General features: G+C 37.9%; 3 protein-coding genes and 2 pseudogenes across 5 annotated transcripts; 3 read left to right on the top strand and 2 right to left on the bottom strand.

Moving 5' to 3' along the window:
• Positions 1 to 4,584: 4,584 nt before the first annotated feature.
• On the top strand, positions 4,585 to 7,039 carry LOC125194199 (metal transporter Nramp3-like). Its single transcript, XM_048092282.2, has 4 exons — positions 4,585 to 5,200; positions 5,651 to 5,787; positions 5,858 to 6,510; positions 6,584 to 7,039. Exons 1-4 carry the CDS (start codon positions 4,701 to 4,703, stop codon positions 6,791 to 6,793), a joined length of 1,500 nt encoding a protein of 499 aa, XP_047948239.1. The 5' UTR covers positions 4,585 to 4,700; the 3' UTR covers positions 6,794 to 7,039.
• Positions 7,040 to 7,082: 43 nt separating this feature from the next.
• LOC125194200 (protein DWD HYPERSENSITIVE TO UV-B 1-like) lies at positions 7,083 to 9,910 on the bottom strand. 3 transcript variants are annotated; one of them, XM_048092283.2, is made up of 7 exons: positions 9,689 to 9,910; positions 8,499 to 9,113; positions 7,972 to 8,400; positions 7,702 to 7,896; positions 7,570 to 7,626; positions 7,389 to 7,448; positions 7,083 to 7,300 (listed from the first exon to the last, which is right to left on the bottom strand). In XM_048092283.2, exons 2-7 carry the CDS (start codon positions 9,012 to 9,014, stop codon positions 7,223 to 7,225), a joined length of 1,335 nt encoding a protein of 444 aa, XP_047948240.2. In that variant the 5' UTR covers positions 9,015 to 9,113; positions 9,689 to 9,910; the 3' UTR covers positions 7,083 to 7,222. The 3 variants fall into 3 exon arrangements, with proteins under 3 accessions (XP_047948240.2, XP_047948241.2, XP_088912415.1); XM_048092284.2 differs by lacking the exon at positions 9,689 to 9,910 and adding an exon at positions 9,554 to 9,681; XM_089056289.1 differs by lacking the exon at positions 9,689 to 9,910 and having other exon boundaries at positions 8,499 to 9,124.
• Positions 9,911 to 11,570: 1,660 nt separating this feature from the next.
• LOC125192574 (suppressor of RPS4-RLD 1-like) lies at positions 11,571 to 29,843 on the bottom strand. The gene is made up of 24 exons (XM_048090188.2): positions 29,574 to 29,843; positions 29,341 to 29,450; positions 27,199 to 27,833; positions 26,881 to 26,925; positions 26,656 to 26,757; positions 26,495 to 26,575; positions 25,905 to 25,971; positions 25,314 to 25,414; positions 25,113 to 25,220; positions 24,066 to 24,136; positions 21,466 to 21,522; positions 20,172 to 20,280; positions 19,978 to 20,058; positions 17,847 to 17,933; positions 16,950 to 17,156; positions 14,966 to 15,300; positions 14,132 to 14,218; positions 13,923 to 14,022; positions 13,237 to 13,328; positions 13,092 to 13,130; positions 12,916 to 13,006; positions 12,321 to 12,418; positions 11,922 to 12,231; positions 11,571 to 11,823 (listed from the first exon to the last, which is right to left on the bottom strand). The coding sequence occupies exons 1-23, from the start codon at positions 29,693 to 29,695 to the stop codon at positions 11,943 to 11,945; spliced, it is 3,114 nt and encodes a 1,037-aa protein (XP_047946145.2). The 5' UTR covers positions 29,696 to 29,843; the 3' UTR covers positions 11,571 to 11,823; positions 11,922 to 11,942.
• Positions 29,844 to 32,044: 2,201 nt separating this feature from the next.
• LOC148927498 (zinc finger BED domain-containing protein RICESLEEPER 2-like) lies at positions 32,045 to 33,415 on the top strand (annotated as a pseudogene).
• A 4,087-nt stretch (positions 33,416 to 37,502) lies between these two features.
• On the top strand, positions 37,503 to 38,566 carry LOC148927497 (uncharacterized; annotated as a pseudogene).
• The last annotated feature ends 22,150 nt before the right edge of the window (positions 38,567 to 60,716 follow it).

Genomic DNA, 60,716 nt, shown 5'->3' with positions numbered 1-60,716 from the left:
TAGACCAAATTTTGTTTCCTTGTAGAAAAAGAATGGCATGGAGCATCAGGAGAATGCACGCCCCAGCTTTTACTTTTTGCTCTTAACTTTGACATTTTATTGGCCATCATTCATTAAGTTAATTATTGATATTTGACATATACCAAATTTAAGCTGCATTTTATTATATGCACTAAAATTTAAGCTGCATTTTATTTAGATCATGTTGATTATAGGATTAATATCGTATTTCTTTAAATTATGAAGTTTGATCATATTCTAATCTGTTCTATGAAGTTTAAAATTGAATATTAAATCATGAAATTTTAATTTTTCTTGATTATTCTATCTGTGAACTTAATGTCGTCTCTAAAGGATAGTGTGTTTTATGAAAATAAGTACTAGAATTATTATTTTTTTCTTTTCTTTTCTTATTTCGAAGAAAATTTTTAATATCATGAAAAGATGACATTTTATATATAAACGGGACAATTGAAAAAAATTGAAATTTTGTGATTTAATATTTCAATTTTAAACTTCGTGAGACAAACTAAAATTTAACCAAACTTCATGATTTAAATTGCTATTAACTCTACTAAAAATATTTCTTCCAAAGTTAGCACTTAATCACAAATTAAATAAGTACTGGATTTTCGTACAATTTTCTTTTGAATATTTTTTTGGTAGTCATAACTAAAGAACCAAACAACGAACCAGTCTCTATAAAAGTTAGTGGGCATACAGTCGTCCTTTCCATTTTTATGTTCATTTCTCCTACAACGTTTTTCGGAGATAAGAGTCATAATTTAACTTGAAAAGATAGATGAAAACTTACTCCGTAATAAGTTGTAGTATAAAGAAAATGAATGATAATGTAGAATATTTTTATTACTACATTTGATGAAAAATCAAATTTATACGGTGAAGTAATTTGTTTGTGTGAGGTACTCCTACTAGATTTCACCCCAGCTCAGCTCCACCATTGCTTGTAATTAAATAAGTAATGCAGTATGAGTTTAGAAATTCACGAATAACAAGAGGCTACTTAGGGTTAATTAGGTTATTATTAGAGTTTAAAATTAGATAGGGGTCAGGCCATCCGCAACGCTGTCTCTTATCCGTCTCTTAACCGCTTCATCTATTCACTATTCATGGGCCCCACTGTACTTTTCAGCTCATCTCTTAACTAAGAGACAACACCTGCAAGTCTGCAACCCTCCATCTCTTAACCATCTCTTAACTATTCATTCAATTTCATTTTTTATTTTTAATTCCAAAAAATTCAATTAATAAAAACACACTTCATTAAAATAAAATAAATATTACAACTTAAAGGCCTAAAAATAGAAAAAAAATACATAATTTAAAATCCTAAAAAATAAAAAAATTACATAATTAAAATACTCTAAATGAAACTATAAAAACTACTCCGCCGGCGAATCATCATTCCCCGAAGTCGGCGGTGCAACTATACCAAGTTGAGCTCTCATATACTCAATTCCGGCCATATGGGCTGCAACTTGGCCAGGATTCATTTTTGAGAGGTTCGCCATCGTGGCGACTAGGTACATGGACATTAGGGTGTGCGAGCCCGTGCCCGTGCCGGAGCCCGAGCCCTCGCCTGCCTGGCTTGGTCCGCCGCGGCCCATCCCTCTCGCTCTCGCTCTCCCCCTGGCTCTAGCCGTCTTCGCCGCCTTGGTCCCTTGCGGCCGACGTCGTGCACCGGAAGAAGACCCCCCTGCATCATCGGTTGGCGTGACCTCACGTGAGGTGTTTCCTTCGCCGCCATCACTAGACGAGTAGTGGCCACGCGCCGTGCGCTTCGTGCGTTTCGATCCCGACTCGACACCGCTAGCCCACCTTTCAAGGTGGTGGACTTGCGACCAAACATCGACAAGCTTGAAATCTTTGCCGACGTCGTCTTTGAAGACCCGCAACGCCGCTATCAGAATGTCGGCTCCACTGGATCCGCTCTAATAATTCGCCTCTTCTCCCCTGTATATTGCGCAAAAATTTTTGACATCTCTGTCGGTTCGGTCCCAATGACTGCGGAGCATCTTCACGTTGCGGGGAACGGTATTCGTCGGCCTTCGTGCGTTGTAAACTTCGGTGACTTTTAGCCAAAAACACTTGTGGGTTTGTTGATTCCCGACGACAGGATCGTACGAGACGCTGATCCAAGCGTCGTACAGAGCCAACGTCTCGGCTTGGCTGTATGGATGACGGCTGCCGTCTCCCACAGCCTCTGCATCCGCTGCCTCCTCTTCCTCCTCTTCCTCCTCGGCATTGACGCCGAGGCTGAGGCTGATCCTGCCGGAGCCGGAGCCGGAGCTGGAGCCTCCACCAATTGGCCAGTCGGGCAAAATGCGTTCAGGCGCCAAAAAATTATCCGGAATTTGGGATAATCCCGGCGATTGCCCGTACCTCTTGGGGGGGGAGGGACGATAGTTGCATCCACATCAAAATGTGGTGTTTGGTACGCCGGCGGGGTGGTCGAGCCTTGGGTGCCCAACGACGAACCGGGAGTACCCAAACAGTTGTACATGCTCGCCCAATCGTCGAACGAGTTCAAGTCGAACCCGCCGGAGCCGCCGCCGCTGGAGTTTCCATCGCCGGACATTTTTTCAACAATTTGAGAGTAGTGTTTGTGTGTAAAATGGAAGAGGAATGGGGAATGAGAGTAGTGTTTGTGTGTAAAATGGTGAATGGAGTATATTTATAGAAGAATAAAAAAAAAAATTGAAAATTCGACCGTTTTGTTCCCAACGGTCATTTGCCCGTTTGAATTTTTATTTATTTATTAAATTCGAATTTTTTGAATTTATAAAAAATAAAATAAAATTATTACGTCATAATTACGACGTCCACTCGCGGGCCAGCGAGTGGGCGTCACGCAATGCTCCAGCGCGCGCCACATGGGCGCGCGCGTCGTCTCGCCAGCTCGAAGCCGGCCTCGCCGGGTCGCGTCGCGCGATGAGATGTCTCGTCTCGTCGAGACGAGACGAGCCTCGCAATGCTGTCTCGATGCTGGCTCGTCTCGTCGAGACGAGACCGAGCCCGCATCGAGCCCGCGTTACGGATGCTCTTAAAACTTAGGACAACCGGAGGGCCACAGTTATTAATTTGCTACTCCATTAGCTAGGTGTTAATTAGTAGTTATTTATATGGTCAGCTCTATGTTATCTACTGTATTTAATACTATTATATTTATTTTTTCTGAAATAAAGTTTAATTAAATACCTATTTGGAATGGTTGATTGAATATAACTCAACTAATTATAATTAGATAATAGTCATTAGATATTCAAATTAAGGGCCTAGATCGTCAATTCCAAAATATTAATATGATCAACAAAATCATCAACAGGGTATTAAGGTCAATTTATAACAAATTAGTTGTAACTCACTTTTGAAAAATATTCCATAACTTTAAAATGCATATAATTTTCCCGATTTAAATTATTTTTTCGCACAATATATATCAAATTAAAGATAATTTCATAAGGATTCTAACGAGATCTCACTCGCATATGTTCCGATGTCAAAATTTGAAAAAAAATTCGAAAATTTTTAATTTTCTTGTACAACACAAATGTCAACATAGTATATAAAATATGTTAATATAATACATGTAGAATGTCAATATAAACAATGTGTTAACATTCTCAAAGCATTGTGTTGATATTTTCGAATACTATATTGACATTTTTATCTAAAACCCTAATTTGGTAGTTTTTTTTATCTTTTTCAATTTAATTAATAAAAACGAAAATTATACGTGACAAATTGTAGACAACACGTTTTCTAAAATCCTATGGTCTTAAATTAGTTATAGTTAGCAATTAAATAATGAGTTAGCAATTGATCACTCCCCAAAAAATATACTCCCTCACTTCTATAGTAATAAAGTCATTTTGTCATTTCGGTACGTTCCATAGTAATAGAGTTATTTCTCTTTTTAGTAAAAGTCAACACAATTTTCCACACCTACTTTACTCTCTCTTACTTTATTCTCTTTTCATCTCTATACCTTTTTTTATTTTCCACTTTACTCTTCATTTACTTAACTCACCTAACACAATTTTTTTTAATCTTCATGCTCGAAAAGATATGCCTCCGTTACTATGGAACTGAGGGAGTATTAGTTATAAATAGAATATAATCAAGATGGACGTATTATATTACATGCTTATACACAAACGTGTTTCTCTTTAAGTTTAATGACACCACTACAATTTAGTTAGAAGAGTTTATTCACTGTAAAGCTATTATGAAAATAAGAAAAAAGTAAAGATTTGATCCTTACACATGATTATACGCATAGTTATGTAGGAACGTTTACTCATTTATAGTTAAACGTGACGGCTACTACTATCATCAAACTATTTCGAGCACAAGAATATGAATAAAATATTAATTTCAACATTCTACAATTGCAGTAGATTAAGCATAATACATTTAATTTACAATTACAAAGTAGATTGAGCATAATAGTAGATGAATTAATGTATTTTATTTTTATAGTACGAAAATGTAAATATAGTAAATTAATAGGGAGAAGGTGTAAATAAAAAGAATCCCATGCTATTTCCCTCCTTTCCCTTTATCCTCCCATTTTCAGTTTCTCAACTCATCACCTCACTGCACTACTCCTTCCTCCGATTCCAATTCCAATTCCAATTCCAATTCCAATTCCAATTCAATCCGATCAAAAAGTAAAAATGTCTTCACACCAGCAGCAGCAGCCGCTTCTGGAAGAAGAGGAGCGAGCCTACGAAGCCGACAACATAGTCCACATTCACGACGATGACGACGGCGGCCATGAATACTCGCCATTCTCCTGGAGAAAGCTGTGGCTCTTCACGGGGCCTGGCTTCCTCATGAGCATCGCCTTCCTTGATCCCGGCAACCTCGAGGGCGATCTCCAATCCGGCGCCATCGCCGGCTACTCCCTCCTCTGGCTCCTCCTCTGGGCCACCGCCATGGGCCTACTGGTCCAGCTCCTCGCCGCGCGCCTCGGCGTCGTCACCGGAAGGCACCTGGCCGAGCTCTGCCGCCAGGAGTATCCTGATTGGGCCAGGCTGCTGCTGTGGATCATGGCTGAGCTCGCACTCATCGGCGCCGATATTCAGGAGGTTATTGGCAGCGCGATTGCGATTAACATTCTCAGCCGCGGCCTTCTTCCTCTTTGGGCCGGTGTCATTATCACCGCCCTCGATTGGTAATTACCATTTTTTTCTTAATTTTAGGTTTCAATGAATTTAACTTTACCTTTCCCCTAATTTTTAGGTTTTCAGTTTTTTGTTTTTTTTCTGATTAGGAAATTGAGTGTTGCAGGGAGGAGTTTAACTGTCACTGATTATAATTCTTCAACGTATAATTAGACTTGCTATTTTAGAATTGAGTTTTTTAATATGTTACCCAATTTTGTTTAATTTGTGTATATTTTATATTATCTCTTTCACGGAGTTTATCTGTCACTGTTTATAAAACTTGTGATGTGATGAATTGAGTTTAATATGTACTAATTCAAAGTTGATGTATGTAATATATAGATGTGTGTGTTTGCGAATAATATTTCCTCTATTTCGCTTTCATTTTGACTTGTAATGCTTTATTGATGATCAAGTTGAGTTTTGTGATTCAATGTTTGATTGCTTTCTTGATGCAGTTTCGTCTTCTTGTTTCTGGAGAATTATGGTGTGAGGAAACTGGAAGCGCTTTTTGCAGTGCTTATAGCAACCATGGCGATTTCCTTTGCTTGGATGTTTGGCGAAACAAAACCTGATGGTCGCGAGCTTTTGATCGGTGAGATTACCAAATGGGAGATCAATGTGCTTCTTGCTAATGAGTAATGAGTGTGAAAATGTGGTTGTAGGTATCTTGGTTCCGAAGCTGAATTCGAGTACCATAAAGCAGGCCGTGGGAGTGGTGGGCTGTGTCATCATGCCTCACAACGTTTTCTTGCACTCAGCCCTCGTGCAGTCGAGAGAAGTAGACAATCGCAAGATAGGCAGAGTGCGCGAAGCTCTCAAGTACTACTCCATTGAATCCAGCATTGCTCTGGCCATCTCATTCATGATCAATTTATTTGTTACAACAGTTTTCGCAAAGGTGTTTTATGGCACGGAAGAAGCGAAGACTATTGGACTCGTGAATGCAGGGCAGTATCTCGAGGAGAGGTATGGTGGAGGGCTGGTCCCCATTTTGTACATATGGGCTATCGGTGTGCTCGCTGCCGGACAGAGCAGCACCATAACCGGCACATATGCCGGCCAGTTCATTATGGGAGGGTTTCTGAATTTGCGAATGAAGAAGTGGATAAGGGCACTAATAACACGAAGCTGCGCCATCATCCCTACTCTGATTGTTGCGCTTATTTTTGACACATCCAATGCCTCGTTGGACATTCTAAATGAATGGCTTAACGTGCTGCAGTCAGTTCAAATCCCGTTTGCTCTAATTCCTCTCCTTTGCCTGGTGTCCAAGGAGGAACTCATGGGCTATTTCAAAATCGGGACTCTTCTTCAGGTATTTTCTTTTTGAGAGTTCATGCTTTTGTGCGAACGAATAGTTGAAAACTTAGTGTGCTTCTGCTATGCAGACTGTATCGTGGATGGTGGCAGCTCTGGTGATCTTGATCAACGGGTATCTTCTGGTGGACTTCTTCTCGTCTGAACTGACCGGGGTGTTGTTCACGAGTATAGTTACTGCTTTCTCAGCTGCATATGTTTCCTTCATAGTGTATCTTGTGATGAGGAGTGCAAGCTTTTCGAGTTTGTGGACAAGAGCCAAGACGACTTGGGGCTCGTAATCATTCTTCTCTCAACCATTCACAAGCTATGCTATAGCAGATTGACCGGGCAGCGCCAGAACAATAACATCCATGATGCCGGAGCATAAGCCTTCCGATCGTAACCCTTGTGAAAAGGAAGCAACTTATAAAGAGAGGAATCGATGCCCAAAGCAGCCTTGTGTTGTATCTATTGCTAGGTTAATGTTAATTACCCAAATGCTTTTGGCATAATCTTACAAAGTGTTGTTAGTCTACTGTTATTAATCATATATTGGTAGGTGTTTAAAGTTATACTTTGAAAAGAAGGTGAAATCAAGCATGCCCCCATATTTTTCTATGTTCCAAGAATATAATTACATAAACCCAAAAACTAGCTTCACATTATCTTCTTATATACACTTGTGAATAATCACAGAAACTGAAATAGATTGAAACAGGAAGAGAACCTTAGCCACCCTTGCCAAAAGAGATCTGCAAGCCTCCTTGGCTCTCTTCGATACTGGAGCTCGACGAGAGCAAGTTTATCTGCATCAACAAAATCAGTCACTTGCAACGAAATCTTTCAGTTTCTTATTTTAATATGTTCAACTCTATGCGTTCAAACCTTATGTACCTTGATAATTTCATACTTCGATGGTCGAGCATACGCTGCCAAGATTGCCATGTGGAAATGCTGATTCAGTAAAAATTTGGTCCATGTTAAATTATCTAAGTTTTATTTTCACAAACCAGTTCAAATTGTAGCCTAAACATAGCAAAATCAAGTGCTATTACTAGTATAAGAGAAAACTTACTCTAAAAGGATCACTTCTCAATGATTGCACATAGATGGAGTTTGATCTCCCTGTATCCTATATCAAGTGCCATTTTCAATTAAGCATATAATTGAATCTGAAACCAAATTATTTCTTTGTGTGTATTTTTACCTCCAAAGATATATCTCGTAGCCGCCTTCCTGTATGCGCGCAGCAGATGCGGACCGTTGGTTCCTCTGAACTCCCACTAATGATGTAGTCTCTTCCGCTCATGTAGTACGACCGCGTGTAGTTATGACAACTTCCTGTCGAAACTATCCCAAAATCCGTGTGAAGACGCCCGTCCACAGACAAAAGTTGCTTGACCTAGAAAGGGATTGATTTGGTATGCAACATTTTTAAAAAAACGAACATTAATGCCATAAGAATGAGAAGTGGTACCTCATTATCGACAGCTGAAACGAGTAGATAAAGATCGTCTGGAGAGAACACGACCATTACGTTCCCTCTTGAGCTTCTAACCGAGTAGCAAGGTCTTAGAGGCGTCTGTCTTGAATCCCACATCTTCACATCACGGTCAAATGATGAAGTCACAAAGAGGTGAGGAGAGTGGTTCGAAAACTTGGCAACATTTATGGGCTCACGGTGCATATCTGTGAACAGCTGCAACCGTTGGCCACTGCAGATATCGTATATGGCAACTTTCTTCGAGTAACCACTTGTTAGACACCGGTCATCGGTTGAGTTCACGTGAACGGAGGTCAATAGCTCAAAGTCATCAAAGACAACGCCCGAGCTATCTCCTGCCTTTCTACCAACCTCATTGACGTCATACAATCTCAGGCAACCGTTATCGGAACCCACAAGGAGCTAGATAGGCATATTGGAGAACATACATATATACATATCTTTTTAGCCATCATTACCATAAAAGGCCTAATTCTACTAAATGTTAGCATTAGACATACCTTAGAGGGTTGTTGTTTAAGCCAACAAAGGCCAAGAATACTATTCATACTCCGCGAAGGAAAGATGCATGAGACAACATTTCCCGTCTCGTGGTTGAGAACCACCACTTCTCCGTCAAGGGTCCCAACAGCCATCAGGCTGGAGTCAGTCGGGTGGTACTCAAACTGCCTTGGCCGGAGAATCTGCTCTTCCCCTTCCTTCGTATTCTTGCTCACGTTAGTGATGGGATATGACAAGGGCTGCATAGACGCTCCAAACTTTGCAGCACAGAGTGACCTCATATAGAAGCACTGGTTCTTGCGAGTAGACAAGGCACACTTCCGCCTCGATGGTCTGCAGCAGTGTGCACTGCTCGTTCCAGTTTCACGAGAATACAGGACGTTGAGAACACTCTCCCTATGCTGCCGCTTATATGGTAAGTACTCGTAATATTTTGAGAAGATGGTTTTCGCCCTTTCAAGATCGTCATTCTTGATTTCCATATGAGCCAGAGATGTGATCACGCTATCGGCCATTCCCTTAAGCAGACGCGCTGTGGGACCTTTCAAGTCCCGGTGAAGTATACTTGTAGCTGACACCTCTCTCGCTTCGACATCCTCATTTTCTAAGCAAACCTAGCAGAAAACTACATGTCAATAAGTTTCCCAAACTTAGCCAACACATAACCTTACCCCAAAATTAAGAAAAGTAGCTGTTTTAGTATAAGACTTTTAGTTTCCTTATCAATACATAGCTAAAAAGCAAGACTTCAAAATAGAAAGATTAAACCAATCACCAAGAGATAGCCACTAGGAAGGTAATTAACTTTGCCTAAGAAATTGGACAAAGTTGTTTATATACTAAACAAAATCTTTCCCCATCTATTAGAATACAATACTTCTATAATGTCCATTCTTCTTAATTTCTTCATTCAAACACACATCCTCTTTCCTTCTTTATCACAATCAATATGACCAAATTTGAAGTTTCCTAAACACCTGTGAGCTGACACTAAATGATCCAAGTTCATGAAATCTGCATTATTTTCATTGATTTAAAATAAAATTTGACTTACTGAGCTGAAAGTTTGTTGCTAGAAACAAATTCTGACAGGCAGAGCCATTTCAAGAAAAATTCACTTAAAGAAGAGAAACAGACAAGACAAATGCTAGGCAAAAGTGAAGTTAAAGTTAAAAGAAGAATAAAAAACCTGAATTATTTGCCATCAATTTCAAGAGGAGGAGAGAATGAATGCCGTTTGAAATTAGTGGATCTCTGACAGGAGAAAGCGAAAGGAAATGGAGAGAATTTAAAGAGATGAAGGTTGGAGAGAAGGGGTGATAAGTTATTACAGTAATTGACACTTCATCTGCTCTTATCTACTCCACAGCATAGGAGAGCTTCCAACCCCACGCTATTCATATCTTCTGCATTCATATCACTACTATTCTCTATTTTATGGAGTATATTATATATTTATATAAATTTCTTGGTAATTTTAAATACAAATACTGAAACAATGCATGTGAACCTCATTCATGAGGTTTAATTACAAAAGCTCGATTGCAATTTAGATATTTATCAGTCAGTACTCCACTCGTAAATTTGTTAGTTAGTTAGTTAGTTTGATACGAACTATTGATTAATTTCGATAAGTTTCCATAAATCTAATTTATGTTTTAAATACATACACTTTAATTTAGCATGCCTCTCAATTGCAGCGTCAGTCCTTGATTAATTACTGTACATTATATGATCATTGCAGAATTTTGCAAAAGAAATATGCAACTGAATATATGGATAAAGAAATTTATTTTTAATACTGTAGGTTGACTAAAATATGTATAAGCTGAAGCTCAGATTAAAGAGAAAAAAAAAAAAAAAAAAAAACAGTTGTGAACTTGTGATGATAAGGACGGTATATGTTATTCGGATAGACATTACAATACCCACTTGATTGGGTTTCTTATTTTCTTTCTAGAAATAAATACAAAACCCAAATGATTTATCAAAATATAAAAATATAATTTTCCTTTCAAAAAGTGGCCCATCATTTCATTTAAAACTTACTCCACTTTTTAATTATGTACTATTATTATACTCCATTCATCTTCAATAGTCAGCTATTTTACCAAATCATACACCCAGATCTATTATTGGGATAGCAATTATAGACTGAGATTCTTTTCATACCAAAGTTATCTACTTTCTCTAAGATTCAATACATTGTTTTCCAGCATTACTTTTTAATATTTGTGTTGAAAACAAATCATAATAATTTTTGTAAAAATACAACATTAATCAAAATTTGAATCAAATTAGGTTTGCGAAGGATGACTATATGTACTACTCGATTGACCACTTGAAACCAACGTTGTTTTATATTGGCATAATAACGTTACACGTAATTATGATTTTTAACATAATTTTTTAATAGTATCACGTGCTTCGTAAAATGTTGCAATTGCATCACTAGTTAGAAACTGAATGAAATTTTGGTTCTATGATGTTACTAATATAATCTTGACTACTACCATCATAGACCATATTTATCATTTTTGAATTACCTTAAAAATAGACTAATTCTATTTAAGAAAACTTTTTCTCTCTAATGAGAAGATTTCTCTCCTAACAATACTAGAACCATTTTTTCTTTCCATCTCTTTCTTACTATATCAATTGTACATTAAAACTCATGCCTTTTCAAATGTCTAATTTTTTTAGGGACAGAGGGAGTATTAAAGATAATTTTCGAAACAAATTCGTCACTGGATAGTGTATACAATGTCGGTATATATATACGAAACACAAAGCCACGTACAACCAAAACTTGACCCAATGTCCCAATCTCAAATCAATGTTGTTAATGGGAAAAAGCCAAAAACTGTAAAATTCATGACACATTGACACATATTTATCAAAAAGGCAGAACTGTGGTAAAATTCATAACATAAATCACAATAATGGAACAAGCCATTTAAGAATATTAGCTAGCACATGTGTATGTATGCAATAACCAAATGAGCTTTATGTTACTTTATATCCAATTTCGACCAGTGTTGGAAATCAAAGGAGTAAATAACTGCAAACAGTAGTACAAAAATATATTGTTTTAAAGAAGATTACAGTGAAACACAAACACTAAAATTAGGCAGTAGCAGTTGAGAGACTTCCCCTAACAAACTCAAGAGGTAAATAACTGGCAAAATAATCATTATACAAGGTTCATTTAGAACAATATTACCTTGCACATGTATACACCTAACAAACACACTTCCTAATGTGACCTTGTTATATCAGTTTCAGATACGAATGCCGCATAAACTGGTACATCACAAATATAACCTGCCACATTTAACTAAAACTTAAAACTAGTCCGTATCCTCTACCTGACAAGTGTATAAAATTAGAGCAGAAACAGCTAGCATCATATTTTTTGTTACCTTATAGAATAGAAGAATTCCTCAGTCAGAGTAGGTGCTCAATGCCGCAACAACTAATCCTGTTGTCTCAAGAGTTGAGGCTACATCAGGGTACCCTTTCCACGACGTGCTCATCTTAAGGGAAGGATACAGCCAGCTTTTCACAGAAGATATAAACGAGTTAGGGTCGCGTTCCAGAACTGCATCCCAGTCCACCTGGACGCCCTCTGGAATGGTACCAGTGAATTCCATGTTGGCGGCCAAAAGCAGCCCGAGTAACACAACCAATCCAATTACAGCAGTGCCTCTTGATAATGCCATAAAATGATACCTGATAATAGCAGTTGAGCTCGAATCATACAAATGAAACATCAAAAAAGTGCCATGCACTTATATTATGCACTCCAAAATAATTCTCACCAGTAATATGTCATTCTTAAAATTGCTTCCCTCACATTCTCGAGCACATCAAAATCAGTTGACCCATAATTTTCACCACAATAAGCATCACAGAGTGCCTGCAAATCAGAACAAGAATTTTCAGCCCATGCCAGTCTAATCCAAGAGAAAAGATGATGTATCTATCTGATTCTTTCTAATCAGTTACACTTCCAAATATAACTGGAACAGGACGTAACCCCTTTGGAACAAGCTGTATACGTCAAAATGACTGTATCGTATAAGCTCAATAGAGCCAGACCCAGGAGCCAATTAAAAGAGCAGAAGAATTAGAGGGTTGGTATAAATACGATGGTTAAGAAGATAAAGGGATCCACAAGAAAGAATAAGACTTTATTCGAAGAATCCCGAAAGAGTTAAATTTGATTATATGCCTAGGAATCAAATATCAACCGTTACTGAAAAACCAAAGAAATGGCATATCCAATCCTTTTCCGTCCACAATCCATAATTCTAAAGCTCATGAAATGTTCACAAGAAATCATCACCGGTGGCATAACAGCAAGTCCTGGAGTCTAAATACTTATCAGGATATAAATTAGGGTGCAGGAGATACCTCCCATGCCGAAGTCATTTCCATTTCAAAGTCATCCCACCTTGAAGGTGTACAAGGAGTTTTGACAGCAAAATCATACCCAGTTGGATCCCTGACAGGAGTAAATAAACAAGATTCATAAGGTACAAATTGATAAGTTATCAATCTGAAGTGGACCAGAAGGACATGAAGTATACGTTTTTTCTAAAGATATCCTAGTTCCTTCAAGCTGCTTCCTGAAACAAGAAACATCAATAAAGGAGTTATGCTATAAAAGTTCAACAACTATAACCAAAGGGGAAAAATAAGTGTTCACAACAAGTAATATCCAACAAAAAGTACCCCTCAACTGCCATACTATGGCACCAAGTAGTTAACCAGAAATCCTGCCCCACAGCTTTGTAAAGGTCCGAGCATGATTCTGCATTCAATATCTATAACGCAAATAAACAACAAAAATTCAGAACATAATACATAATAAACCAACAAAGCAAAAATAAAAGAAATACCCATTAGCTCGAAAAAAGATCAAACTGAGCACTGATTACGAGCCAACATTAGTTAGCTCAAAATTTGTTATTCAGTTATCCTGTACCATTGGCACAGTTCTTATCTTTAAGGTTACTCCAGTGGAGAACCTGAGAAACCAAGGTGAGTCGCAATATGCAAGATCGTTGAGTTAAAGATAGGTAATGGAATCCCTACAGGGGATGCCTACAGCATGGTTAACTCATCAGCTTCACTCCGGTGAAGTTTCTTTAGAATTAAAAAAAAAAAAACCAAACACCACTCTAAAGAAAGAGGTTTGCCATTTCCACCTAAGAAGAAACAGGACTGGTAACATCATTAAGAAAATGCATAGCAATTCTAAAATGAGCAACATATTGTATTATAATGTTTCTACTGATGGAAAGTCTACAAAGTCAAACTCTAGAAACTAATCTTGCAAAATAACAGCAGAGTCCGGGAATGGAAAAAAAAGTGATGACATGAAAGATTTAACGTTTGACTTGTCCAACAGTACTTACTTCTTGCAGTTTCCCATCTTCATTAAGATAGATGAGGTTTTCCTTCTTGTCACGGGCATACTTATTCTCCATCATTAATGCTTTGGCAACACTGAATGCTCTGCAGATCAACAAGCAAATGAATGATTTACTCAATTGAATCTAAGTGGAAAGACAATTCTTTGTCATGATATCAAAAACTTCACACTGGTATTTGCCGTTTAAATTACCTGTCAAATTTTGGGAAATAGCGTACCACCTTTGCTTGCCCAAGAACAAGAGGAGTTTGGGACCCAAATCCAGAATTAAATTCCTCACTAGATAAACCAAAAACAAGCTAAGCCACGTAAGAACTGGAGCTTAAATGCACATGAAAAATATATATACATATATATAGGGTAGGGTTAAATGAATCCTAATTTTATACTATCAAAACTAAGGCCAAATTTAAGCGGGACTAGTTTTCGTGGACGGAGAGAGTATAAATTTTAAGTTTTAGGATTTTTTGAGAGTTTTAAAGATTCTCATTGATTCATTAATTTACCCTTAGTCCTTACTACATAAAATATATCGTACTCCCTCCACCAGACATTTATAGTCCTATTTTGACTCGGCACGGGTTTTAAAAAATTGTTTGATTTTGTGAAGAAAAATGGGGAAAGCAGTAAGTGGAATGTGGACTCCACTTCTATAGTTTTATAACATAATATGAGTGTAATGCTTTAATTGACTGTGGGGTCCGAATGTAGACTCCACTTTTCTATATTGTACTACTATTAGTTTTATAATAGAATGTGAGTGTAATGATTTAACTGAATGTAGGGTCCACTTACCTAAAGTGGAAAAAATAAATGGGAATTTAAATCCCGGACGCCCCAAATTAGCAAATTGAGACATTTTTTCACGGATGGAGGGAGTATAAATCTGCCACATGGCACAATCTAGGCGGTTGGTCATCCTAGTCTATTCAAATTACATTAATCCATTCTGTAAGTTGCATATGACCGTAAAGACAACACTTTGCTCTAATGTAAATCTGAAGTAGATGAACATAGGTGGTTTACCTCAATTTGTTAATCCAAACAACTGGATCACATGGTTCAGATATTTGTCTCCATTTGACAGCCATTGAATAAAGACCATGCCATGGCAATGAAGGACGTCCGAATTGTCTCTCTTCTGCTGCATTATTGATAGTCAATGATTCAAAGAAACTGCTAGTGCTGCAACCAGCACCACCTCTGTTCTGACTAGCATGAATATGTTTTTCTTTTCTCCTGACTTTCTTTCCATGTTTAAGAGACCCCTTATTTGAATTCTTCCATTCAGTTTGTAGAGAACGCCAAACTCTGACAACCTTCTGTGCTATCTCTAAAGCAGCAAGCCCCGCCATTCGGTACTGATTCATGTTCAGATAAAGACTATCAATTGGTGCAGAACCCAGTAGTAGAGCAGCAGACAGTAAGGGGACAAGAGAAGCAGAGAACCAAGTAGGTTTTCAACTAATAAGGCGTGCTAGTTAACACAACCCACAATAGCCAATGCTAACTCACTTTTTTGTGATTGTTGGATATATCAGCATGAGAAATGACATTTACTACTCAAGATAGCAATAGACAAACTGAATTTGTTCAGATCTCTTACTAAAATATTTAATGTTTTGGCCTCAAACTGTTCTTCAAACTAACTACTTAACTATGCTTCAAATTTGAAAGTCAAAGTCCTATGCTTCAATTAATCTATCTGTCACAGGTTCAAAAATCAACTAACTAATGGGCTACAAGTACAAGATGATAGTGTCTTGAATTTAAATAAAATATTAAGTCCCGAAAATAAAATTAAAGCTGGAGATACTATTAGCTAGGGATAAGTATTCAGTTTTCCGTTCGTTTTTTTGCCCAAACCGAACCAAACGGAAGAATCAAAATTTTCAGAAAAATAAAACCAAACCAAACTGAATTGTGCGAAAAACCAATCTATGAAAACTGATCCGATCGACAAAACTGAAATTTAAAACAAATATCCAGAAAATAAATCACCCCTATTTTCTAACATATAACTCAAAATCGTCAGCAGACAGAAGCGTTGTGACAAGAGAGCCACAACCCACAAGACATGGAGCTCTAGATAATTATTGAAATAATAATTTCTCCACTAATATAAAACTAATTTTCCTCGACCTAATTTAATTATAACATTTTAAACCAATGTCAAGAAAATTTAGCTGCTGGGTTTTTGAAATTAAATTTGCTTTCGTTTTTTTTTTGGTTATTTAAATACACGAACCGAAACTCTGAAAATTACCAAAAATTTAAACCACACTGAATTCAAATCCAAAAAAAAAAAAAACCAAATTTTAAATATCGTCAGATCAGATATTTAGTTTTCGGGTATTTTTCCCACCCCTGTTAGCATGTTAATACTACGTTTTTCATGACACGTTAGCGCCATGTAGCGCTATTACCATAGCTGAATATAGGTTCGCTTCCAGAAGACAACCAAAAAATGCAATGTCAAATTAATCTGAATGAAAGATCTACTTTCAAAGAATACCATTTCTTAAAAAATCCAATGAAACTAACTACTGGGTACCAGATCCCAGTCATATAAGTTCTTCACCAGTTAAAAAATTCAAACTAAACTTCAACCTCTGGGATCTCATGGAGTAGAGAAAGCATTCTGTGTAAAGCTGAACACTTAGAGCAGAAATTTCAACAAATGAAAATGTTAAATTCCTATATAATTTTTTTTTTCTTTCTTCTAAACATCTACTTGTTTTTTGTGATTATTTAGTTTGGAAAGAACCTCAACTATAATAAAATATTAAAAATACTTAGGAGTCTAGAATAAAATTTGCAGAATAGCACACTTGGCCATAACACGCATTCAAGAATAGTGACTTGTCACATCAAAATAAAAAATCATGCGTGGGAAATGGGAGCAGAAGTATAATTCATGTTGTAGTTCAGCTCAAAACATGTAAGTAGAACTAATATGCTTCAGGAATGGTAGCTACTTCATGCCTACTGATCTTAATAAACAAATCACCTGGCGTTTGTTGGGCAGGAATCCTGGGCAATTGTATTGAATCTTTTTACCAATAGAATCTGCAGCCTGTAAAAGGGCTGCCTTCTGTTTAGTGAGTGTAAATTCTTGCTTTTTCAGCTTTCCCTTTCTCGTAGAATCTCGCAGAGGAGGTTGCCTATAGACCTTTTCACATACATTCTTTGGATGCAGTTTTTTACACCAATATTCCTACAAAAAATATGTTGCAAAAGAGTATTAATAAATAAGCTAGAATTGACTCAATTTTTGTTAAACAATCAGCTGAAATTTGTTTCAAATACAATATCTATTGCGTGCAAAACTAGATTAAAAAATTAGCAACAAGGCATTTCAGCAATAGTTATTCGCCTAGAAAATCAATGTCTTGCAGCTATATAATATTTTAAAAGTTCAATTCTCAGCAATGAAGAAATCTATCAACTAAGTATCAGTATCGACCGTGCACACAACTTACATACACTAATTATATGCTCCAAAATAAATTGGCAGCAAATCTTACAAACAGCAAATAGCAATGACCTGCCTTCCAATAGTGATTATACATCCAGGTGCATGTCCATACAATTTATATATACATTATATGAATTCATTGTATCCGTAAATCTTCTGAAGTCTGCACAATTTTCTAAATATTTTGAGGCCTCGTGAAAAAAATTTTAATTTTTTCAAGGGTAAGAAAGTCTTTATCAATAACTTGTAAAACTTCTCTTGTAATACAGCTTGATTGCATAACGTGTTCAAATAAAAGAGTGATGTGAACTAGATCCTACAATTTTCTAACCTATGCCTGTATAATACGGAAACAGAAGTTACAGAACAATTAGTTGATTGACACAACAGCCACAGTCTAGGTAAGACGAATTTAGAATTGAATATTACCTTAAAGAGGGGATCTATGTCACCATCAAGATCAAACCATGAGAACTCAGTGTTAAACTTTGAAGCCGTGTACAGTGCAATTTCTTTCTGCAACGAAAGATAACAGATGCAACATAAAAAAATAATGAAAAGTCACTCCTCACATAAAGCATGGTTCTGGCCCTGGGATAACCTTACAACATATTAACAGTAAATATGGATAAAATCATGTGTCTATACGGAGAACGAAGAATATAGAGGCGAATGATATGACACAGAAATCTGGCTTACTCATATCCAAATTGTTTGTATTTAAAGTCAATCGTGTGTTACTAACATTTAGATTCAAGTATTCATTATTCCACCATGCACATTTCTCCGTAAAGTTTTCCAATGGCTCAGATGATACAGCACTCTTATACGCTAAATGTATATTTGAAATTTCTAAATCACCCTGGAACTACTAATTTCTGAAAATCCGCTTTGCTGAATGTTGTAGAATAAGTATGCCACATTAGTTAGGCTTAGTCTCTTATAATATACAGAAGGTTTGCAAACTGATAATAATGACCTATTACTTTTCTCTAATATGTGTATATACTTTTAAAGATGTGCGGCACGTGCCTATATTTTATTGTTCTATATGGTATCATAATGGATTCACATGTTCTAATTTAGTCCGTAAAAAAAAAATTAAGGTTTCTGTTTTTGCTGTCCACTGCTCTATTCTGCTTCTCTACTTTGTCCATTCTACGAATCCTGACTGATCTGCTGAGGACTTCTCAATAGCCTGGAACCACCTCTGCTTTGCCCTATTATGTTCTGCGACCGCTCTGCCCTATTCTGTTCAGCTGCTGTTGCACTATTCATAGCACTGCACTGTTCATAGTAGACTCTGCATGGTTTCTGACACTACTCTGAATTTGTGCTCTAATATCGAATAGAGATTCAAAATCCACTTTTGGGACTTTGCCCGAATTGCCATGCCAACTTTGTTCGGTTCTGCCTGCCTAGGCCGCCAGTCTTGTTCTGTTACAGCCACTACCAACTACTCTACTGATTTTGCTTGTTTTCTAGTTCAACTACAACTTCTGATTAGGCTTTTGGTTTCTTCAAATCGTCTACACTGCCGTATTTTGATTCCAAACCTAATTCAGAGACCACTATCATATTGAATGTTTCCAAGTAGTACTACTACTGTGTCCGATATCTTCACTTTTACTGTTGGGTGAAAACATATCTCAGAACTTTGTATAAAGCTGGACATGATCGATGTATATGCTCCAGCTTGAGATGGAGTGTTGTAAAATAACTAAATACGTATGCCACATCGATTATGTATCCTAGTCAGACTTAGTTTCTTGTAATTTTTATAGGAGTTTTGTAAAGTGATAATAATGACCTACTACATTTCTCTAATATGTTTATATAGTATATACTTTTCCACATGTGTCTATATTTTATTGTTCTACACTGAAGATCAAATGAAATGACCACACACATGCGGCATGCATAGTTATGTTCTTGGTATCAACTTGTGAAAAAGAAAAATATTAAGACCTCATCTTAGTCCCATACACTTCTCTGTGATCAAGAACACTCGTGATCAGTCATACAGATATATCTGGCTAACACAATGCCGATATCTGAAATCTTCTTCAGGTGGCAACACAGCTAGAGTTAGTCAGAAGTCACCCAAAAAGAGAAACAAACCAGAATCAACTAATTTTCAGGAATTTCTAATTCTCTAACACTTATCACGTTCGTCACAGTTGTAGCCTAATTCTTTGGTCTAATCTCATGGTACGTAAAATATACTCCAGTCCATGAACAGCAGGTTCTAGGAGTCCCTACGGAAGAGACTGTCATAACTCGGTACTAAAGTAGTGATTGAAATCTGTATAATGTACAATAGTAGGTCAAATAAAACCATGGATCACATGATATTTAAGGCTCCATTCTTTTCAGATGCACAACACAAGCAGGCTTGCTGGATAAAGCCAAACAGATAGCACATAGATGATAAAATCTGCAATTACTTCGAACTTGTTTGTAACATGGATACAATATATATTCAATAGAAATGCTGCAATAGACCGGTGAAATTCATCAGACAATCACAGGAAATAAGTCTTACTGAAAAATAAATAACCTGATAGAAGGCTAAGCACTGGAGAACAAACTTTTCCATTGAATCTAATTCAAGATCTAAGGCTGCGTCATAATCTTTAACCTGTATCATAAATCCACTCCATGAATGATGCTATGATAGAGGGAAGACGAATGACGCTACAGTAGAGGAAGAATAGAAAGATATGGAGGAAGAATAGACGGAAAAAGTCATACCGCTTCTTTAAATTCTCCAATAGCATGATAGCAAGAAGCTCTTAGATACAAACATTCAATATTTGAGCTATCAATACTCAATCCCGTTGATAATTCCTTGATGGCATTCCTGCAATCATTCAAGTAATCTAATTTACTCTATTACAAAAACATATTAAACCCATTGCCAAGTATATCAAACAGAGCATGCTAGTAGGAAATACACACTACAATTTTCGGAAAAAATATCCAAATTACTACACAAAGATAAAAAGTCAAAATAAGTAATATCTAGGCCTAAAGCGCTAAAATCATCAACTTTGGATGATTTTTTGTATCTCCCACGAACTTAAATAGTTAACCGAAAAGTCATGAACTTTGAGATTGTAGTCAATTTCCCACAAAATCGGTATTCTCTCAAATCAAATTTCACGCGGCATGTCCAAATATCTATGTGAATCAAAACGACATTGTTTTGGAAAGTCGGAATGTCTACATGACCCAAAACGTCATTTATTGTCCTATAGCAAAATAAGAATCTAGTCCAATCCAATAGCATATCTTTCTCTCTATATTTGATTTCCAATAGGTCCTTCTCACTCTTCCCTCTCTCAAGATATAATTTAGATAGAGGGGTGAGACAACATCTTCGGCCTGTTGATCAGAGAATCCGAGGGAAAATGTGAAGACGGCGAGGCAATTTAGATATCTTTTTTTCATGCTGAGGGCTGAGGGTGAATTGGATATTTTTCTCTCTTTTGTAAAGTTTTATCTATGGAAACGATATCTGAAATTCTAAAGCATAGAAAATTGCCTCAGTATAAAAGTTCATCACTTTTCCATCCACATTGTTAGTTTGTAGGAGATGCCAGAATTCAGCCAAAATTGATGATTTCAGCGGCTAATATATATTACACAGTACACACACACACATAGGAAGAGTAACACAACAATTTTCAATGTATAAAGTACAAAGAACATAAGGAGAGAGACTTACAGCTCACGAGAAACACAGATAATATAAAGCAGTTTCGGTGCTAAAAGATAAATTTTGGAAGAATGATAATGTATCCAGTAATTCATAAATTTAAGTCAAAAGAAGAAGCTTCCTGGAAGGAAGAAATCTCTGAGCAATATGCTGACAAAACTGGGATGTAGCTCCGAGCTTAAACATTTAACTATATCATACAATAGAACCACAACAAGCAATAATATCTAATTTATCTTATACTCCAAAATTTACTTTGTAATATATAATAATAGCCGTTATATTCTGCTATGTATCGGGTGCAATAATATTAATTTAAAAATTTACCTGTGCTGTCCCATTCCATGGAGAAGAACCCCGTGCAGGTGGTATGCTTTGGCAAAGCTGAAGCAGTAGTTCAAATCAATAAATTTAAATATAACCTTCAGTATGATATGCAAGCATATAGAGCACACAAACACCTAAAGTCCTTCACACCCCGATGTAAACCATTTTTTTACGCATGTAAATAAAGTCTGGACCAAATATTTAAGGCTATATTGTAGACAAAATTAGAAATTATTCAATTTTCCTACAACTAAATACCTTGTAACCAGGTTCATAGTCATGGAAAGAGATAATTACTAACAAACTTTTTTGCACGTGTAGTAACCAAACTGAATCGTCATTAGACAATCAATGTGACTTCTGGTTGATGTGAGTACTTAGCATGACAAAAATCAAAATCAGGAGTTCATGTGCGGATAAGAAACTTGAAGGGGATGTTATACACAAACAACTTTTATTAGTAGTTATTATTATTTGTTTACTTGTTAGTATCATAAGAAGTTTTGTTATAAGTTAAGTTTGAGAAAAGTTTATCTCTCAGAGTTTGATTTGGTTTAAGAGTCTTGTTTGAATAGGAATGTAATAGATATCTTTAGAGTTTTTTTAAAGGTGGAGTATTGTGAATAAGGCTTTGATTCTTACTTTGAAGGGTCCACAAATCAAGTTTAGTTCAGCTTGTTGTGCAGCCTTTTCGGAGGATGGACTCTAAGTTTTAGGTATGTTTATCTTTTATTTATTTTATCTTGTTCCTATAATTTTCCTTCTATCTTTCTCTTCTGTATATTATGTTCAATATTCCGCTAAGCAGCAGCCCAGGTTATTGTTCCTCTTCCAGCAGCTTCTTTGTTGTTTATCATGCCAATGGTGTTTTATGCTTCATATGCCGAGATATAGGCGAATGCTTGCCGTTCTTCATCATATCACTCCGTATCAGAAAAAAAGAAACTTGAGGTACTTAGAGCATCTCCAACCATTACACTATACTCAAACCCATTTTAATGTAAATGTCCCACTAAATATTGATTTTACTCCAACCATTTACACTAACTCAAACCCAAAAGAATATTCTCCACCCACTTACTTTTTATACTTTTCAATCATACCTATATATTTTATCTAAATTACACACTAACCCCATAACACTTTGTCAATAATTTAAATTAAATTAAATAATATAATAAAATTTATTAATTAATACTCCCTCCGTCCACAAAAAATAGAGCACATTTACCATTTTTGGACGTCCACAAAAAATAGAGCACATTCATTTATGGAAAGTTTTCAACAAATAATAATTCTACACATCATTCCACTAACACTACTTCTCATTTACTTTTTCTCCTTCTCTCTTACTTTTTTCCCTTCTCTCTTACTTTACCAATTTTACATTAAAACCCGTGCCATTCACCAATTTACCAATTCTATATATAAAATCTATTATCATCAAATAAAAAATTACACGATTTAGAAATTTTAAATATAATAAAAATAATAGAGATAGGTATAGTATTAATTTAACTAATCAATATGTGTAGTATTATTATAACTAATTAAATAATTACCGTCCACAAATTTATATTAATCATCAAAGCAAAACTAGATTCTTATTAGGAAACAAAACGTCAATTTGTTTAATTGAATAATAGATTAAATTTTTCCAATTATGTTGAATAATATTAAATTATACTAATATGGGCTACCCCACTAATTAATAACTAACCAAATATTAATAGAATTAAATTGGGTTATTATTTCACATCTTCCATGCCGATGCCTTCTTCATGTAAGTGTTTAGTATTTTAATTTCTCTTCCTTCCCTTCTTCTATTTTGATAAATATAAATTGATTTGGACTTAAATGCAATAAATCAAAATCAGAATAAGTGTTTTTGGTATAGTTTTAGTGCAAACCTAAAGATAGGTTGGTTTACGCTACTGTTGGAGGTATTATTCAGCTGCATTTTAAAAGTTTTGCAGTGTTGGAGATGGTCTTAGATCGCCAAAACTTGGGTTTTCATCTTAGGAAAGGTTGCATGAAGAAACAAAAGAGAGCATAATAAAGTGACAATTTGTTTTCAACGAGAAATTCATTGGCAGACATGACTACAATACATGCATATAAAAGAGATGAAAATTATAGTCCAAACTAAATCTGTGCAAAATATTGATTTAAAGATTGTGCCCCAAGACAGTCAGCATGACAAGACAATATAGACTCATGTAGACCAAAAGGCTCCTAAATAAGTTACTCCCTCCGTCCCGCTTTAGCAGTCCCATTGACTTTTCTGCCCTCTTTTTGTAGAAATGGTAAAAAATAGTTAAAGTGGAGAAATGGTAAAGTAAGAGAGACAATAATGTAGATAAGACTCTTCTCTATATTATTCTCTCTCTTAATTTACCATTTCTCCTCTTTAATTATTTTTTATCATTTTTACAAAAAGATGACAGAAAAGTCAATGGGACTGCTAAAGCGGGACGGAGGGAGTAATATATTTCCAAGCTGGTTTCAATGATTAACTTTTTTGCACAAAAAAGGGCTATATGCTCCTAGGCAAACAAAAATTGGAAACAAAGTAAATCCAATCAATAGCTTACACGAACCTTTCATCAATTTTCAGAATCTCATGAATGCATCGTAGAGCCTTTTCTGAATTTGCCATGTCTTGATAGAACTGCCAAATGACCAAACATTATCCATAATTCTTGTTGATTAACAATGACGGACATGTGAATAATCCAGACGGAATCAGATATTCTCAACACCAAACCAATCAAAATAAAATAGGTAGTGACAGGTCTATCTGTGCTCCAAGTACATAGCAGGTTGATATTCAAACCACATCAATGCATGCATTATAAGCCAGGTTAAAAAGCTTTGGTACTGCACCTTGACTTTTACTAATATAGTACTACAACATCAAAACACAAGTTAATGGTATAACCATATAAGCCACACCTCCTAGTTCCCAATGAAAAGTTACTAAACATTTGAAACTGATTGTGCATGGTGAATTTCCAGCCCTTAATAAAATTGTTTTAAAAATCAAGTAACTGGTGAATAAAGTATAATAGATTGCGAGACAACAAGATAGAATTACCAACGAAACCTGCTGCGAGACAGTCTTGGAATAAATGCAAATTTCTAAAAACTTAAAATTGCAAATACTTTTCACTAAGAATGTCCTTCTCTCCGGGGATATCATCTTTTATTTTCAAGATAAAGCTTGAGCGGGAAAGGCGAGCAGTAGAAAAGAATCCGTTCACCAGTATGCAAGACCTTTGATTCAAGTGGGCTTTTCAAGCAATAAACAAGTTGAACATTATGTTTGAACAAATATTTTCTTTTCAAAAGCCTTTCCTTTCAAATTGTTGTCTTGCCTAAAATTTTGAGATTTTTGTATGATGTCTATCTGCATTGGTTGTGCCGATTAGACATAATCAAGTTCAGATCTAGAGTGGGTAGCTATCCAGCTATCAAAATGGTAGTCTACTAGCTTGGTCACAACTTGAAAACAAGAAACCTTGACAAATTTTCATCTTTTTAGCATTCTTCCAGATGGACATATTACACACACTGACACACACACATACGGGCGAGCAAAGAAAATTAAAAAGGGATGTCTATCAAACTATATTCTAAAGGATTACCTGAGTTAGATGAGTCCAAGCCTCAAGAAAATTTTGATCTATTTTGATTGCTTTAGTATGTGCCTCTTCGGCCCTTTTATATTCACCAAGTGAAGATAGAGCCAAACCCTATCACACCAATAATTAAAAACTACATAACCGTTTGGATAAAAGTTATTAAGCTTCATTACCCAAAGCCATAGTTAAATCTTGAGTGCTCACCAAATATGTCAAAGCAGATTTGTTCTGATCATCAACTTCTATGCATGCTGATAAGTCTTCAACAGCAGCTTTGTAATCCTTAAATTTAAAATTTACAATGCCTGCATAAATTATACTAAAATGACCATATCTACAAAGAGAGCACTCCTTGACAAATCAAAAGGTTAGTGTTTAACAAGATGATATCTGAAAATTCATTTCTAAATTATTCTTGAGAGCTTGCATAAGTTCTCTTATTCATATGCAGATGTCTTTTGCAATGACTTTTGTAGCTTTTACCAGGTCGTAAAATTGATACTATTAGATATATACTGTCATTATATTAGATAGAGTAACCATGGAAATGGTAAGTAAGCGAACGTGCAAAGAGTCAAAGACTCCTTAGGAAATAGAGGTATGTTGGGCTGTTAGCTAATGATAGTTTCACCTGGCAAGCATTTGTGCCATACGCCTAAATTTTGCAAATTAATATAGCTGTTACATGCTGGAAAGAGCCAGTAGCATATGATTGGCAACCCTAAGGACATCCTCACAAGCATCAAGCTGAAACTAATAAAAACAAATATTTAACATATATGATAATGCAATTACCCCTTTCATGCAATATGTCTGGAGAATTGGGTTCAAAATCCAGCGCTTTTGTCAAGTCTGCAATTGCCTGGAAAATATAAGAAAATCAAACAAGTAGTACACAGCATCTAACGACATAGACACACAACAGTATAATGCACAATAGAAAGTAAATACCATCTCAAAGAATAAGGAGATCACATTGGACCTTCAGTAAAGAAAAGAGTTGCTATTGAATTGTGTAAGATTAGCTCTTACATTAAAGGACTGTTAAAACTGTACATGGAATGTTCATCTAGGGATCACATTTGAAAAGACACATAAGAAAGCAGCTTGTTTTAGTGGGGGAAAACTGGTAGTACTAAATTTCCCAGTATTTGTCATATATTCCCATTAATCTGGAGTCATGGTATTCGTTTATAGGTTTATCAATTAGAAATCCAGACACTAAGTTTACGAAGAGCTGTTTTGAAGGTAATACTGGGATCTGAGCTTACTCATTCATGCCTTTGCTTAAGGATTTACAGCTATAAGAATACAAAACCAGCTAGCATAAACTCAAAATAAACAAAAAACTTAAGCAAAGCATAACCAAGATGTGACATGAGCACCTTAGCAGATTCTCCCAGGGCTGCTCTAGCTTGTCCCCTACGTTTCCAGGCCTCACCGGCTAAGGGATTTGATTCTATCGCCTACCATAAATATCCGTGTCAGATTTCCATCATCCACAACTCCACCTCACATAAAGGACTCAACCTCATTCATGTATTACCTTTGTAAAATCAGCAATAGCAGCATGCAGTTCTCGTTGAAATGCATATGCTGTCCCTCTTCCAATTAAGGCCTCAGGGTAATCAGGTTCTTCTTGTAGTATCTGATACAGACAAAAGACATTATAAGTGTACAAATGAAAATTTTCTCTTCCCTCCAACCAAATGGTGCGAATGAAACTAAGTTTATGATATAGATGACAGGTTAAAGACGAGCAGATATCAACCTTGTCAAAGATGGATATAGCATGAGCATACTTTCCTTCATTAACCTGCAAAAGAAGAGAGTATCATCTTCACTAACTAATAAACTTTCCTTCATAAATGTGTGTGGATATATACATGCATTTATGCTATGAGAGAGTAATAAATGAGCCAAAATCAAGATATAGAATGGCACACTATAAACCAGGACTACGATGATGAAGCAGTTCAAAGTATTAAAAGCCAAACTTAAATTCGAGGAACCAACAGATGAATAAGGTTTTGGAGCAGTGCATTTTATGTTATCATTATCACTGGAAAGAAGAGGAAACTAAATTTACCTGTGCAATTCCCCTTGATAATCTGAAATCCACATTAATTGACTTGTTCTTTGATATCCTGGCCACGCAAAACTTTTTGCTCCTATTGGCCTCATCCATTAACTCATTGTGTATTTCAGATAAGCTTAATGGCTCAGATAAGCTTAATGGCTCACTGCATATATCAGAAAAATCAATCATTTCACTGCTGGATTCCTCCACATTGTTCAGTGCAGACTTCCCCACTGACTTCTTTTTTTTGTGTATCCCATTAGTTTCTAATGGACGATTTTCAAGTTTAGTGTTTGATAGACTGCCAAAAGAACTCTCTACTTTGACATTAAGACTTGATCCATTTTTTTGAGACTCCACTTGTTGAGTTGCGCAGCTAGGTGCCATAATTCTTCCATTGGATTTCCCATGGTTTTTAGATGCATCTCTTGATTCTGTGGAAACAACAGATTCCGATGCAGGAAAAGACAACCCTTCATCACTGTTCTGACAAGACACGGAATCATTTTGCTTAGCAATTCTCATGAGCTCTTCCAGCTCTATAAGTTGTTTTAAATCAGCAGACTGACAAACAGCACGCTCGTATCCCTGTTCCCAAACCAAAAAAGCTTCCTCTTTCCTTCCCAGAGAAGAAAAGGCATGACCTAAGATAAAAATAAATCAGACTAATTTCTGAAGAGTTAAAATCAAATAGAACTTAAATATCATTTGGGAATAATATAAGGTAACCAATTAAGAGAGTTTCGAACTGATGCTTCAAGAAGTATTCACAAAACCACAACCAATGATTGAAAGCACGTGCAAAAACTCGTATATGTGTCCATTCCTCAGCTTCACAGCAAGAATTCTACTTCGCAATGGATACAAAATATATGTGATAATAGGATTCCTGTGAAAGGTGAGCAATAAAAAAGTCCTACAAGCGTATAACTCCATACCCTTCATACATTGAGAAGCTCTATGAAATGAACATATTATTCATGGCAGAACGCTGGTGCATTTTTTGTAAAAGAATTGAATAAAGAAAAAGAAACACCGAATTGTCCAGTTCTTATAGAAACTACTAGCAAGAAAGTACATGTTCAATTCAAAAATTACAAGATCAAGTGAACTTGATATCTTAATAGTAACACTTGCAGACATTATTGCCGCATCAAACCACACTGACTGTAACTTTTATATCTAGCAAGCATGGATATTTTAAACTGCATCTCAAGACAGTAACGGCATGTAAGAACTATATTTTATAAGCAAATCTGTGAGTAAAGGAGCAAGTTATGAACAAAAGTATTAACTGAGAAAAAAGACACATGCATGATACAAATTTATCAACAGAGGTAAGAAGGGAACTTAGTCTTGCAGTTTTGGCTCATTTGGATGACCCTATGTCTCTCTTCCTAGTCACGTTCTCCTAACTATTTCAAATATTCCTAGACTGGATTATATAGTGCTCTCAATTACTGCCAACCCACCATTAAATTTATCTATGCAGAAACTTAGATTGTGTGCTGAATGAATAAGATAGAACTACAGAGGTTGGTAATACATTAACAACATCTTCCAGGCCATAAAGCTAAAGATACAAGATCAATTTGGAAGCTGAATTCCAGACTCCACAGAGTTCATTTTATTTCTGATCAACATCTGGTGATCAACTTCAAAATAAACTTTTCATCCTTCCATCACATTCTTGTAAGTTATATTAAAATTTAAAAATTGAGGCAGTACCCAAAAAAACAAAAAACTACATCACCTAGAGTAGCTCATGCTAAAGATAATATACAAGGAAAGAGTAAAACCTTGCTTAAAGAATGCCGAAGATTCATATTGTAAAAAGGGACAAGAGTCAAGATAACCATTTAGCAAATCATCATTTTCCATCTCGGCCATATAAGTACACTAGTAAGGCAAAACAGTGAGTATATTGGTGACAAGGACTCTCACAAATTCCCCAGAACAATTCATTTTTACTGAAATAGCAGCAACATTTTCCTGATATGGCAGTTGACTACATTTTTCAAATTTTATAATTTGAAGAATAGTTGACTTCATATTTTTCACAATCTCCAGCAGATATACAACATTATACATTCCCAATTTGATTGTGATTTGTGACACACAGTCTTCAATCAAGTAAACAGGAACAACAACCTTTGAGAATATACGCTTGTAGAAGGTTAGGATCGAGCTGCAACGCCCTATCGCAATCCTTGACGACGTGCTTGTGCAGCTCCAATTGGCTATAGCAGAAAGCTCGATTGCTGAACATTCACGACACGCACACAAATAGCAAAAAGTAAAAGATCGGAAAAGCTAGCAATCAACTCGATACGTCGAGACAATACAAATCGAACACTGGAGAAGTTAAGGAGAATCCAAATTACCAGAGATCCTGAATGGCACAGGACTGTGCGAGGAGTGAATCGAGAATCCGGATAGCCTTTGACCAATCCTTGGAGCTGCAGAGCTTGGCGAGCTCAATCCTCTCCGCCAGCGCCGGGGCCATTGGAGGAGAAATCACCGGAGAAAATGGATCGACGGCGGTTGTGCGTGAGGTGGTTTGCTTGCGTTTTGGGCGACGAGAGTGAGCGTAGAAAGGAGAAAATAGGAGAGAGCGAGAGAGGGAGGAGTCGCATCACAAAATCGGGGAGTGCGAAACGGGGGACATTTTTGTAATTACGGGAATTGGTGATGAACAAGGTCCATTACACGTTTATCTACGCGTCGCCACGCAACTAGGGCTGGGTAAAAATACCGAAATACCGAAATACCGCCCTTATCGTACCGAAAAAATACCGAAAATACCGAATTTTCGGTATACCGCAATTTTCGGTAAGGTATGATACCTTATCGATTTATTTCGGTATGGTAACGGTATGAATTTTCATATACCGGGGTATACCGGGGTATACCGAAAATATGGTATATACCGTTATTTTAGGTATATACCGTAATTTTAGGTATATATCGAAAATATGGTATATACCGATATAAATATATATGCTTAAATTATATCAAGTAAATTCATACCAAAGAAATCAAATCTTTACATGTAGAAATCAAATCTTTTCAAACAAATACAATATATGATTTTAGTTAAATAAGTACCTAGTATATATTATAATTCACAATTCTACATATCTTTTACATGTAGAAATCAAATCTTTTCAAACAAATATATGACTTTAGTTAAATAAGTACTACGTATATATTATAATTGACAACCATTAAACCCTAATCTACCATCTTCCTCCTGCAATCTCATATTCTGATATACATTCACGCTGCAAGAGAGTCTTACTCCTTTCATTCTTCGGAGTTTGGATCTTACATCATGGATCCATCTTCACAACTCGCTATCATCGACCCTTCCCGCTCTTGTCAGTCAAGGTATCGTATCTTTTCTGTTAAAGATTGTAGTTTATTTATTTAAATTTTTGTGTATTATCATTATGCATAAACTGCCCATAACTGAGACTAATTTCTCTTCGTAGATATTAAGCAGTTGCCTAATCTGCATTCTCAATACATGGATTACATGAATATGAATCATAGCTGCGAATAAACGAGAAATATAAATTGTACTCAAAATTTAATTAATAGTTGGTGCTGCAATAGAAACATGGAGTATTTATTTTACTTTTTTCTTATTCCAACTTTTAGTGGTGACAGATTATACGTTTCTTACTTCTATTTAATTATTTCTATGAATACAAAAATCTCGTTATTATCCTATACAAGTATATCATTATCATTTTTTACTCCTCTGCTAATACCAAGAATAGAATAAATAGTAGAAAAAATTTTATTTATGAATGATACATGTATTTCCATGTGTCAAAATTTGCATCAGTAGGTCATATTGTTCTTATTTTCTCATCATTTAATGTAGGTAATTATTTCTCATAGTTCAGTTTAGTTACCGATCATAGCTTAATTAAAACTTTATTGTTTGTTGTTATTTTTTCAGGAAGGAATCTGAACCACCAAAGACACCCGATAATTCAACAAATGATGATGGTACAAGTCGAAAGCGAGCACTAGAAGATTCGGTAGAAAAACCTCCTCTGCCTTCTAAAAGAAAAAGCGGAAGCCCATATTGGGATCACTGTGTAAAAGCAACAAGGAAATTGAGTAATGGCACGACACAACAAATAGGAATATGCAACTATTGCAAAACCGAAATACCAGCTGTTAGTGGGAGTACTAGTGGATTGAAAAATCATTTAGTGAAGAGGTGTAAGAAGTGTCCGTTATATGATGGCTCTTGTGAGAAAGGTCAAACCATGTTGACGAATGAGACTATGGGGCAACGAAGTCAAATAGTTGCTCACACTTTTAATCAGAAAAAGTGTGAACTGAAGCTCACTGAATATGTTATTATAGATGAAGTATCCTTTCGAGCTGTTGAAGGGAAGGGATTTGTTGCTCTGCTGCATGAAGCACAACCGAGATTTCGAATTCCTGATCGAAAGAAAGTTGCAGGTATGATTTATACTTTATTTTTAGAGGAGAAGAAGAAGATTCAAAATGTGCTTAATGGATTAAGGGTGAGCATTACCACTGATACTTGGACTTCGATTCAAAACATAAATTATATGGTCATTACAGCCCACTTTTTAGATAGTGATTGGAAGTTGCACAAGAGAATAATTAACTTTTCAAAAATCACAAGTCATGTAGGGGAAGAAATTGGCAAGATGATTGAGGTTTGTTTGAGGGAATGGGGGATAGAAAAAGTATTTTCGATTGTAGTTGATAATGCATCTTCCAATGACAGTGCGATTGATTACTTGAAAAGAAGAATGAGAATTGAAAAAACATTGATGTTTGATGGGAAATATTTGCACTTGAGATGTGCTTGTCATATACTGAACTTAATTGTTAAGGATGGCTTGAAAGAGCTCAATTATTCAATTAAGTCTATTAGGAATGCAGTTGTGTTTCTTCATTCTTCTCCTTCTAGGTTGAACAAATTTAGGGAGTTTGCGATATTAGCCAAGTTTTCTAGTGTGTCAACGGTACCCATGGATGTGAAAACTAGGTGGAATTCAACCTATAAAATGCTTGACGTTGCATTGAAGTATAGAAGGGTATTTGAAAGGATGGCCGAGGAATGGGTTCCATTTATGAAATACTTTCGCGACAAAGATGAAAAGGGTAAAGAAAGGATGGGGCCTCCAAATGCAGAGGATTGGGAGAATGCAAAAGCATTTGTACACTTCCTCAAAAATTTCTATGTTGCTACTTTAGAGTTAAGTGCATCAAAAACTCCGACATCTCATTTGATTTCACTTTCAATGTTTGCTATACAAATTGAGATCGAGAAAAAGTGTCATGATGATTCGGATCTTACTCTTTCAAAGGTTGCAAAAGCAATGAAGGTCAAATTTGACAAATATTGGGGGGATTGGAATAAAATGAATCCGTTGATTTTTATTGCCAATGTCCTAGATCCGAGGAACAAGCTTAAAACGCTAAAAGTTAGCGTTAAGAAATTAAGAGTTAAGAGCAGAGTGGATGAACAAGAGCTTCAAGAGTTATGTGACCGATTCAAAAATGATTTGATAACTTTGTGGGTAGAGTATAAAGGGGTGAATGATACGTTGTCCACCCAGAGGCCGCTCCTTGAACATGCAGACGATAATGACACCATTGACCAATGTGGTTTGCATCTTTTTGATGATATTTATAGTGGAGTGCAAGAAGAAGTTTCTCAAGATCAGCTTAAACAAATATCCAACGAAGTAGATAAGTACCTAGCCGATGAGATGGAGCAGCGGTCTAATCTTTCTTTTAATCTTTTGGATTGGTGGAAAGTAAATGGAACTAAGTATCCAATCCTTTCACTCATCGCAAAGGATATCTTTGCAATTCCAAGCTCAACGGTTGCTAGTGAATCTGCTTTTAGCTTGGGTAAAAGGGTTGTGGATCCTTTTAGAACTAGTTTGAGTCCAAAAATGGTGGAGGCATTGGTGTGTACCAATGATTGGCTCAAGGCAGATGATTTCAGCTTATATAAGGATCCAACCGACGATGATCTTGATTTGTATCGAGAAATTGAAGATATTGAAAAGAGTAAGTGTTTTTTTAATATACCTTATTAATTTTTCTTTTCTTACATATATATTATATATATAAAAACGCATTGATGGTTTTTGTAGATGCAAACTTGAGCCAAGAAGATGAACAGTTGCTGGGGGATCCACTTTTATCTGCTAATTGATCCAACACACAATAATATACCATGAACGGAGGTCAGAATTTAATCTTTACTAAATACGTATATATGTTAAAGCTCTTTAACTTTTCATTCTTAAATTGGATCTATGTAATTTTATTGGCTATAGTTAAAAATTGTGAATCATGATTTTAATGTTCATTTTTAAAAAGAGTTATGTGTTTATGTGGTTTGTTTGTTATTTACGCATCTAAGTCTATTTAGATTGTGGCAAGTAGTATATATTTCATATGGTTTATTGAGTTAATAATTTAGTTTACTGAAAATTGTTTAAACTTTACAAATGCAGGTTTATGATGAGAAATTGAAGGACAATAGAGACTGCAAGAAATGAAGATGATATTAAGATACTACTACTTTATGTTTTGATATGATATTGAACGTTGTGTGATTTGAAGTTTAATTGTTGCAGTTTTTTTAACATTATTTGAATATGTTTGAGTTTTATTAAATTGGATGTTTTCTAAGTATTTTGAAATATTATTTTCATTGTTTTTGTATTTAGAATTATTTGCAAAATACTGAGATTTTGGTATGTCATATCGTAGTTCAATATAACGTAAAACTCTGGTATACCGCAAAAGTAAGGTATACCGAACTTCGGTACGGTATACCGAAAATGAGGTACGGTATCGGTATTGAAATTCATCATACCGAAAATAAGGTATACCGAAGTTCGGTATGCCGAAAATTTTGGTAAGGTAAAGGTATGACTTTTTCGCATACCGTGTTTACGGTAAGGTATACGGTATGGTGGTTTCGGTAAGGTATACCTTACCTACCCACCCCTACACGCAACAAATACACCGCGTATGACTCTGATAATTAACTTTTCTATTCTTATAGCAATATTTATTTTCTATGAAAATTAATAACGTTATTTTTATAGCTACTAATAAACTGAATAAGATATGCGTTCTTCCTAATTGGGTGAGTATGATTTAATGATGCATCTCCTCTCGGTTGTTCTTGGTGCATGTGAACGGGTTCCGGGCTTCCGGCGGGATTGTTTCAATCGTTGACGGTCTCCGACTCTCCGGCTATAAAATTCCCTATTATCATCCCTTTTCATGCAAGCTGCATACTACTTTTTTAAGACTATTTCCATCGGTAATATTTGAAACAAGGTCACACGTAAAAAAGGCAATATAGCAAAATTAAAAATAATTCTAAAATCAATTACTCCAACCCCCTCATTGTTTAGTGTTACCCTGTTGATCCATAGAAAAAGTGGTGGTCAAGTCCACATGTCTTACTTTTATTGGTTGAACATTAAAATGTTTTATTAATTTTAATCATTAATTTGTTTTATTCAATGATTATTATTCTTTCAAAAATATTATATGAATTATTCTTCCAAAAAAATCATGTGAACCACTCTTCCAAAAAATGACGTGAACTACTTCATTTTTTATTTATGTTTAATTTATTCATTTTTTATTATTTACTACTATATTGTGCTTCATTTTTCTATATATATTCCACTAAACATGTAGAACTCATCACAAGCAAACCAACTTTATCAAACAAAATTTCCTTTCATTATTGTTTTGATAAATTTGGTTTTATGGACCCAAATCATCCAAAATTATCAGCCTTGTTTTCCAACCTATCAAAATTGTCAACAATCATCAGAATATCCAAGTTCACAAAATTTTCCAAATTTTGCACCACCTTATCAGAACCCCCCCCCCCCCCCCCTTTTTAAATCCAGAGGATTCACCAAACTTTGAATTATTTCCAAATCTAAGCCAAATTCCTACATCTACTGAAATTCCCACATCAGAAAATATCACCCGCAACTTGTTTGGAGATGCCTAACAAGCGAACAAAAAGAAAAGGAGCTCAAAAAATGTAAGTTGGGTTGTGAAAGAAGATTTAACACTTATGCCTGCTTGGATTTATGCAAGCGCAGATAGTGTGCATGGTAAAAATTAGAAGGGATAAGCACCATGGTTACGTGTGCAAAATTTGTATCACGTAAGTCAAGCAGAAAATCTAGATGAAATTAACAAAAGAAACGTGGAGTCTATGAAGTGTCGATGGAAACAACTTAAAGAAAATGTAAACAACTGGGTGCTTGCTTGCAGAGAAGCAAACGCGCGAAGGAGGAGTGGAATTAGCGACCTTGAGAATGAAGCTTGTAGCCTCTACCAAGCAGTAGGAGGCAACAAATTTCATGATTTGATAGTGTTTAATGAAGTTATGAGCAAACATCCAAAGTGGAGTATTCATGATACAACACAGGTATTTCTTGACAATGAAAATGTTGCTTATGAATAGGATGGTAGCAACTCAAAGAGGACAAAGACTTCTTAATCTATGAGTATACTATCCCTTCATCCGGAAACTTCTACATCTTGACATTCAACTAGTTCTCGGGCTATAGGCCACAAGGCAAAAAGAAAAAGAAAAAGTAAGGTAACATAATCTAATTCTACTAATGCTCAAGTTGCTACAGAACTTCATGTACTGATGCTAGCTAAAGATAATGAGAACGAACTAGTGAAGACTCGACTGCAGATAGAGCGTGAACAGCTGGAAAAGCCATATATGAAGATGTACCAAAAAATGTTGATTAAGTTGTTGGACAAAGAGCACTTGTCCCCAAAAGATCAAGAGATGAAACACCGACTAATGGAGATTGTGTTTGGAAAATGCATGATTTTAGTTTGATATGAATTTGGTGTGACAATAAGTTATGTAATACTCCCTCCGTCCGCCATTAGGAGTCTCATTTCTTGGCGGCACGGGTTTTAAGAAATGTTAAGAAAAGTGGGTGAAAAAAAGTTAGTGGAAAAGGGGTCCCACTTGTATATATTAGTTTAAAATAAAATGTGAGTGGAAGGGGTTAGTGGAAGGTGAAACCCTATTACCATTTATGGTAAAAGTGATCCGGGACTCCTATTCACGGACGGACTAAAATGGAAAAACGGGACTCCTATTCGCGGACGAAGGGAGTATTAGTTTGGTGTGACATTAGCTTAAGTAATATTAGTTTGGTGTGCTTTTAATTATGTATTGTTAGTTTTGTGTGATCTTAATTTGCTTATGTTGGTGTAATCTTTAGTTGTACTTTATGTAATATAAATTTTGTGTAATAGTAAGTTGGTGTGATATAAATTGATGTCACATGCATTTTCCTGCAAAAGTAATTTAGATGTCACAAACATCAGTTCTTTATCACATGTATTTGCATATATAAATTTGGTCACATGCATTTTTCTGCAAAAGCAATTGAGATGTCACAAACATTATTTCTTTGTCACATGCATTTGTAGATATGATTTCCGTGACACATGCATTTTCCAGCAAAAGTAATTGAGCTGTCACAAGTATCATTTCTCTATCACATGCATTTGCATATGTGAGTTTTGGTATCACATGCACTTTCTTGCAAAAGTAATTGAGATGTCACAAAAATCAGTTCTTTATCACATGGAGTATTTGTAGATATAAATTTGGTTACATGCATTTTTCTGCAAAAGTAATTGAAATGCCACAAGCATCAGTTCTTTATTGCATGCATTTGCAAATATGAGTTTGGTGCTACATGCATTATCTTACAAAAGTTTTTAAAATGTCACATGCATCAATGTAAGTGTCTATCACATGTTTTAGTGAAAATATGATTTCCGTATCGCATTGATATGTCACATGCTTTACTGCAAGTGTGTCTCACATGTCTTGGTTTAGTGTCACTGGCAAATATATTTAGTTTATGAATAGCTTGTGGAAATTTTTGGAAGATAACAGCAACTATACATTCCACCTCCAAAACAATGTCCTCCGATGAAAACTCATCACTTTCATCGGATTCAATTTCTGATGATTAAAATACCATAGTACTCAATCAGTGGGAGGAACGAGTTTCTTAACAAAATCATCAAATCTATACAATTGTTGAGAAATGTTATCCACCAATCCCAATCTAACTATAGGGGCTCAAGCTTCTACAGTCAGAAAAAGGTATTGTGAAAGGCAACGCGAGATTGGTGTAGAGCGTTTGATCAATAACTATTTTGGTCCCAACCCAACATACGGACTAGAGGTCTTCCGACGCCGATTTTGCATGCACAAATCCGTATTCCTTCGGATAGTAGAAGTTGTTACTGCTAATGATGAGTATTTTAAGAGAGACGTGATGCTACAGGAAGACAAAGTTTGTCATCGTTACAGAAATGTACAGGAGCTATGCGGGTGTTGGCGTATGGGACATCATCCGATGTCATTGATGAATATTTGTGGATGAGTTCAATGGTGACGAGAGATTCTCTAATACATTTTGTTGAAGGTGTTATTTCATGTTTAGGTGTCACATATCTTAGAAGACCTACTGAACAAGATCTGGCTAGACTTCTATATGTAGCAATGAACGTGGTTTTCCAGGCATGATTTGGAGTATAGACTGCATACATTGGGAATGGAAGAATTGTCCTAACGCATGGGCTGGACAATATACAGGGAGAAGTGGAAAACCAACGATCATTTTGGAAGCTATTGCATCATATGACTTATGGATATGGCATGCATTCTTTGGAACTCCAGGTTCGTGCAATGATATTAATGTACTCCATAGGTCTCATGTTCTATTTTTGATGATGTCTTAGAAGGTCGAGCACCATATGTTAATAACGTAGTAAAAGGTCATCAGTATAATAGGGCATATTATCTTACTGATGGCAATACCCTGCATGAGCTGCATTTGTCAAGTCAATCATTTCTCCACAAACTCAAAAGTATAAGTTGTTTGCTCAAATCCAAGAGTCTATCAGAAAAGATGTTGAGCGAGCATTTGGAGTCCTACAAGCGCGTTTCACATTTTTGCGAAGGCCATGTCTTGTCTGGGACAAGATGTTGATGGAAAAAATTATGATTGCTTGTATCATCATGCATAATATGACAGTAGAAGATGAACGTGATGCATATCAAAATTATTAAGATCCTACTGAGTTTTTTGAAGATACACCTAGAAGAGCACAAGAAGGAAATGTTGAAACTTTTTGCGACTCTACTCAACGGATCGGGAGTTTGTTTACTTACATAACAAATCAAGATCAAATCCGCAATAGAGAAGCTCATATTGCCCTTCGAGATGATTTGCTTGAGCACATTTGGGAAATATTTAGCAAATAGTTGAATGCGTAATGTTTATCTTTTTTTAGTTATCTTTCTTACTTTTCATTTTAGTTTATAGTTTGGTTTATTTATTTTCTATTATTGTACCGTAATTCTTTTATTTGTGTATTTTTATTATGTTGTACTTCAATTATATATGAATTTGTAATAATTTTTATTATAAATTTGAATTATAAAATAATTTATACAATTTTTATATGAGTTTTTTATTATATTTGAATAAAATTATAAAATTTATATTGATTAAAAGTATATGAAAAAGAAAACATGTATTGGGGTTGAGTGGGGTCATTGATGAAAGAGAAATGAGTATTTTATTAAAAATTTGATTGGGGTAAGTTTGGGTGAGAGTCACTAATGAGGATAGTCTAAGGGCATCGATAGAAATCATAGAACGATTTTGGGTTATCCTAAAGGATCGAAAGCTTATGAATTCTATAGTCTCCGAGATAAGAAAGTAATTATGAGCACCCATGCCACATTCTTAGAGGAAGACTTTGTAATGAATCATAAGTCCAGCAGTGAGATAGCTCTTGAAGAGCTAAATTCAGTCACAAGTTCCATTAACCAAGAACAGACACCTAGTGTAACAACAATTCCAAAAATTTCAACTAGTACACCAAATGTTGTAGTGTCGCGTCGCAGTGGGAGGGTCTCTCATGAGCCCGAAAGATACATTGGTTTGGAAGAGTGCATGGATCACTCCTCGGACATCAATGTACTTGATCCCTGGAATCTTGCAGGCGCAGACAGATGTCGATCATTGCGAATGGGTGAAAGCAATGGATTCGGAACTACAACCAATGGTAGACAAAGACGTTATTATTTGTCTATCCTACCCGAAGGTTGTACTGCCATTGGGAGCAAGTGGATATACAAACGTAAACGTGGACCCGATGGACGAGTTAAAGTCTTTAAGGCAAGACTAGTGGCTAAGGGGTATACCCAAAGGGAAGGCATGGACTACGATGAGACCTTCTCCCCAGTGGCCATGCTCAAATCGATTTGTATTCTTTTGTCTATAGCAGCTTACATGGATTGGGAAGTATGACAGATGGACGTTAAGACTGCGTTTTTAGACGGGAGTCTTGAGGAGACCATCTACATGGAACAACCTGAAGGATATGTGGTAAAGGGCAAGGAACATATGGTTTGGAAGCTTAAGAATGCCATTTATGGCTTCAAGCAAGCATCTAGATCATGGAACCAGTGTTTTGATCAAACTGTTCAAAAGTTTAGATTCGAAAAGTGCCCTAATGAAAGCTGCGTGTATAAGAAGGTTGAAAAGGGAAATGTTGTGTTCTTAGTTTTGTATGTAGATGACATTCTTCTAATTGGAAACAATAAAAAGATGTTGTCATCAGTACGAACATGGTTGTCCAGCCAGTTCGAGATGAAAGATATGGGTGATGCGGGACACATTCTCGGTATCAAGGTTTTTCGGAACCGTGCAAAGAGAACGTTGTACTTATCCCAAGAATCTTACATCGATACGGTACTTAGACGCTTTAGCATGCAAGATGCCAAGAAAGGTTTCTTATCTTTTAGACATGACATCCATTTATCTCAAGAGATGTGTCCAAAGACAGCATCTGAGATAGCAGAGATGAGAAGGATACCATATGCCCCGGCTGTTGGTAGTCTCATGTATGTTATGCTTTGTACTAGACCTGATATCTGCTTTGCTCTTGGCATGGTAGCAAGATATCAGTCAAATCCCGTCCCCTTACATTGGACTGCCGTAAAGAACATACTCAAGTACCTTAATCGGACTAAGGACTATGTTCTAGTTTACAATGCAGCCGAGCTCTGTCCTTTAGGATATACAGATTCAGACTTTCAAGCTAATGTAGATTCGAGAAAATCAACTTCCGGATATGTGTTTACCTTAGGAGGTGGAGCTGTAATTTGGAAGAGTGTAAAGCAGAAATGCATTGCAGACTCTACCATGGAAGCCGAATATGTGGCCGCTTCAGAGGCTGCAAAAGAGGCTGTATGGCTTAAGAACTTTCTTCTGGTTACGAATATGCCCAAGAGCATCATCATTTATTGTGACAATTCTGGTGCTGTGGCGAATTCGAGGGAACCACGGGCTCATAAAGCGAGCAAGTACATAGAGAGGAAGTATCATATCATTTGAGATATAGTGCAGAGAGGAGACATACAAGTGGTCAAGATTGAGTCAGAAAACAACCTGGCAGATCCTTTCACGAAGGTATTAGCGGTCAAGCCGTTTGAGAGCACAATTCATTATACGCAAGTATTGTATCATCCTTTGTCATGTATGCTCTGTTGTTGCTTGTTCAGGTCATGATAGTCCTATCTAGCGTCGCATGTGACACGTTTAGTGTTATATGCATTTGTTTCATATGTTGGTCTAGGTGAGGGTAAGAATAGTTTAATTGATGATGTATTGCTTCGGGATTGTCCCCTTCGTGATATATTTTATCGTGGGAGCAACCTTCCCTTTATCAAGGTTTCTAAGGTTGTGGAGCTTGACTGATCATGGCAGGTTCTTGATGAACTTAGCATAGGATCACGTCCGGGCATGGCTGTCTCAACACTCGCAGCTTGGGATGCTTTGGAATACTGGGTTGACCACGACTACTTCTGAGTTCTTTTTTTATCTAATCTTTGATTGGATCCTTATGGAGTGTAAATTTCAATCTAGCAATATCTCTTTTTCATCAAAATGTCTTTGTTGTTAGTCGTTTTCCGTAGAGTTGATTCAACATTTATTTACTGTTTGTGATTACTTCGCTTCTTGGTCCCTTTGATATGCACACGTCATACATGCGTTATATTGCACCCAGACTAGGTTTCAACAAAATTCTCAAAATGGGTTAATTTTTTTTACTTCTGAAAACGGGTGTTACATATTTTGAGAATATGTAACTAGTTACGTGTTCTTAGCATGTGTAACCAATTTGAAAGTTGGGAACTATTTATAAAATAATTAAAATACTATATGTATTGACTTTATTGAATGAAATAAAATAAAATAATTAAATGCTACTACATTCGTCTTTTAAAAATAGTAATTATTTTTATTTTGATTTGTCCTTAAAAATAGAAACCTTTTATACTTTCTATTATAGGAAACCTTTTTATCTCTAAAGAAGTGAGACTCATTCGCCGCTAATAATAACTCAATCACTTTTTCATTCTATATCTCTTTTACTTTACTAATAATGCATAAAATTCTGAGTTTCAAAAATTTCTATTTTTCAAAAATAGAAATAGTACATGATATTGAGGTTTTACTAAGATCAATAGCTATCAGAATTTTATGTATTTTTTTCTAGGTTACGTAATGACAGAACTAGAAATTTAATAAGCTGATACTAGAAATTTAATAAGCTAGTACTGGAAATTAATCTTGTTATGTCTATCGCACAATAAATTAGGAGCAATAGATTAAAGTTTGTTGGAATATAAAAAAGTTTGTTTGAATAAAAGAAAGTTTCAGAATTAAAGAAATATGTTCATAGTACTAATTTAGTGAAGAGTGATATCTCAAGTATGGGCACCACTCTTGTTTGACGCATGTTTAGTGTTGTTCGTTTCGATATATATATTTAGTTTTATTCTAATACATTAAAAATGTTATTAAATTTTTTAATTTCACAAAATTCATAAAAATTAAATCTTGATTTATTATTTTATTAATATATTTGAAATTATAGAGAAAACGGGTAAATCGAGCTTTGATTTTTATGAATTTTGTGAAATAAAAAATTTCAATACCATTTTTTAATGAATTTTAGAATCAAAATATATAAATCGAAACAACCAACGCTAATTGTGTGTCAAACGAGAGTGGTGCTTACATAAGAAGTTGAGATAAGGTATGTAGCATATCATTCCTCCTAATTTAGTTATATCTATCATAGGAGCAATATAATCCAACAACAAATTAGGAGCTTTGCGGGAATATGAGAACTATATTGGAGTTATGGATGCTATATGATATTACATGATATAACTCGTTGATAATCTTGGACATATATAAAATATAATGTAGTTGCTAAACGATATGATGTTCAATATGTCAAACATATGTTCTTATCTGATGAAATTTGCTCTAAGTTTAAGATCTTGAATATATGATGCAGATTTTGGAAATTTACTAACTTGTATGATTTGGTTAGTATGAAATGAATTAGTGAAATTATGAAAAGTAGTAGGTTATATAACTTCAATTTTAACCTAATAATCTTAATATAAGGTACAGTATGTTTATTGGAGAATGACACTCCCTCCGCCCCAAAATATTGTCATATTTTGATCTGATACGGGTTTAAGAAATATAAAGAAAAGTGAGTTGAAAAAGTTAGTTAAATATGAGTCATACTTTCATATATTAGTTTTATAATAAAATGTGAATAAAAATGAGTTAGTGGAATATGAGGTCTACTAAAAAAATGGTAAAAAGTGAAATGGAATAAATTTTGTAGGACGGACTGAAATGAAAAAATTGAACAAATTTTCAGGGACGGAGGAATATTATAATGATGAATATGTTATCGTACTGAAGAGAGTCATAGGAGTACTAATTTTGTCTTAGAAGATCAATTTTTGACAATCGAGAAAGCGTTGCATCCTTGTCAATCACTGGCACACCTCTTGGTATATATTGTGTCAAATTCATTAATAGTGTGACATGTATAGGTCCTAGGTAATCTCTTGATAATAAATTTGTGATTGTGTATAATACTTGATGGATTATTGTTTCAATATCTTTGACTTATATAACATGCTATGATGTTATGTTAGGTATTGAAGATGCCCTAAGTCAATAATTGTTTTTAACTAGAATTATGTCTTCACTTATTCTGTCAACTGATCGAATGAGGAGTGCTATAGAATAAGATAAAGTAGACAGTATAATGTGAATCTTCTAAATTGAAGACTCATGAATTTGCCCCGAACTTATTCTTATAAATAAACCCAACAAATAAATAAGATAAACCAAGAAATGGAACAAGAAAAATGGATAAAAGGATAGAGGATGGATTAGTGTTATGATTTAGGTGAAGAACAATAAAGAAATCTCAAAGACACTTTCACATACAAACACCTAATGGCTCCACAAACTAGCAACACAAGAACTATTAAGCATACCTTTACAATCAATCTTAGTCCGACAAAAGATCGAATGCAACCCGAAGAAATTTGATAAGTCTTCAAAAGATGAAGAAGGTGAGCTCTCAAATATGGAGAAATTGTCTCTTACAAATATTCAAAAGTTGTTTGAAATGAACCCTAGCAAGAGTATTTATACTAGAAGTTAAAAAGAAGCAAAACAAAACAAGTCTTGGTCAAAAAGTCATATTCCGGACAAAACACCCGACCGGGTGTTTCACACGGCTCATTTCACCCGCCCGCGTGAAGTCTCTGGACAAAAACTTATTTCTCGGGAAAAAACCCGACCGGGTGTTTTTGGGTTGGCAAAACACCCGCCCGCGTGTTTCTTTCTACATTGTGCGGTTTTCTTAAAACGATCATATCTCTCTCATCCGAACCCCGTTTGAGGTGTGTGAGGTACCCACGTTAAGGTATTTCGACGATGAAGACGATTGTGGTCTTGGATCAGCATTTGGACACCATCTTGCTAGGTATATTGATGTTTGAAACGGACCCCAGCTCCGGTGTGGTTCATTGGATGCCTTCGTTTCTTCTAATGGTTTGGCACGTCCCAGATTCACATCATCCTCTCCTTCTTTTTGAAAGGATTTGTCCTCAAATTTGGTTCTTAGATTCGTCTTTCGAACACCCGGATTCACATCATTCTCTCCTTCTTTTGAAGGATTTGTCCTCAAATCCGGATCAAGCATACCTACAAAACCAAGTAAGTCTGTCAAGTATCATAGTTCTAGAAGATGGACTAGGCTTACCAAGGGTGTAGAGAGCTATATAGCCAAGATTGCAAATCTCCATGTGGAGTATATCTAATGCATATATGGTCTCATCAATCATACCGTCATCGTGATCATAAAGTAATAACAATATTGGAAAAATTCGGCCACTAGGGATTAGGAGGCTGATAAGGCTCGTTTCATGCATTGGTTTTGGGTTAAAATTATGTGCATTTGGGGGCGCTAATGTGCGTTTATGAGTTCAGGTGCGTAGTAAATCTGCCGGACCTAGGAGTTGCTGTTACCTGACCCGGCAAATGCAAAAGAAAAGAAATTGAAGTCAAAATCAGACGTCGTCATCCAGACCTAGGAGAATTAAAAGTTGGCGACAGGAACAGAATGGAGCATGAGCAGATCATTTTAAAAGTCTTACTCAAGGGCAAGAGCGTCAAATCACCAGAGGGATACCCTAGGGATCAGAGCCTCACATATATAAAGAGCTCAACCTTGAAGAACAAGACGGCCACTTGTACACACTCTTAGCTCAAGCTTTCGTTCCATACCTTAGTTCCACACTTCAAATTTCTCATTTTCACTTGCTGCGCACTTGGAGATGGAGGATTTTGGCCACCGTGGTTTTCATCGTCGTTTTGCTGCTGTGTAACACCGCCTTGTGAAGGCGAAGAAACAATATTTACTTAGCTTTGCTTAGTTTACTTTCGTTTCAAGTACTTGTTGGGTTTTAAGTTTCGTAACTCTAGTTCTTGCTTTGATCTACTGGATTCGAACCTATTTCTCGTTATTATGGAAGTTCATGTTGTTTTTTGTTGGATCTCGCTGAGTTGATGTTTGTTTCTTGCCTTTTGCTTTCGTTTTTGTTTATTGTTGGATGTTTGGAGCTGAGATCTGTTGGTTTGTTGTTGGCGGTTGTGGATTTACGTATGGAGGTGTCTGGATTTGTTGAATCGTGGTGGATTTGAGTTGGAGTTTCATGTATATGATGTTTGTTGTTTACGTTTGCATGATTATGGCTATTTACTTTCTGTTTCTGCATCCTTTAGGTCCAGTAGCGTAGATCTGTTAGTTTAGGCTTAAATTTCTCGTTTTAGTTAGATCTGAAGTTTGCTCTGTTTTCATGGTGTTTAATACTCTGTTTTATTTGCTATTCTCGTTTGATTCCCGAAGAAGATGAAGTTGTGGGTAGTTAGAACCAGATTTGCTTTATGTCAGTACTTTTCTGCATGTACTTTACTTTTCTGCATTGTTCTCCAGACCCTGTCAGTACTATACGCTTTGTCTTTTTACTTTTCTGCATACTTTTCCAGACCCTGGTAGTTTAAGGAAACTTGTCTCTACTTTTCGCTTTGTCCTTGCCTGCCCAAATTAGGAAAGTCCGTCTAGTTAAGTTAACTCCAGTTATCTTAGAACTTTAAAATATCTCGTTTCTCAAAAGTCATGCAAGTTCCATACGTTCTCATTTCTTAGACCTAGTAGGTAGAGTAAAGTAGTTTTTCCTATCTCTCAGACCCAGTAGTTTTAAGTTCTCGACCCACAAAATTGCGTGGCAGCAGTCAACACCCCTTTTTCCCAAAACATCCTCAAATGCAGTTTTGTAACACCTTCGTCCTCGTGGGATCGATCCTTTACTTCCATGTGCTAAGTTGTAGTATAGTGGGTTGAGGTTTTGAAGAAATAGAGTGCATCCAACGACCCATGTCTGATAGTTTCATGATCTTCTAGCCTCTGAAGTCTAGTCGAATCCTCTGGACCTGTTAGATCGAGTGAAATTACACAAACCGCACTGCACGTTTCTAGCATCTTCAAAATGGCGCCGTTGTCGGGGATGCATGGTGTTATTTATGTGTTTGCGAATGTTTTGGTGTAAATAGTTTATTTACTATGTTTTCTTTTGTTTCTTTTTTCAGTTTATGAACAGGAGCTACCGATTCGGACAATGGAACAACTCACCTGGTTGGAGAAGCGCCCAGACTAGTTGGCGGGTCAAGGAAGCGATATTCCCAGTTACCACCAGATCGGGGCTTACAACATGGGAGCCAGTCCACCTGAGTTCGGAGAGCGACGAGGAGTCAACTTCGTCAGTTAAGAAGGAACCAAATTCAGCCTCAGAAACAGAGGAGGAAGGCGTTGAAGGTATGGCCAACGCAGGCGACGACGACCTGGATATCGGCTCGCTCACTGCCCATTTAGATGGCGAGCCCGCCCAGGCTATCGTCTCCACCCAGCCCCAGAGGGCGATCGACATCAAAACTAACGTGTTGGGTATTCTACCCAATTTATCGGGTCGGAGGAATGAATGTCCATACGAATTCCTCAACGAATTCAGTAAGCTTTGCAGTATTCAGAAGAGGCCCAACGATACAATAGAGGAGGATTACCGCCTACGCGCGATTCCGTTTGCGCTGAAGGGAGAGGCTAACACGTGGTTATTAAGGTTGCCACCCGACTCGATTAACACATGGAAGGATTTCAAGTTGGAATTCCTGGATTACTTTTTCCCTTCTAACAAAATGAATGCTCTTAAGAAGGAGATCCAGGAATGCAAGCAAGAATATGATGAATCGTTGAGTCAATACTGGTCCAGATTTAAGGGGCTGCTCGATGCTTGCCCAAACCACAGGATGATGGAAGCCGAAACCTACTATCTATTCTATGAAGGGGAAAAACCTGAGTCCAAAAACCTGATGAATACCGCTAGTGGAGGAAATTTCACCAAGAGGAAGGTGAGCGAGGCCCGAGAGATACTGGGAAGATTAATTGATGCAAACAAGGCATACGATTCACCTCGTACCATCCTAAGGAGAGGAAGTGCAGATGCAGTAACAGTGCAAAGTGAAGAGAGAAGGGATGCCCGAGTGGATGCAAGGATGGATGTTAGAATGGAACAGATGGAGAAGACTATTCTAACCGCCCTGGGGAAGAACGACTCACCGGGTCCAACAGAAAAAGATAAACAAGCACTGGGTCTAGAGGATGGTTACAATTGTTGCGGATCTCAAGGAGGGATTGATTGTCCAGCCCATGTAAATGTTGTGGAAAATTGGAACCAAAATAATCAGGGCAGTAATTGGAACCAGTGGAATATTAAAGAAGCTCCATGGAGGGACAATCCATGCTTCAGGTGGTCCGATGGGAATCAAAACCCTCAACTCCAGATTACTAACTCAGAAAGAAACCAAGGGAACCAATCCAACTTTCAACCTAACTGGAACAATAGGAATCAATATAACTAGGGAAACTCATATGTATCCCCACACCAGAGGAACAACAACTATCAGGGACCAGGGAATCAGTACAACAACAACCAAGGAGGTCAAGGAAACTTTCGCTCGCACCAAGGGAGTGGGCCAAATCACGGTCAAGGGCCAAGTGGCAGTCAACCGAACTCCAGGCCCCAGAGGAATCTGGATGATATGGTCCATGACGTAGTGAGTTCTCAACAGCACATGCAGAACAACTTACTGGCCAATAATGACGTAGTCCACAAGCTCCAGGATGCTCAGCAGGAACACAAGGCCGCGATGGATCTGATGTCAAAGCAATTATCTCAGATCGACGGTAGGCTTGCAGGAACACAAGGCCACGATCTTTCTAGAGGCTTTGAAGCTGCCCCCGTTCAGCAATTTATTAAGGAGTTCATTGCGGGCAAGGCAAAATCCGATGGAAAGATCGTGATCGGGGAGAATGTATCTGCAGTAATTCAGAAGAGGATAATGCCGTTGAAGCAAACTGACCCAGGTATGTTTACCTTACCTATCACTATAGGAGGTGTCAGATTCGAGCATGCTATGTGTGATCTAGGTGCGTTTATTAATGTGCTACCGCTTTCCATATATAAAAAACTGGTAGGAGCAAGAATGACTGATACGAAAGTGGTGCTCCAGTTAGCTGATAGATCATGCATTAGCCCTGAAGGAGTGTTAGAAAATGTGATATTAAAAGTTCATGATTTTCTGTACCCTGCTGATTTCCATGTGATAAAAATGAGTGACAATGAAACTGTTGAGTTTAGTGGCGTTCTTTTAGGAAGACCATTTTTGAGGACCACTAAGACTATAATTGATGTTTTTGATGGCACCATCTGTTTAGATTACAGTGGGGAGAAATTCACTTTTAGCATTGATGAAGCTATGAGGAAACCACTTGACGTGGAAAACCGCCATTTTGTTGATGTCATTAACCCTGGTCCAGGAGTTTTTTGAGACCGAACTATTGCAGGAATAGGTTGATGCCTCGGAGATGACCGAATCTATGAGAAAAGAAGTTGCAGGATGGTGTGAAGCAGTTATTAAGCAAGGGCTATCTGATGAAGAAATCATAAAGGCAATAATGGACTTATGTGGCAAAACAGGATCCCCCGGGTCCAAAGGATCAGTCCAACTGGCCAGTATGGAAAAGTTGCCAGAGTTGGACGAGCTGGTCAAGAAAGGTATGGAAAAGAACCCGTTGCCCCCTGAAGTACGCCCTCCATAGAAAGAGTTGAAGAACCTTCCTCCGGGTCTGGAGTACGCCTACCTAGGCGAAGGCGAATCTTTTCCTGTCATAATCAACAGCCTTCTGACCCAGGAGCAAGAAGTCAAGTTATTGGAAGTGTTTGGGAGGAACCAAAAAGCAATAGGGTGGACTCTATCTGGCCTGGTGGAGATCAGTCCCGATCTATGCATGCACCACATCCGATTGGAAGAAGGAGCCAAGGCACACCGGGATCTCCAGAGGAAACTCAATCCCAACATGAGAGAGGAATTCTTAAAGGAAGTATTGAAACTGCTGGCCCTGGGAATCATATACTCCATCCCGATAGTGAGTGGGTGAGTCCTGTTCACATGGTGCCGAAGAAATCAGGAATACAAGTAGTCACGAATGACCGCAACAAGCTTGTGCCCACAAGGTTAGTCACGGGGTGGAGAATGTGCATAGACTACCGGAAACTCAATGCGGCCACACGAAATGATCATTTCCCGCTACCCTTCATCAACCAAATGCTGGAAAGGTTGGCGGGAAAGCAATACTTCTGCTTTCTAGACGACTACGGTGGATACTTCCAAATCTATGTCAATCCGAAGGATCAGGAGAAGACCACATTTACCTGCCCCTTTGGAACATACGCCTACCGAAGAATGCCGTTTGGTCTATGCAACGCACCTGGGACGTTTCAGCTATGTATGATGAGCATTTTCTCAGATTTGCTGGAGGACTGCATAGAAATTTTTATGGATGACTTCACCGTATATGGAGATTCTTTTGAGACTTTCCTGGGGCACCTGGATGTTGTTTTGGAGAGATGCAGGAAGAAGAACCTGGTGCTAAACTATGAGAAATGCCACTTTATGGTCAAGGAGGGGATATTACTAGGACATGTTGTATCTGAGAGGGGCATCGAGGTAGATCAAGCAAAGGTGGAGGTAATGTCTAAGCTTCCACACCCAACGAATCAGAAGGAAATTCGAGGATTCTTGGGATATGCTGGGTTCTACCGAAGGTTCATTAAAGATTTCGTGAAAATCGCCCAGCCCCTGACAAGGCTTCTCCAGAATGATGTATAGTTTGAGTTTGATGATAAGTGTAAAAAAGCCTTCCAACTACTCAAGGATCGCCTGGTCACAGCTCCGATAATCCGCTCGCCCAAATGGAATTACCCCTTCGAGGTAATGTGTGACGCAAGTGACTTTGCAATAAGAGCGGTTTTGGGCCAGAGGATCGAAGGAAAAAGTTATGTCATATTTTACGCATCAAAGACTCTCAACCAGGCCCAAAAGAACTATGACACCACCGAGAAGGGGATGCTGGCTGTGGTGTACTCATTTGAAAAATTCTGACCATATCTACTGGGGTCGAGGGCAATAGTGTTCACTGACCACACCGCAATTAAATATCTCCTAGCCAAGAAGGAATCTAAGCCAAGGCTAATCCGATGGGTGCTGCTATTGCAAGAGTTCGACTGAGAAGTCAGAGCTAAGAGAGGGACCGAGAATAGAGTGGCTGACCACTTAAGCAGAATTACCCATGGAGAAGATGAGGAAGCCGTACCCAATGCTTTTCCAGAGGAGCGTTTGTATTACTTAGGGGGATCCACTAGACCCATCAGATGGGTAGCAGTGCTAGTGTTAACTGGGCCGGAGGAGTCGGAGAAACGGAAAGGCAAACCGAATTACGAGCCTTGGTTCGCGGACCTGACGAATTATTTAGTTACTAGAGAACTACCTGCCGCACAAGAAATCACTAGGGCCCAGAGGATGAAAATTAAAAGTGAATCCAAGTACTACTTTTGGGATGACTCATACCTCTGGAAGATGGGCTCAGATAGATAAGAAGGTGTATTCCAGAGTGGGAGCAAAGAGACGTACTGAACCATTGCCATGCACTAGCGTGTGGTGGCCATTTCGGCCCATGGAAAACTGCAAGCAAAGTTCTGGATAACGGTTTCTACTGACCTTCGCTGAATAGGGATGCTTATGAGTTCTGCCAGAATTGCAATAGGTGCCAACTGACCGGAGGGATTTCTATGAGAGATGAGATGCCACAGACTCCGATAATAGTCTGCGAGATCTTTGATGTTTGGGGCATGGACTTCATGGGCTCATTCCCATCTTCATATTGAAATACGTATATATTGGTTGCTGTGGATTACGTGTCTAAATGGATAGAGGCCAAGGCTACAAGTTCAAGCGACGCGAAGGAAGTTTCAAAGTTTCTAAAGGCCAATATATTCAACCGATATGGCGTGCCCCGAGTGATCATCTCAGACCAAGGAACTCACTTCTGTAATAGGACGATTGAAGCACTGATGAGAAAATATGGAGTCCACCATCGGTTGTCTACTGCGTATCATCCCCAGTCAAATGGGCAGGCTGAAATCTCAAATCGAGAGATCAAGGGCATCCTAGAGAAGACGGTGAATACCTCGAGGAAGCACTGGAGCAAGCGTCTAGATGATGCCCTCTGGGCCTATAGAACCGCTTATAAGACACCAATAGGAATGTCACCCTACAGATTGGTATTTGGAAAAATGTGCCACCTGCCCGTAGAGATAGAACACAAAGCGTATTGGGCAGTCAAGGAAATGAATATGAAGGCTCATGCTTGTGAGGAAGAGAGGAAACTGCAACTGCAGGAACTAGAGGAATTGAGGTTGGAGTCATATGATTCAGCCATTTGGTATAAGGAGAGGACCAAACTCTGGCACGACAAAAACCTTCGGGTCAAGGAGCTGCAGGTCGGACAGAAAGTACTCTTTTTTCAGTCAAAGCTAGAGCTCATGCCTGGAAAGCTGAAGTCCAGGTGGATAGGGCCTTACACAATCGTTGGCATTCGAGCGCATGGAGCAGTGGAAATTCAGGGAGTCAATGCTAACTCTTTTCCTTTCCTTGTTAATGGTCATATAGTGAAGGTGTTTAGGGATAGCTCGAAGTTGTGTGAAGTGGAAGAAATTCCACTCCACAGACCTTCCATTATTGCCTAGTAAGCCATGTTTAAATATTCTTAGGGAATTACTGGGTCAGGTAGATAGGGTAAATTTTTTGATCAACTGACTGGACCAGTTAGTTCCCAAGAATGTTTAAACATTTAGATGTAAATAACTTGAATAAGTTTTTTTTTATGAAAATAGAAAAGTATATACTTCTAAAACCCAAAAAGATTTTTGAAATTCTGAGCGTCTGAGGAAATACACAAATTTGAAAAGCTGATCTCTTTGACCCAGATGTTCAGCAAATTTCGTTTTTTTTACGAAGTGTTGAGGATTATCCGGTCCGAGGGAAGCAGAGAGAAATTAGGGGGAAGTTAAAAAATTTTGAATTTCAAAAAGCTGGCGAGGCGTACGGTTGCTTGCGTCAGGACGCGACCGTTCGTCTGTAGCCAATCATGTCGTTTTATTTTATTTCGTTTTCTTTTTCTTTTATTTCTTTTCTTTTATTTTCGTTTTATTTTCCTTTTTCTTCCTAAAATAACTTCCCTAAAACTAATTAACTTCCCTCTCCTAAATTAAAATTCCCATAACTCCTAAAACCTAACTCCAAAAAAATTATTTTTCTCTCTGCAGTGCCGAAAGCATACCACCACCACCACCGATCATCTACCACCACAACCACCGCGACGAACCAAAATGCATAGGAATCCGATGGCCTGCTCAGCCCGCGGGAAGAACCCACCGAAAGAAAGGACCAAAAAGACGGCGACGGAGGCGACGAGTTCGACCCCTGCGGCCGAGAAACCACCGTCACCGCCGCCAGAAAGAAATCCAGTACCCGCACCAGCCGAAGTTCCACCACAGCCCACGCCGGCCGAAGTTCAACCACAACCGGACATCTGCCAAAGCAACCCCATCGCCGAAATTATCTCCACTGATGCGAAATCCGACGACGAAGATCTAGACGAAGAGGAGGTCATACAGGAATTCATGAAGAAATATGGGAAAAAACCGAAGGCGAGCAAGTTATTCGCCAAGATGTCGGAGGCATGCCGGAAACAAGAAGAGGTAATTCCTGCCCTAACCCCACTTACAATCCCACCAAGGCCCAAAACCTTAATCGAAACATCTACAGCACAAGCCTTGACCCCACACCAAGAAAACCCCCAATTCTTACCTAAAACCCTAACCCAAGAAACGAACCCCCCAAACACTATTCCTCAAACAGAAACTGAACCCCTAGCCGAGTCCTCTGTAAATGAGGAAGAAACTATCGAGGAGGAGGGTGATAGGATGGATACTGAAGAATCTGACAGAGAGGAGGAGGGTGAACGAGTTGGGCAAGCGGAAACATTGGATGAAGAGGCCACTAGGTCGGGGGATGAGGGAGAAAAGAGAGGGTATAGACAGTGGGGAGGGTGTTGAAGCAAGGGAGAACCATGAAGTGGAATCAGGGGATGTAGAAGAGACGGAAGGGCAGGATGTGGAGAAGGCTGTAGATGGTGAGAAGGGTAGAGTAGGTGAAGAAGGTGAAGCAATGGGTGATGAGAAGGCTGAAAAGGAAGGTGGGAGTGTTGATGAGGAATTTGTTGAGAAGGAGACAGAGGAGGAAGAGAATGTTAATGGGGAGGATGTCGAGAAAAAAGGAGAAAGAGATGCTGACAGAGAAGAGACCGAGGACGTAAGAGATGAGATAGAGACGGAGATAGTCGTGGAAGACGACACCCCAACTGATGACCAAGGGACCCCGACAGATGAGAGGTTGATGAGGAGGCAGTCCCGTCGGAATAGAAAGCAGGAGGATGAGGCAGAGGCAGGCAGGGCCAAGAACCTGAGGCTGGAGGACATAGAGGAAACATGGGATGATATCCCTCATGTCCAGGAAACTTTGCCAGCCGAGAAGGATATTTCTCCAGAGGCCCTGGAGACGAGATATGAGGCGGAAAGGAAGAGGAAGGGAAAGCATACTGCTAAGCCCCAAAAGAAGAAATCTCGCCCCGCGAACACCACTCTGGTGATTAGCGAGCCGGAGGCGATCCGAGTGCCATTTGCCCATCTGACAGAAGAAGAGGAGGCGGAAATACCTAATGTGGAAGAAAGCCCGTTCGAAACGATGGAGGTCCTAGTGACCAAGAGGTTGTTGGAAGCGATGGTCTAGTTTGAGGACCCCAAGTTGCAGCAAGCATGTGATGGACGCGCCGCGAATGGGAAGTCGGCGAAATCCGGGAAGAAGTTGTGCCTCTCGGACCTGAGGGATCTGGGAGTGGAGAAGAAGTTCATCTCCTACTTCAAGAGCATCGGGTTTGAGTGGCTTCTTAACCACAGCGAAGAGGAGGTACCGGTGGCTCTGGCGAAGTAGTTCTTCACATCCTTCAAATTCAAGCAAACTACGGATCTCGACGCGGACACAATCTCCTTCCAACTGTTCAATGAAGAGATGGAAGATGAGTATTAGAGAGTGGTCACTGAGAATGAGACTACTCACACCCGAGGAAGAGGAAGAAGGGACCTGGAATGAGAGGGAGATCGGCGCACCCAAGAACACAGCAGGCTTCGATGCTGAGGAGGCCTGGAGGATGATTTCCCACAAGAAGGTGGCCAAATTCAAGACAAGCACATCGAAGGGGTACACATTACTGATCCAGTGCTCCGCCTGGCACAAGTGTACATTGGGTACAATCTCCTGGGTCAAGTAGGTGCAACCCTTACCACTCCAGAGCTATACTTCATGTGGTGTATGCTGAACAACGTAAAGGTCCACCTCGGGTACTGGACTGCTTATGCATGCCAGGGAGTCAGAACCCACTCCTACTGCCATCTCTACACTTGCAACTTGCTGGGAGCATACCTCCAGAGGAATGTGTCAATGAAGATAGCCGACTCAGTCACAAACCTGCCAATGTATAGCGCCCCAGGATACTTCGATCTCGCGTTCTTCTTCAATAAAGGATTGACGATAATGAAGGATGATGTGCTGAGATTTTACGAAGTGGGGAGGTTTGATGGAGTCAAGATAAAGACTGAGAAGACAGAAGAAAAAGGTAGTGAAAGAGTGGCAAATGAAGGGTGGCAGACAAGGATGGAGGAGACGATGTTAAAGCTGGGCGCAAATACGGTGCAGCAACAGGAGATTTTGCTGAAGCTGCACCAAGTGGCGGTAACTCAGAGGGAGATGATGGCTGCGCAAGCTGACAAGATGGCCCAGGCTGTGGAGACAATGATGAGAATGGTCACCGTGGTTGACCAAAAGATCCTCCGGGCCCAACAGCAGCGCATGCCCCCGAAGCTGCCCACAGAGCTTAGGCAACTGACCCCAGGAGTGACCCCAGAAAAGCCCGCATCCTGCGTCCAGGAAATGCCATAAGCCAGGAAGAGGAAGGACAGTGAGACCACCACCAGTGTACCAGCGAAAAAGGATACCCCTAGGTCAGGGGAACAGAAGGCCAAGAAAGATGATGAACCCAAACCAAGCCAGAAGAAAGTGAAGACGGTGCCCAAGAAATCTGGTCCCACGGGGGACCAGAGCCAGAATTGAAACCCCCCCCCCCAAATAACCAAGTAAGTTTAAGTTTCCGTTTTTTTTATATCTTTTTATGTTTTAGTTCTTTTTACAAAGCATGCCCGTTTATATGTTTCTGTGAATATTCCTTGCTTATCTGTTAAGTTTGTATATTTGTGTATCTTCTCCCACTTAGCCCGATGCTCGGTCTAAGTGTGAGAAGTTTGTTTTTATATAATATGTGTTTTGTGAGTCTGTTGAGTGTCACACAAACTTAGCCCTGATTTCCACTTCACCAAAAATGCTTGGGTCGTAAGTCGTAAGTCGTTTAGTAGGAAATTCTGTGTTTATGCATAACTGGTAAATAGAAAGCAAAAGCCCCTTAGTGAGAGTAATTGAAGAGAGAATGCATGTCAACTTTGATGCCCTTTTCCTTAATAAATCAAAATCGGTTTGGATGAAGTAAGGACGATAGAATATGCCTCGACTGATCTAGTTGTGAAGCCCTCCATAAAAGTGAGCTATAAGCCTTAAACACTTCATACTAACAAAAAATGAGAGGGCTGCCACTTGATGCTTAGGGAGAGAACTTAGAAGGAGAAAAGTTTTGGTGATAGAAACAACCTCTCGGGCCTAGGGAAAGGGTACTAGAGGTATAAGTTGGACGAAGTCCAGGGTCTAAAAAGGAGGAATAAACTGGACAGAGTTTAAAAAAAAAAAGCTGGAGGTATAAGCTGGACAAAGTCCAGGAGGGAAGGGGAAAAAAATTATAATAAGAGTAAAGACAGGGGAACTTCTGACCCGAGGCATCAGTGGTATAACAATATAAGAGCGAATGATCCTAACATCCATAATGAGGAATGAGTGATCGAGCGAATCCAACAGTTAGTGAAGTTAGAGGCTATCTTGACAAACTGACAAGCCGATTAGATAGAAGAAGGGAAGGGGAAGATTCGGAGACTGTAGATTCTTGGATTGACCTTAAGCTTGTGGGGATGGCTGCTAGAATATAAACCAGTTTATGCATTTATGTGTTAATGTGTTTTAGTATATGTGTTTTTGTCTGTTTTCTTTGTCTAAGTCCTTTAGCGTCTAGGTCTAGTAGTTTGAGTCTTTTTCTTTTTAGTAGAGTTGGTTAAGGGGAATCCATGCATTGAAACTTGCTTTATTCCTTTTTCTTGTCTTTATACTTGAGGACAAGTATGGTTTAAGTGTGAGCAGTTTAATAAGGCTCGTTTCATTCATTGGTTTTGGGTTAAAATTTTGTGCATTTGGGGGCGCTAATGTGCGTTTATGAGTTCAGGTGCGTAGTAAATATGCCGGACCTAGGAGTTGCTGTTACCTGACCTGGCAGATGCAAAAGAAAAGAAATTGAAGTAAAAATCAGACGTCGTCGTCCAGACCTGGGAGAATTAAAAGTTGGCGACAGGAACAGAATGGAGCATGAGCAGATCATTTTAAAAGTCTTACTCAAGGGCAAAAGCGTCAAATCACCAGAGGGATACCCTAGGGATCAGAGCCTCACATATATAAAGAGCTCAACCTTGAAGAACAAGACGACCACTTGTACACACTCTTAGCTCAAGCTTTCGTTCCATACCTTAGTTCCACACTTCAAATTTCTCATTTTCACTTGCTGCGCACTTGGAGATGGAGGATTCTGGCCACCGTGGTTTTCATCGTCGTTTGCATGATTATGGCTATTTACTTTCTGGCCACGTTTGCATGATTATGGCTATTTACTTTCTGTTTCTGCATCCTTTAGGTCCAGTAGCGTAGATCTGTTAGTTTAGGCTTAAATTTCTCGTTTTAGTTAGATCTGAAGTTTGCTCTGTTTTCATCGTGTTTAATACTCTGTTTTATCTGCTATTCTCGTTTGATTCCCGAAGAAGATGAAGTTGTGGGTAGTTAGAACCAGATCTGCTTTATGTCAGTACTTTTCTGCATGTACTTTACTTTTCTGCATTGTTCTCCAGACCCTGTCAGTACTATACGCTTTGTCTTTTTACTTTTCTGCATACTTTTCCAGACCCTGGTAGTTTAAGAAAACTTGTCTCTACTTTTCGCTTTGTCCCTGCCTGCCCAAATTAGGAAAGTCCGTCTAGTTAAGTTAACTCCAGTTATCTTAGAACTTTAAAATATCTCGTTTCTCAAAAGTCATGCAAGTTCCATACGTTCTCATTTCTTAGACCCAGTAGGCAGAGTAAAGTAGTTTTTCCTATCTCTCAGACCCAGTAGTTTTAAGTTCTCGATCCACAAAATTGCGTGGCAGCAGCCAACACCCTTTTTTCCCAAAACATCCTCAAATGCAGTTTTGTAACACCTTCGTCCTCGTGGGATCGATCCTTTAATTCCATGTGCTAAGTTGTAGTATAGTGGGTTGAGGTTTTGAAGAAATAGAGTGCATCCAACGACCCCTGTCTGATAGTTTCATGATCTTTTAGCTTGTGAAGTCTAGTCGAATCCTCTGAACCTGTTAGATCGAGTGAAATTACACAAACCGCACTGCACGTTTCTAGCATCTTCAGAGGCTATGATCAAACAATGAAGCTTGCATCAAGTAAGAAGCATATGATTTACAACCTAACCATACTACACATGTATACTCAATTTCATAAGCAACGGTATGGCTACCAAGTTTTCTCCTAACACAAATGTGCATCCCATCAAGACATTGTCCTTGATCATACTCTAACGAGTCCAAAATATAAGCACATGACATGGAGGCACAAAAGTCTAACAATTCATTCACAAGGCACCTCAAAACAAAACCATTTGTTGTAAGATCTTTGACAAAATAGACTTAAAACATACCAACTCTATTAAAATGTTTGATTGTCTTGCAATAATAGAACCTATCATGCCAAGACACATATGCATCAAACACTTTGTACCTCTTGGTCCCAAATTCACCCACTCTACCAATCCACATATCTAACATTGCCTTCATAAAAGAATTTACATTCTTAGAAGGGCTAGGGACACACAAGAAAGGATCCTGATAGCTTGTAAGACTAAACTTAGCAAGTAATGATTCAAGATTATCATGCCACATATCAAACAAACCACAGGCGATACGAGTATCAACACAAATGGGCATTTGAAAACCAATCACATTCACTTGTTTCATTAAATCATTATCACAACTTAAGGTGAAAATACTTGAACCTTAGGAAAGAGGTGATTGAACTTGACCTTGTTTCCATGAGTTCATCACCGTTAAGAAGTTACTTGGTGCATCCACGATTCGAGGTTCACATTCCAATTCATGTTTTAAAAAGCCATCAAAGAGAAAAGACATGTTAAAAGAGTTAGTGAAATAAGGGTCATTCTCCTCACGAAGGGCAAAAAGGATAGGGTGATTTAGAGCCCTCCCAAGGTTGATCTTAGAATCTAACAGACAACTTTTTTTCTCACATGCTTGTAGTTTTTCTCTCTTGGTTGTTTTGATTCACACTCACCCCCACCACTCTCTCTTGGCTTTTGCATCTCACTTTTTAGCCTTTTCTCACACTCTATATTTACTTCTCTCTCTTGCTCATTCCTCGTTTTCAGCTTCCACTATGCTAGACACGCCATCATTTAAAGTTGGGCGTGCGTCTTCTTCATGTACGGCCGTGGAAGACTCTTCTTCATCATCATTGGCAACAAAATCCACCCTATGCTTGACATGCTCTTTAACAATGTGGTTAACATCGCCACACTTATTTTGAATCAAGCTCTTTGAAGGAGTGAAGTTGGATGACAACCACGACGAAACCTTCGTGTGATAGCTAGGATAAGATAGGTCCACCTTCTTTGGTGGGATGCTTCTTCGGCTTGTGTCTCCACCACCATGTCGAGGGCTTGAGCTCATCCTTGCGTTACTTGAGACTTCCTCCCCCATTAACCATTCATGCACCTTATAACGATCATGATCCTTCATCCACCTAGAGTGAGACTCTCCATGGAACTTTGGAGCTTGTTCCCTTCTACTCCCTTTATCAAGTCCATCATCATGGTACCTTGACTTGTAGCCACTCCTACCATGTCTCTCTCGGTCACTAGGTGCCATGGAATGGTTATGTCTAACTTTATCTCTAAGGTGGCTTATATCCTCATGATACGCAGTAAATCCTCCTTGCATAGCATTCACAATACCCCGCACCTCGTGCATCTCCTTCATGATTGAGGAGAACATCTCTTTGATAGTACGATCGGATGATGAGACGAATTTCTTTATAGGCGAGTTATGCTTAGAGTTCACCATTTCAAGTACCTACGAAACAAATTGGACAAGACTAGGGACAAGTCCCTTTTTGTTAGTAACACAAACAACACACACCCGAGAATGGAGAATTTAGTGAGGAGCTCACTTCCCATATTGTAAAATCCGCTTTCCCCAAACTCACACCCAATGTCACTCGGAGGGCTTAGAAATTTTGGTGGCTAGGATACTCTCCCTCACTTGCTCTCAATGATGTTAATCCACAAGGGTAACACAAATCACAAACAAGCTATGCAACTAGGCAAGTAATTACTAGTTCTAGAAGCCACGAGATATAGTGAAAGCAAGGTACTAGGCCAATGAGAAAATTCAACAAACACTTTGTGTGCTCAATTTCAACCAACAACAATAGACCAAACAATTGATGAAATTTTGGCCTACAACTTTTGGACAATCAAATTGACGTACCCAAGAACACATATATCAGTTTATAGCTAAAGCCCATGGATAGATTTGGAGATGTCTCTTTTTTTTTGACAATTTTTTTTGTCTAACAATTTTCACCCTTTGAGGATTTTTTTTTTCTTACAAGAAAAAGAACCAATGGCTCTTGATACCAAATAATGTGAATCTTCTAGATTGAAGACTCATGAATTTGCCACGGACTTATTCTTGTAAATAAACCCAACAAATAAACAAGATAAACCAAGAAATGGAACAAGAAAAATGGATAAAAGGATAGAGGATGGATTAGTGTTATGATTTAGGTGAATAACAAGAAAGAAATCTCAAAGGTACTTTCACATACAAACACCTAATGGCTCCACAAACTAGCAACACAAGAACTAGAAGCATACCTTTACAATCAACCTTAGCCCGGCAAAAGATCGAATGCAACCCGAAGGAATTTGATAAGTCTTCAAAAGTTGAAGAAGGTGAGTTCTCAAATATGGAGAAATTGTCTCTTACAAATATTCAAAAGCTGCTTGAAATGAACTCTAGCAAGAGTATTTATACTAGAAGTTAAAAAGAAGCAAAACTAAACAAGTATTGGTCAAAAAGTCATATTCCGGACAAAACACCCGACCGGGTGTTTCCCACGACTCATTTCACCCGCCCGCGTGAAGTCTCTGGACAAAAACTTAGTTCTCGGCAAAAAC

Source organism: Salvia hispanica, chromosome 4 (genome assembly GCF_029641045.1).
Source record: "Salvia hispanica isolate PSC_SH4W2 chromosome 4, Shi_PSC_v1, whole genome shotgun sequence".
Lineage (NCBI taxonomy): Eukaryota > Viridiplantae > Streptophyta > Magnoliopsida > Lamiales > Lamiaceae > Salvia > Salvia hispanica.
This window is presented reverse-complemented; position numbering and strand designations above follow the sequence as displayed.

Bases quoted from the DNA above. Each gene is read 5' to 3' on its own strand.
- LOC125192574 (XM_048090188.2), bottom strand. From the start codon at position 29,695: ATGGCCCCGGCGCTGGCGGAGAGGATTGAGCTCGCCAAGCTCTGCAGC. The intron at 26,576-26,655 runs GTAATACATGAA...TATTTATGGTAG, and splicing joins CTATTGCTGATTTTACAAAG to GCGATAGAATCAAATCCCTT. The intron at 15,301-16,949 runs GTGATTTGTTTA...AACATGAATCAG, and splicing joins TCCTGCCCAACAAACGCCAG to TACCGAATGGCGGGGCTTGC.
- LOC125194200 (XM_048092283.2), bottom strand. From the start codon at position 9,014: ATGGCCGATAGCGTGATCACATCTCTGGCTCATATGGAAATCAAGAAT. The intron at 8,401-8,498 runs GTATGTCTAATG...ATGCCTATCTAG, and splicing joins TTAAACAACAACCCTCTAAG to CTCCTTGTGGGTTCCGATAA. The intron at 7,627-7,701 runs GTAAAAATACAC...CACTTGATATAG, and splicing joins TACGAGATATATCTTTGGAG to GATACAGGGAGATCAAACTC.
- LOC125194199 (XM_048092282.2), top strand. From the start codon at position 4,701: ATGTCTTCACACCAGCAGCAGCAGCCGCTTCTGGAAGAAGAGGAGCGA. The intron at 5,201-5,650 runs GTAATTACCATT...TTCTTGATGCAG, and splicing joins ATTATCACCGCCCTCGATTG to TTTCGTCTTCTTGTTTCTGG. The intron at 5,788-5,857 runs GTGAGATTACCA...ATGTGGTTGTAG, and splicing joins TGGTCGCGAGCTTTTGATCG to GTATCTTGGTTCCGAAGCTG.